We start from the raw sequence: 69,230 nt of genomic DNA on the forward strand, positions 1-69,230 counted from the left end.
ATTAAAAACAACACAATATGAAGATATTTTAGAGAGGTTGCATTACTTGTTGTTGTTGTTGATCATGATGTTATTGATTTTGTTGCCCGTTCATGGGAGTAGTGATCCTTAGCAGAACAGTCCCCATGCCAACTCCGGACTGGAATTCCCAAGTAATCCTGCTCTTTATAGTTTCCCGTTTCCATATAGAGAGTAGCGGGAATACACGGAGAGGCTTGTGGAGTTCCTTCTGTAGACGATCGAGATAGCATACCTAGCAAATAGTAGAAGTATAAATCTTTGAACTATACCCATTAAATGATTAATGGACCATTTAAGACAAGTGACATTATAGATTCAGGGAAGAACACATGGCTCAAAACATCAAGTTCAAATGGACAATCCAGTGAACAATCAATTAAATGCCAATGTACAGTAAACAATTTACATAGTGGGTCAAAGAAATGTACAACAAAACAATTACAGTGAACAACTAGTTAAATGACAATGTACATAAAACAATTAACATTATCGGATCAGGGAAGATAACATGTTTCAAAGCAATGTACAACTAAGTCATGTACAACTGTACAACCAGTATTCCACAGTGAACAATTAATTAAATGACAATGTACATGGAACAAGTGACATCTTAGAATCACGGAAGAAAACATAGATCATGCAATGTACAACTGGACAACCCAAGTGATCAAACAATCAGTTAACTAATAATTTACATTAAGGAATTGACATCACAGGATTAGGAAGAACACATGGTTCACAGCAATGTACAACTGGACAATTACAGTCAACAATCAATTAATTGACAATGTACATTAATAGAGTAACATCACAGACCAGAGAAGAACACATGGCTCAAAGCAATGTGCAGCTGGACAATATCAATGTAGTATTAGGTGGCATATGTGTACCTGTAAGAAAGGCATAGGACCAACAAAGAATCTAGTTGGGTCCTCTTGCCAAGCACGAGCTGAATGAAGCAATGATTATGTGGTGTACTTGCACCAGTTGTAGTTTGGGATGTTGTTGACGTCCATGGAAGCTGACAAGAAATTTGTGAGAGGTTGAAGGTTTTGGGTTGATTTAATGCAGCAGTTTACGGCCACGACTAGGAAGGTCCTCTTCCAGTTGTCCGTCACTAGCACCGCGACATCAACAAGGTGCGTCGCCATCGTAGAAACGTATGGGGAACCCCTCTGGACGCTAACGTATGTATGCCCTCCACTCCTTTAGCATAATCTTATAGTCAACATCATTCTCCTTGTTCTTATCAACCTCCAACCCTCCTAGTGGGAGCCCATACACCAAATGGACATCCATTTCCCTGATATTGATTTCCCTGCCTCAGCGAAGCAAGAGGGAGCCACTACCCACACAATACCTGCTAAGGAGCTTAGCACAAAAGATAGGGTCATTCCTTGGCATGTCTAATTCAAGTAGACCACCGAACCCCATATCAGTGATTGCTTGCCTCTTTGCTGGTTGATCACCAATAGTATTCAAGAAGGTTTGGAATGGAATAGTGCTTTGTCTGACCTTGACAAAGAGCTCGGCAGGAGTAGCAGGTGTGTGTTTTTTTAGTGTAGGGCTTCACATTAGGAGGTACATCACTACAATGTACATTTAAAGCATATGTAGTGAACATCCAAGCAACCACAGTGTATACAAAAAATATTGCAGTGAACATTTAGCCAATTATGATGTACACAGAATGAAATTAGGTTCAATAAAAAGACTTTGATAACAAGGCATAGCAACATTGTACATTCAGGATTAGTAAGTGATCAATCTTGCCAGATCTAATGTACATTTAATCATATGATGTGATCATTTTATCAAAAAAAAAAAAAACAATGTGCATATTATGAGTCATAACAAGTGAACATCCAATGTACATTTTAGCATATGCAATGAAGATTTAATTATACACTGTGAACATTAAGGCCACTGCAATGCACACATAAAAGGATTTGGTCTTTCAAATAACATGGACATTGGACATCGAGTTACAAACAATGAACATTCAATCAAACAATAATGTACATATTTTGAATCAGGACCAGTGAACATTCAAACATAACAACATTGTACATTGAATTAAAGTAAATGAATAGTCATGCCTGAATAATGTACATTTAGTCATATGATGTTAAAACACCAGTGTACATTCAATAAAACACCAGTGTACATGCATGCATGCATAAATAATGCACATACACGTATGTTTAGTGATCACATTACCTGGACTTAGTAGACTTCTTTTGTTTGGGAGCTGAACTCTCAACTGTAGCTTTTCCCTTGCCCTTGGCAATTTTGATTTTCAGGGGTTGCTCTGGAGCTTTCCTCTTCCCAGCCTTTGTGGGAGTTGCTTCAAGTAGGGCCTTGCCCTTGGCAACCTTGGAAGTTGTAGAAGGGCCCTTCTCCTTTCCCTTAGCAGCCTCTGTAATCTTTCTTCTCTTACTGGGTTGCGTGTTGTAAGAAGTAGGTGCAAATTTAGTTAGCAAAAGATCATAAACATAAAAGAAGTAGGTGTAAGAAGTGTATTGTACAAAGCACATACGCTTGGGCATTTTTCCTTGCCTTGGCACTCAACACCAGCAGTGGAACCCTTCATGACAATACTTAATGTACATTATGTTAGTTGAAATGAACATTAATACAATTCTACTGTAGAAATACAAGGTTTACATTGTACATCAAGTATCTATAATATAACATATCCCTTACTCTTCATCATCTTCTAGGGTTCTTCTGTTTCATTTTCTACATGTATTTTTTCCGGATTGTGAGATGTTGATGATGGTTGTGAGATTGTTATGTTAGTGAGAGAGTCACAAAGTTATTAAATTTGTGTGAGATAAAATTAAGGCAATGCACATTATCAGTGTAGAACGACTTACATCTCAGTATTTGTAGGAATTGCTTTAGTTTCAGTAATAGGGGGCATGACATTGTACAACAAAGATGCCACAATGAAAATTTATGCAATTACCAATATACAATGAACAATGAGTAAGTTGGCAACCATCAATGTACAATAAACATTCACCAATGAACAACGTGGCAATGATCAGTGTACAATATAAGTGTACAAAGTGTACATTAGTAGGATGATTTTCTTTTTGGGCCTAGCATTGTACAAAAATCATTCCACAATGAACAACTATGCAACAAAACAATGTAAAAGCATTGTGCTTACTTGTCAACAGTGGTGCTTGATTCAGTAACAAGGGGCCTGACATTGTACAATGAACATTCCACAATGAACATTTATGCAATTACGTACTAATGTACACTAAATACTAAACAAACTAATCAATTCAGAGTTGTATGTATTTGCTCAGAATACCAAAGAAAGGCAATGTTTTCTGACATACAATGAACACAAGTATAATATCAATGTACAAGCACTTACATTTCAGTATCTGGTGGACTTGTTTCCGTTTCAGTAATAGATGGCCTGCCATTGTACATCAAACATTCAACAATGAACAACTTTGCAACTAACAATCTACAATGGTTTTAAATAAATAAAAAAATTACTATCTTGTCAGTTGTATCGTTTTCCTTTTCAGAGGTAGGATCCTTCTCCTTTTCAGTAATAGGATCCTTTTCCTTTTCAGTGGTAAGGGCCTATCATTGTACAACAAGCAATCCACAATGAACAACTATGCAAAAAAACAATGTAATGGGCCTATCAGTGTACTTACTTGTTAGCAGTGGTGAAATTTGTGATAGGAATCTGTTCCTTCTCAGTAGAAAGAGGCCTTTACTTTAAGACCAAACATTAAATCGTGAACAACAAAGTTTCTGCAATGTACAATTTGGTCAATGCATTGTACATGCACCCCCAAGAAGTGAGGTCTGTCATTGTACGCAGACAATATCAAACTGAACATCTTTGCATGACGAATGTACATTTGAGGAATTCTCCCCAAATATACTTACTTGTCAGTAGTGGTAGGACTTTGTTGAGATTCAGTTGTTGCGGGAGCTGGTTTAAATGCAGTTGTGGTGGGCCCTTCTGGAGGGCTTCCATTATACATCTCGATATTTGTAATGTACAACCAAGTATAACGTAATGTACAATGAATTTCGCATAATGTACAACAATATGATTAAGTAGTGTACTTACTTCTCAGTAGTGGTGGAATCAGCATCATTGGTAGGATTTGTTTCCTTTTCAGTAATGGGCCTATCATTATGTATAAAACATTCCAAAATGAACAGAAATGCCAACACGAATGTACAAGCTAGTATGAAAGACAAAAATGTACTCACTTCTCAGCAACTACAGGTGTGGGTCATGTTTGCTTCTCAGTGGAAAGAGGGCTGCTGTCATTTTCACACCAAACATTGTACATGCACCCCTCAATAAGGCATTTGATATGCGTAATGAACAACCAAAAAGCAAATAATGTACAAAGGAACATAATAGAGTAACAGTAGTCCACAGTAAACACATAACATTGCACAGTGAACAACAACGCAAATACCAATGTACAAGTAAGGAGTAGAGTAAATATGTACTCACTTGTCAGCTGTGGTAGAACCTGCTGCAGTACCAGTTGTGGTGGGACCTGTTGGAGGGCTGTCATTGTACATGTCCATTTAGTTACTGAACAACCAAAAATTCAAGAATGTACAAAGTTTGCACTTGGTATCTGTAACACCCCGATAATTCTCTCTTTCTAGAAAATACTTTTATAACAAATCTAGAGAATTACCCAGGCATTATCGCCCGTGTGATAACGTTTCGGCTTACTTAGAATTTTACAGCGGAAAACAATTTACTAAAACCAACTTTATTGAAACTCATTAAATACATGACAAGTGTTTGAAAACTAAAACACACCAACTAAATAAACCTCAAACTTAAGTAAAGATGTCCCTACGAAAACAACTTAAACTATGCTAAGTATAAGCCTCTCCATTCCAGATTCCCAATGAGATGCATCTGCGAACCTGTAATGTCAATGCAATACTGACTCTGCTCACCAGAAGGATCATCACAGGATCAATAGGCAAAGCCATGATCACACACACAAACAAGCACGTAATCAGCAAAGCTGAGTACTACATATCAGACATAAATAATCCTAAGCATGATACTACAAACATAACTTGCAGGAATAAATAATAACATAAGTAAATAATACTCTACAGACAACTTTTACTGAACTACACTTGACCCAACTTTTATTACTTTAATGGAATAGTTATGGACGAGTTGACCAACCTGAAAATAGGAAATACGGGAGCTACCACATATTCCAGAATGACCTGCGACATCGAGGAACCTTTGAACTAAAGAGGAATGGTGATCAATCCAATCCAGAAAAGCCATGGCTACCACCATGTACTCCAACCCTTAGTGTCCAACTCTAGACGTGCACTGTCTAAAGTCTATAACTTATTTCGTTTCACTTTACGTAAAATATATTTTATTATTGTGTTGACACAACCAAGCAAATAACACATAAATAGAAATCACACAATCATAACAAGAATCCTTTTTATCTTTGGATTAACAAGTGTTCACAACTTATCAATCAAGACTCCTTTTATTTCTTTTTATCCTTTGTTGAACCTAGCCAACAGAAATCCGTACCTTTATATAGGTATAACTCATACTTACCAAATAAGATCCACTTCTTATAAGATAAATAAATAATCTCAAGAATCTATGTAACACATGATTCCAACTTACTTACATTAATTCACTCACGAATTAATACCAAAAACTGAACTTATCTGCTTGCATCAAACTTCCATACAAACAGTCATACTCATAAATATTCTTAGTTTACATGTAGCACACAGGCAAGTAACATGTAAAACAATTTCAGTAAACATATATATGAACAACAAGTCCTATACATGATACTAATAAATAAAACATCCCTAAGGCATGTTTCTAAACCATATAGCACGTAGACTATGTACGTACCTTGTGTAAACGAAAGGTAGGCCACTTTTTCGATCTAAAAGTCCCCTACTATGAATTCTCCGCCTAGAAAAATAAATAACAAGTAAATACTTAACTAAAAATTTACAGCAACTTTAAAAACGTCCCAAACCCTTTTAAACGTCTTTAAAATCGTTTTTATGTATTAAACTTTCGTTATTTTTAATCCCTAGTATAGTACAACTATTCTAGTGATTAAAAATCATTAAAAACCTTTAAAATACAAACTTTCTGAAATTCCAGCATTTATAAAAATTTATAAACCTTCTGAAAATATATTAATGCATATAAAAATCATATTCTCTCAAAATCATATTCATACTTTAAATATATAGTTTCTAGTGATTTAAAACCCTAAAAACCATATCTTTCATAATAAAAACTGAAAATAATAAATCTGAAATTATTATTTTTATCATATGAAAACCGAAAATATATTCTTCATATAAAATAATAATTTAAATCATAAACATGCTAAAACAATAAAATAATGTAAAACTAATACTTTAATGGAATCTTAGAGAAGAAGAAAAGAAAACAACCACAACAAGGAGGGCAAAGGCAGCGCCGGAACTGATGACAGCAGCAAGGGGCGTTGGCAGCAATGTCTTGGCTCAAGAAAATATTTGTGACGTTTCTTGTTCAACAAGAAACGTTACTTAGCGAAGAAGAAACAAGCTTTGGAGGAAAAATATGGAAATCACGCACAAGGAAAGAGGAGAGAGAAAAATGTCGAGTGAGAGGAGGAAGAAAATATGAATGGCGTGATGTATATAATATAATTGTGTGGGATAAAATAATTGGGTTTTAGGATATTTACATAAAGGCTAATCCTTTTAGGTTTAGGAAAAGAGATAAGATTTAAAAAGATTTGATGACTAATAAGATGATCAACTTAGGACTTTAATCATCAATAGGACTCTTTTCCTTTTTATCCTTTTAGGAGTTTCGATTCCATTAACTTCTTTTTCAATAAATACTTTTAATACTTAAAGCTTTTATTAAGACATGCTTAATTAAAACATTTTCAATTTTATTAAGCTATGAAAATATTTTTAGTTGACTTTTAAAAATAGTCAACCCTTTTTAAAAGTCAAATCATTTTCCAAACTCATTTGGATTTAAATATAACTACATAAATATTTTAATATATTTATGAAAATCCTTTAAAAATGTGGGGGATTACAGTATCCTAGTTGCACTTTGCATTTTAATGTACAACAATGGTATATTATTTCACAAGGAATATAATAGAATAACAGTATTCCACAGGGAACAATGCTTTCCTTTTTACTTATGGACCTATCATTGTACACATAACATTCCACAATGAACAACAACTCAAATACCAATGTACAAGTAAGGAGCAAAAAGACAAATGTACTCACTTCTCAGCAGTGGTAGAACCTGCTTCAGTACAAGTTGTTGTGGTACCTATTGGAGGGTTGTCATTATACATGTTGATTTAGTTAATGAACAACCAACATAGTTGAATTTCAATGTACAAGAAATATATTGAATTTCAATGTACAATCAATTTCGCATAATGTACAAGAAATAACCACAGGTCCCATTGTACATAATGGTTTTGGTAATGAACAACCATGAATCCACTAATGTACAATCAGCAATACATTAATGTACAATAATGTAATTAATATGAAATAAAAAAATGTTATCAGTGTATATTTTGATTTGGTTAATGTACACCAACATACTTGATAGTTTTGTTTGCATGTTCATAAAAATAATAACATAGTTAATAGTTTTGTGTTGCATGTTCAATGATATGTAGAACAATCCACAGTGAACAATACTCGATTTCAATATTTGTTCTTGTAACCGCCAAAAAAAAAAATCTAAATTTAGTTAATGAACAATCAACATAGTTGAATTTCAATGTACAAGAAATATATTAAATTTCAATGTACAATCAATTTCGCATAATGTACAAGAAATTACCACAAGGCCCATTATACGTAATGATTTTGGTAATGAACATCCATGATTCCAGTAGTGTAAACCCAACAATACTTCAATGTACAATAATGTGATTAACATGATTCATAAAAATTGTTATCAGTGTACATTTTGATTTGGTTAATGTACTCCAACGTCGTTGATAGTTTTGTTCAATGGAAGTGCATTATTGTAAAACAGAAAGATTAACAAAAAGTCAATTAGATATATCAAAATCCATCATGCAACCCATCAAATTACCAATAACACATATGGAACAATAACAGACATGAAAAGTACAATTCCCGTCACACAGCGAATAATCCAAATTACAATCTTTGTTATGTAGAACAATCCACAGTGAAGAATACTCAATTTCAATTTTTGTTCTTGCAACCGCCAAAAAAAAAAAACCAAAATTTCAAAATAAAGTAACGAAATTGTACAAACTTACACAATTTCGTCACCCATGGTTAGTTGTGGAGATGGAGGAATGATTTGCAGAGGTTTTGGGAAAAGATGTGGAGTTTTTTTCGGTTGCCTTGGTTGCCTTGATTGCGGTGGTTGTCTTGGCTTCTTTTTTCGCCGCTAATGTCCATAAACGCTAGAGCCCAATTTTGTGGAATGGTGGAATCAAATTTTTCTGGAGGTTATGGAAGATTTTTGGTGTGAATTGCAAGAAGTTGCCGATTTTTTTTTTGTAGAGAGAAAATGTTGGGGAGAAAATGTAGAGAGAGAAAATGATAGAGAGAGAAATTGCTGAATGAAAATGATGGTGGTTGAGTGTTCAAAAGAGAAATATGATGAAAAGTGTATTGGGCGACGTGATGACGGTTGACATCAGATCAGTTATTAAATGGTGAACAATAACGGTCAAATCAGTTACTCTTTGAATCTTTGCCATGTACATTGCAAACAAGGACATGTACATTGCAAACAAGGACATGTACATTGGTGTCTATCCATTTACAAAAAGCATGCATTTTATTTTTTTTATTTGCGTTTTGAACTTGGTGTAGGATACTCATCCTACGAGCAATGATATTCCCATACCGGGTATGTGCCAATACCATGACATTTATGTAATTTTTATGACAAAAGTAGTATTAAAAAATTATATATAAAAAAAATTTCATATTTTTTTTTGGGGAGCTTGTTAGTTGAAATCTTAAATCATATCTGGGCTACATCAAATCATATCTATCAAGTAACTGATATGGAAAAAGTTATCCCATACCGAATATGGGACTATACTTTCTCCTCATCCTACACTTCATAGTTCATACCACCATCTACTAATTGTTTGTTTGGACCCAACATAAAAGACCACGGGCTCTGAATCTCCGCGCCACAACAAAACAAATTCGCTCCTCCCAATACACACTCATACAGTCATACTCAGGAGAAGAGGAGGAGAGAAAAAAAACATGTCTCGACCATCATCAGTCAACAACAACAAACAACACTTCAACAGTAACAGTAACAGTAACACTAACATCAACAAATCTTTTTCCAATTTTTTATGTCCCACTCTTCCACTTTGCAAAAAGCGTACGTGCATTCATTACATCTCTCTTCTCCCCCTTTTACTCTCTCTCTTATTTGCACTCCACTGTTGCTGTACTACCTCAGTGCTGCTTCTTCCAATGCGCCATTTATTCCCCTGTTTTTTCTAGGGTTAGGGTTCTTCATTTCAAATATTTTTTACTTTAACAAATACTCAACAAAAAATGGAGGCGGAAGATTATAGAAGGAAAGAAAGAGTAGCTTTGTTAGTTTCCCTGATAATGGCGTCTCTTTCTATGGTTTCTTTGCTCGTTGCTTTCAGTTATTATTGCTACATTCGCAACAAAGTTTCTAAACGCTCTGAAAATCAGCAAAGTAAGTTACTTCTTCTCCTCTTTTTACACTCTTTTTTGTTTGGTTTTTTTGATGCCATTGTTTATATGTTATTTTATTTTATTTATTTTAAAAATTTGTCATACAGCAGAAATTGGTGATGATATTGTAAATTGATTTGGAATTATTCTCTGCATTGTTACTTACTAGAAAAAAAAGAAAGAAAACTCTGTTTGTTTGTTTTGTATGTAAGAAAGAATGCGTTGAATGGCGTGGAGAAAGTAGGGTGCTTCTATATGTTTAGTTGACGTCGGTGCTGCTGCGCTGCGTTGCCTGTGCTGCATAGTTTAGTTTGAAGGAGAGTTTCCTTGTCGAATTTCTGGGTAAGAGAAATAGTTTTGGGGTGATTGAGATGTTCTTGAGATATATAGGGAAGGGTTAGCGTATATTAAATTTTTTTTTAAAATTATTGGGAAGAATTTCGTGGGCGGAGGTCACTGATTTCGGCTTCAGAGCGATGCTTGCTTGAGGTGATAGTGGTAGTGGCCTTATAGGAGTATGTGTCTCTTTTGGTAATGTGAAAAGCAATTGAGGCTCTTAAGCCATATACTTGTAGAAATTGATGTACGGATGTGATTCGAGATGCATCACATTTGTGATTTCCGCTCACTGTTTAGGGGATGATGCAACTGGAACTAAATATAGTAGTGATCTAGCGGTTTTTCAAATTAATTAATGTTGTCCTGGCTTATTAGGAAACTAACAGGTAAAGAAACAACAATATAGCAGGATTAAAATTTGAATGTGTTTTTCTATGAGAAGGATATTTTAGTAAACCTAATTTAATCCATCATATAAGTTTGAAGATACAGATAGTTTAGAGGACTATACTTCCTTTCACAAGCTGGAACAAGATTTTTAGTGTAAGCATGATGGGTTGGGAGAACATTAAGCACCTGCTTTTTTTAATAAAAATTCTTAGTTTGATTCATGAGTCACCTATCCCAAAAAAGGGTTTAACATTCTCCTATCAGTCCGTTCTTACATTATTGTTATTTGCTTTGATTATTTATGCTCTTGACTTGCTTTTGGGAAAGGAAGGTAGGAGTGAAAACCTTGGTGCATACATGTTTTTATTGATGACATTTATTTCGGTAGAAAATTTTCTTTCTTCAGCCTGACATCTTATTCTTTTGCCTAAGTGGGGCATTTCCATATGTCTTTCAATTGTGTATTTGAAGGACTTGACAATGATGACAAAAGTGGGCTGTCGAATGCAACTCTTCAAGTTGCATGTGAGAAAGGATTACAAGTGTTTACATTCAAACAACTGAATTCAGCGACTAGTGGTTTTAGCAAGTCAAATATCATTGGGCAAGGTGCATTTGGTTCAGTTTTTCGTGGAGTGCTTAATGATGGGAGGAAAGTTGCTATAAAGTTGATGGACCATGGTGGAAAGCAGGGGGAAGAGGAATTCAAAATGGAGGTTTGATCTCTATGAAATTTAACCATAGGCAATGTTCTTTAATTTTTGTGTTTTTAATTTTTCATGCTCCTTATTTGATGGTTGATTTATGAACTTGTGTATAGGTGGAATTGCTCAGTCGTCTCCGCTCTCCTTTCTTGCTTGGTTTGGTTGGATACTGTTCGGACACTAATCATAGATTGTTGGTATATGAGTTTATAGCAAATGGTGGATTGCAAGAGCACCTTTACCCTGCTAGAGGTATGTGTATGGCCGTTTGTTAATATAGATTTCCACGTTCCACCTATGCTTCTTTCTCTTTGTTAAGTGCTAGGTAAGACAATTGCATTCTACATGCTTATTGTACATGGTGAAATGCAATGTGTTTGAAGGTGTCATGTAGGTAGTATAAAACACGGCCTGAATCATACTCTCTCACATTCAACATATAATTTCCTTTTTCTTCTTTTTTTTGAGGGATCCTGCGCCTGCTTCTTACTTGTTTGAGTCTGTTTCACCTTTTTCTTTCCTTACGTGTGTGTGTGTGTGTGTGTGTGTGTGTGTGTGTGTTGTGTTTGGTGTGTGTTTGTGTTGTGTGTGTGTTGTGTGTGTTGTGTGTGTGGTGTGGTGTGTGTTGTGTGTGTGTGTGTGTGTGTGTATATCATATCATATTATATCATATCATATCATATCGTATCATCCCGAATTTCAATCCTAATAACAAAAGCTAATTCTATGTCCGCATGACTGTAGGAGACAAGATTTGGCCTACATAGAGCTTAGTGAGACATATCCTTTAGTTGGAACTCGGAACCTGTAGGTAGTAGGACTGTAGGAGTCATGCATGTGAAGGTATGCCATACAATCTGCAGACCGGTGAAAGTACAGTATTAATGACATGAAATATGGTCAAGATGCTGGGTGTTTTAGAACTATTTGTTCCTGACAATGATGTTGATGCTTACAAGTAGGATTGCGTTCATGATAAATATATTAGTATATCGAGATGCCTTGTTGTTTATCACCTGCTTTTGTTAGAATCTCTGGAAATCAGAACATTGCAATTTGTAACTGCAGATATCACAATGACATCACTTGATGCCTGGGTATACTCTTTGATGCATTTTTGCCTTGAAACTTGACCTTTTCAGTTCTTCCATGCTGTGAGATCATGAGATGTGTTTCTGAAACACTTCAAGTTGATTTTTGACAATTGAAGTTATGTTCAGGTTCAAATGCTTTTCCTTGCAAGTTGAATTGGGAGACACGGCTGATGATTGCTTTGGATGCTGCAAAAGGATTGGAATATCTCCATGAACATGTGACCCCGCCTGTGATTCACAGAGACTTTAAGAGTAGCAATATTCTTTTGGACAAGAACTTTCATGCCAAAGTTTCTGATTTTGGATTAGCTAAACTTGGACCTGAGAAAGCAGGTGGACATGTGTCCACTCGAGTCCTGGGCACCCAGGGTTATGTAGCGCCCGAGTAAGGGCCACTTGCTAATTTTTTTCTTTTTCTTTGTTCTTCTGTTTCCTTAAAAGTGATGACTGGTGTATTCCTGTAAATCACCTCAGTAAAATTTTACTTTGATTGTCATATATTCATTGTTGAATTTTCTAATATCTTTTTCTTGTTCGTTTCGATAAATTTTATGTAGGTATGCATTAACAGGACATTTGACCACAAAATCAGATGTATACAGCTATGGGGTTGTCCTCCTGGAGCTGCTTACAGGCAGGGTACCAGTTGACATGAAGAGACCTCAAGGTGAAGGTGTTCTTGTATCTTGGGTAAGGTTTTTTTTTGTAAATTTTTTATTAGTTCCTTCTCTCTATATAGTTTTATCAGAAAAATGAGTATACTGGATACTATATTGCCAGTAAGTAGCAAATGCATCGTAGCAAAATAAATTGATGAAGTACTCATCTTAGTTAAATGTCCTCACCTATGTATTTTGTGCATTTTGAGACAGCTTAAAAGGAAGGAGATAAAAATCCAAATAACACTTAGTGAACTACACAAGATTTTGTTGTGGCTTAGTGATCTATCTATTCTTTAACAGCAAAGTTTTGATCCAAAATGCCATAATAGATAGGTCTACTAATTTACACTATAGGGCATTTTTCTGACTATGCTGCATATGCAGTACACCTAGGCTAGAGGTGGCAATTGGGACGGGCCTAACGGACCCAGCCTGAACCGACACGTTAAAAGAAAGGCCCGGACTGCCAGATGACCGGCCCGAACTGGCCCAGATGCGGACCACCAAATGGGCCCTCGTGGGCCAAATTGATGAATGAGGAAACCGTTCTGGCTCTAGCCACTGTGAACCGCACTTGGCTTTGAACCGGACTGTGAACCGCACTTAACCCTGAACTGGACTGTAAACCATACTCAACCTTGAACCGGCCCGTCAAGTTAGTCGAGAAAATGCATAAAAATATTTCATCCTTGGCCCAGTTATAAAAAACATGAGTGTATATGGACGGTATCAAAAATTATTTATTGTAAATGCTAGTACATAAACAATTAAAATTCAAAAACCAAAACGCTTTTGAATTTACGAATTACGCAAAAATGAAAACACCGAACCGGTGGTCCAAACCTGAACTGGACTGAAGTGGGGACACACCGGTTCAGGTTTGAGAAAACCCAAGAACCTGAACCGGACCAGACCGATCAGCTGACCGGTCCAGTTCAGGTTCACGCTGAGCTGAACGGCCCCTGCCTGGCCCGTGGCCATGTCTACACCTAGCCCAGCATATTTGTATGTCTTTAAAATGCTAGAGGTTTAAGGTCGTCGTGAAATTGTTTTCTAAACTCCTCGTGAACAGGGTTGATTTGTGTCTCTATTCGCATTCCTAGGTTGCTTCCATATAAGAAATTCAATTACGGTACTAGAACTGACAATAACTCAAGTAAAAAGTTATTTTATTGCTTTATATTGCTTTAAGCCTTTCATTAGTGAACAACTGAACATTGACACTTTTTTTGTAAATTAATTTTATCCGGAAATTCTTTCAAGTATTAGACTAACACCTTTTTATGCTATGTTCACCCCTGCTTAAGACCAACTTGGTTTCACTTTAACCTCTAATATCTCTGCCTGTTTTTGGCTCTACTATGGGCAAAAGGCTTTGCCCAAGCTCACTGATAGAGAAAGAGTTGTACAAATCATGGATCCAGCACTGAAAGGTCAGTACTCTATGAAAGAGGCCATCCAGGTTGCCGCTATTGCAGCAATGTGTGTGCAGCCAGAGGCTGATTACAGACCACTTATGGCGGATGTTGTACAGTCTCTTGTACCTTTGGTAAAGCTTCATAGATCAACTTCAACAATCAGCGGTTCTTCTAGCTTGCATGCACCCAAATCTCCTACAGCTTTAGAAAGTAACAGCAACAGTAGTGACACTGTATTAACCGAATCCTAATCCTAGTTCTATAGGTGCATCCAAGGCAGCTTTGTTAACCAACTTTTTTAGGGGTTTTGAGGAACTCTGTATGTATTAACTGAAGAAGATCCGACCCCTGTAGTACTTAATAGAGGGTGTGTATCTATTAGATCTGATCAATGAACTATTGTGTAGTATATGTGACAGGAAATCAAGGAACTATTGTGGAGTATCTGGCAGGAAATCAAGGAACCAAAAATTCATCATATGGGAATAGTCAAAGTTCTCTCTTTACCTCTCTTTACTCAAATAGTCTACTTGATTTTCAGACTCTATATTTATCTCCATTTAGTTAGATCCAACTGGATAGTGTTATTCATGCTGGCTTTATATGCACATGATGCGTGTGTAGACCATTAATTAATTTTGTCATGTGATGTGCTTGTAAAGTGAAACTAATATATTGACAAGGATTTCATTGTGTTGCCGTCATATCTGAATCAGTGAGCCTGTCAAGTGATCATGTTTGCATTATTAATCTGAGTTTTGAAGAATCGACAAGGAATTCATCGTGACACACCATTGTGCTTTATGAAATTTATCTTGATAGAATTTTTTTTTTTCGTTGTTTAATAGTTGTTCTTATTCGTATTGATAACATTAGAATTATAAGATATATGTCAGTGAGGAATTGATGATCCCTTATAAAGACTAGGATCTCCCAAGAGCTAACCCTTGGACACTATGATCTCTAAGCATATGGGTGTTATTAGCTTGTTTGCCTTTTTGTATCAACACTAAGGTGTAATAGACCAGCAACCTTTATTGACAATTATCAATATGCATATATGTAAAACATTTGAGTCACAGAAGAGGAGAAATTGTAAATTTGCTAGTCACATATAAGGGTGTTCGGCACTTGGTGGTTAAATGTTGGCTGTTTTTTATTGGCTTTTTATATTGGTTGTCTATAAAAGTGTGGGTAAATAATTTTAATGTTGGTTGTGTTAGTGCAAAATGAATGCGAAAGCCATATAAAAATCTACTTGAAGCTAACTTTTGGTTGAAAAGTGGAATTCTAACCTACCCAAAAAGCCATTTATCAAATACTTTTCTTGACTACTTGACCACATGAAAAAGCCAAAAATTAAGTAGTTGGTCTAGTAGTTTGGTTTGTATCTCACAACCTACTTCCACTAGAGGTACTTTAGGGGTGGGGATTTCCCCTTACCATTCCCCTACTCCCAAGGTACTTTGCCTGCAAACCCAGACCGGTTTGACTTGAGCAAGGTTTCGGTCCGATTAGGACGCCTTCTCCTTACCTTTAAAATAAACATGAAAAAGCCAAAAGTCAATGAAAAAAATCATCCTAAAACTTATTACCAAACACCTCCATAGTGTTACTACTATCCAAATTCGCGTGCAAGGCTCCTTGGAGTGGAGCGAGGAGAAAGGTAATCCCTACATTTAAGGTTTTCATAATGGGTTATACAACATTTATGGTTCTATATACAACATTTAGAATTCAATATTGTTGAATATTAGTTCAAAACTAGTATTTGGACTTGGACGATGTCTCAGGTTGATTACAATAAATATGTTATTATTCATAAATTTCAAAATTTATTTGTTACTTTTCGTTTTTGTTGTCTAATAAGAAATTTAAAAAATGACGTCATGACGTGATACGTAAAAAAACCTTAAACATTTGAGTTTTTAAATAATAGCCTAAAAGGAATTGGGGTAATATGATATGTCATCAAGAGTATGTCCAGTGGTTGGTCCACTGATAGTTTATGAGGAGAGAGAAGGCTAAAAAAAAATAAACAATTAAGAGAGAGAAAAAAAGATTAATTTTGGAAAATCTATTAATTATGATTAATTAATTAATTGGGCTTAATTTTATTTTCTTTTAGATGGGATTTTAACAATATTTTGGACTCAAAAAGGGTTTTTAGGTATGGCTTTTGATTGCTCCTCCATAGTTCAGATGAAGTAGTATGACAATATGTTTCAAATTTTTGGTACTAAATTAGGGAGATATGATTATGTGTCTACAAAAGCCATCATTTTCATTGATGCGTGGAAAACCAGAATTCATAATAGTATCGAAACGGAGAAAAATTTTAGATGCTTTGCAATTAATCTAGACTAGTCTACATATCGCCAGCATCTGCAAAAAGAAGTTATTCTACAAGATGATAACTACAAGCAATTCAATTAGTCTGCATAAGAAGATGTTAGCAGATAGGTACAAAAAACTCAAACAATGTACATAATGATGAAAATTTAGACTCTTTAAGGATTCATGAGAAGCTATACAAGGTTAGGGTTATGCAATGTAAGATGAAATATTGATGAAACACGATGCAAGTTCAAGGTTATAAAAAGCTAAGAGAACTGGATTAATAAAGATAAATTGATTTTCAATTTTTTTTTAAAAAAATTGGGGTCCCCAAGTGATATTTGCAAATTGAACCTCTTCGGAAGTTTGATGTGGATGAACCGCCTCAGAAATATACAATCCCCACTTTGGGTAAGCTTGGATTAAATTAGAATTACTCACTACTACAAAAATGACCAAAGAGACTACCTATAGGCTATAGGAGACCGGTTGAGGTTACTAACCCATTTCTTAAATGTAAGAAACCAATTATTATGCAAAACCAATCTCTTAAGTTTAACTATTTGACTAATAAAAAAAGTTATTGTGAAATAAGAGACTGCTTCCAAGTAAAACCGATTTCCTTGAAATATTTTATTTTTCAATTCAATTTTTTTCAACATAATACACTATTATATGTATATATTCTTCTTGTGAAGACATAGGAGACTACTTATAACTTGAACTAGTTTCCTAAAAATAATAATTTTAAAATTTAATATCTTTTCAATTGATACTAATGCAGTATAAGTTCTATATATAAATCTATTTACTTTATTAAAATTATGTAACAAATACAATAGAAAAAAAAACTACCTCTCCTAATATTATTCTATCTATGCGTCGTGGTTAATAGAACAACCTGTCGATCGAAACAAAAAAAAAACCCAGAACAAAGCTCACCGTACTAATCGATCTTGCTATAGCTTCTTGAAGTCGCACACCATCTCTACAACCACCACTCCCCCATAATCCAAATTCTTCCGTCACTGTTCACCTAAATTTCCCTCAATTCTCAATTGAAAAACTGGAATTTGTGATTTAACTTCATCAATTCTTTTCACTATAATGAGGGCTTTCACATTGTTCGTCGATTTTAGGTTAGTTGACTAACATTATCTTTGCATTTGTAAAATTCATTAAATTTTTTTGGAATTATTGATTTGATCTGTATTGGTTTGTTTAATTTTGCTATTCAGTTTTTGCAGAATTTGAAGACGTTTATTACTTTAGACGAATTTATTAGATTTTTGTTACTTAATTAGATGACTACATGCTATAGAACCACAAACAAACCAACGAAACAAATGGGTTTGCTATTGTTTTTGTTTCACGTCTCAATTTTGATAAAACTGGGTTTACTATTGTTCGTTTGTTTCACGTCTCAATTTTAATAAATTGGGTTTCATATTGTTCTGGATATTAGATTTTGCTATTGTTTGTTTTCTTTCACGTCTCAATTTTAATATTACACTACTTATTTTACCTAATTTGTGTTGTATTCTTAGATAATATGATCCAAATGTGTTACCATTTTTCTATTGTAAATGTTGCATTTATTTATCAGTTAGAAACTAGTTGGATTATCATTTTACATAAAGTTATGTGATTTAGTCCTGTTAGCGTTTTTTGGCTTGTTATTGAGACTACAAATACAGAGTACACATGGCTCCTTGTTTGAGTTTCGTCGTATTCCGTTATATAGCCGTATTTGGTTGCTGTAATATAATTACTGAATACAAATATTAGAGCTTTGGCCATGCTTTAGAGGATTGAGATGGTGTTTTAGTTTCTTTAAGATACTTTTAACTAGTAATCAATTTACTAGGAAGGGAGCTTTGGTTTCGATGCAAATTGAAGTTTTTCCATAGAGATTATATGCAATTTTATCATTTAACGACCTAACTTATTTTATGTGTTTATTGTTCATTTTAGGTGCGTCTTGTGTTGTTGCTAGCACCTTGCATTGCATTGTCTATACGTGGATTAATTACGTAAGCAAATTTTCCAAATTTTGTGTTTGATTACATGTGTTCACTTGCATTGACCTAGTACCCGTTCAGGGTTTACACATTAGGAGTAGGCTCTACACAGTCCCTTATTTGGGATTGTCCTTGTAAGTGTAACCTCACTTAGGATGTGAATGCATGCTTTTATACCAATTTATAGGAAAATTTTGGCACAACATTTCCCTTAAATGTTCTCTGGATATATTTAGATATGTTAAATTGTTGGTGTGTAGATATGGATCGCAGTTTGATATCAAAGTCAAAATCGGGTGATCTAGAATGTATGGCTGGAGTAAAGAAATTCATCAATTTCGTCGTTAAGAACTCTAGAGGTCGTACTAAGTTACCTTGTCCTTTTTTTAAGTGCCATAATTTTTTGCATAAAAGAGTAGATGAAATACTTAATATTTGAGCAAATCGTCTTTTGATAGAATTAACATATAGTGTTTGGATTTGGCATGGGGAGGACAAGGAAGGTTCTTCTAGAAAAAGTGTGCAGGAAAGTGAAGGTCTTACTAGTGATGAAGGTGATAGGTTAGAAGATATGTTACGGGAAGTTCATGGTAAGTTTGATGAGAATCCTTCTACATTTGAGAAATTGTTAGTTGATTCTGAAAAGCCTTTGTATAAAGGGTGCGAAAGGTATACAAGATTGATAAGTGTACTTAGGTTATAAATTTAAAGGCAGATCATGGGTTGAGCGATGCAGGTTTTATTGAATTCCTTGAAATAGTGAAAGCTATGCTTCCTAGTGATAATGTCCTTCCGAATAATACATATGAGGCAAAAAAGATTTTGTCCTTAATGAGCTTGCCTTATGATAAAAATCCACGCTTGCCCTAACGATTGCATATTATATAGAAATGAACATGAGTCATTACGGAGTTGCCCAGTTTGTAATGCCTCACGGTATAAGAAGAAGGAAGGAATTCCAGATAAGGTTCTTTGGTACTTTCCTATAATACCAAGATTTAAACGTCTTTTTTGAAATGCCAGAGGTGCTGAAAATTTGACATCGCATCATAACGGTTGTATTAAGGCTGATAAGCTTAGACACCTGGCTGACTCCCCACAATTGAGGTTTATTGGTTGAAAATTCCCTGAGTTTGGTAAAGAAAAACGAAACCTACGTCTTGCATTATCCACCGATGGTATGAATCCATTTCGCTCCCTTCCACCTATAGCACTTGGCCAGTAATTTTGGTTACCTACAACCTACCATCTTCGTTATGTATGAAAAGAAAGTACACGATGCTTTCATTTTTTATTTCTGGTCCTAGACAACCAGGAAATGACATTGACATATACTTAGCTCCCCTCACAGATGATTTGAAGATGCTTTGGGATTCAAGTGTAGAAGTGTATGATGCACACCAAAATGAGACATTTAAACTTAGAATATTATTGTTTTGCACCATTCAAAATTATCCAGCCTATGGCAATCTTTCTGGGTATACCACGAAAGGAAAACACCCTTGTCCTATATGTAAGGATGGTACAAGGGGAAAGTGACTTCAATCATCTAGAAAGGATATCTTTGATGTACATCGTCGACTTTTGCAATATGATCATCCTTATCGTAAATTGAAAAGTGCTTTTGACGAGGAACAAGAACTAAGGTGACGTCCAAGAGTCTTGAGTGGTACAGAGGTATTTGAAAAGGTTAAAGATATCGGGATTACAAACTTGCGAAGAAGGGATATAAGAAATGTTCGGAGTTATGGCGTTTGCCTTATTGAAGATTTTTGTTTGTGAGACATTCTCTAGATGTGATGCATATTGAGAAGAATATGTGTGATAGCTTAGTTGTAACACTATTGTATATCTCAAGTAAGACGAAGGATGGTGTTAGTGCTAGAGAAGATCTAAAAGCATTCAAGATCAGAGAAGAGCTCCACGTCGTTGAAAGAAACAATAGAATTTTTTTGCCTCCAGCTGCTTATACACTGTCGAGAAAAGAGAAAAAAGAATTTATGAATGTTTAACGCGTGTTAAAGTACCTGAGGGTTATTCTTCTAATATTCGAAGTCTTGTTTCAATGGGAAATTTGAAGCTTCAGGGTCTTAAGTCTCATGATTTCCATGTTTGATGTAGCACTTGCTACCTGTGGCCATTCGTTCAATTTTACCTAAAAAAGTCCAATTTGGTATTATCAGATTGTGTTCTTTCTTTAATGCAATATATAGCAAAGTCATAGATCCTAAAGACTTGAATTCTTTAGAAACTTCAATTATCATCATTTTGTGCCAATTAGAGATGTACTTCCCTCCATCATTTCTTGATGTAATGGTTCATTTGACTGTTCATTTGGTGAGAGAGGTAAGATTTTGTGGTCCCGTTTATTTGAGAAATCAATATCCCTTTGAAAGGCAAATAAAGCTTATAAGGGATATGTCAAAAATCACTTTAGACCGGAAGATTGTATTGTTGAGCGAGTCCTTATTGAAGATGTTGCTGGATATTGTAGTGAGTATTTGGCAAATGCAAAGGTGATTGGGCTTCCTATATCACGACATAGTGGAAGAATGGAAGGAAAAGGTACTTTAGGTCGTAAGCAACTTGACTTGTCTCATCGACTGTGGCACATGGCGCACACTTAAATTCTCTTTAACGAGGATGAAGTTGCACCGTATATTAAGCAGCACTTTGCTTATTTAAGGCAATACAATCGAAGAGGCAATGAGAAATCAATACTAAGCGAACATAACAAATCATTCAGCACTTGGTTGAAAACTCAAGTTATGGAACATCTTGGAGATTCATTCCATTCCATTTCTGGTCGACTCAAGAATCTGGCTTATGGACCTAATTTCAATGCCTCTTTTTATTCAGGATATTTTATAAATAGTTGTATATTCTACACTAGGGATCATGATGAAAATAGTACTATGGAGAACAGTGGGGAGTAACAATTGAAACTGGGGATATGCATTTCGCTAGTTCTAAAGACAAGCATCCTGTATGTGGTAAAATGCCATACTATGGGGTCATTCAAGAGATCATTGAGTTGCAATACATTGGATATTTGATATCGATTTTTACATGCAATTGGGTTGATTCACATGTCGGAGTCGAGTATGACGAATTAGGTTTTACTTTAGTCAACCTTGATAGGCTTGGTCACAAAGAAGATCCATATATATTAGCTAGTCAAGCAAAGCATGTATTTTACGTCACTGATCCAGCTGATAAGAAAAGGTTAGTCATTACAACACCAATATCTCGACAAGACATTGATGATTATGATGAGTGTGTTGTTTTGGAAGAAAGACCAACAACTAATGTTTTTCAAAACGAGGGTGTTCTTGACGGTGAGATCGAAGATTCAACAACATATGTACGTGATGACCATGAGGAAGGTGATTGGGTTGACAAAAGTAATACTAAGGATAAACCTCAAAAGCGTCGTCGTAAAAAGTATGAGGTGTGTTCATGTTGTTCTACTTTTTTCTTATTCTGCGGTTTGAATACTATTTTTTTTATCGTCCTTTTATGGTTTTAATATCTTATAGTAGTGAATATAAGTTAGCACTAATAATAGTATTAGACTCAACAAGTATTTCAAAACCTATATTTTGCAATCTTGGTAGAGTGTTTTAGGCACTAAAATCCTAGAAAATGCATGTTTATAACCTTCTATTATCCAACGTTAAAAAGTTCCTAGAGTATATCTACCAATTAGATCTAATTCTTAATGAGAAATGCATGTTATGTTATTATTCAACGCTAGTATATTGTTAATGGGCTTCTCTTTTTACAATTTTTGTAGCTTTATGTCCAAGAATAAAAAGCAAGTGTGCTCTGAAGGTGATCCAACCTCTTCTGATGATTCTGATTCTGATGTTGAGAAGTCTAATCGTGAAGATGAAAGGGGACGTACCTCTATAAGGCGGGGAAGGATATTGAAACTGGAAACAATATTTCTATAGAATTGGCATCCAATTCGGAGGACTCCACGTGGTGGTAATTGCCTCACTTTTACCACCTATATTGGTGTAGTTGCTCGCGAACGAGTGTGCATCACTTATGGCAGTTGGAAGAATGTTCGGAAAACCAAATTAGAAGAGTTATATGATATAATCATAGTAAGCACATATATCCTCCTTATACTATAGTTGTACTTCTCTCTCTCGTTATCAATGATAACAAACTAGCAATAGCTCGCTAATAGTCCAGAAACTTGTGTATTGGTAGCAAACTAGCAATAGCTCAAATTGGCTTAAAAAATCTGGGTCAAGATTGTGGCAACATAAAAAAACAAACGGAACATGTAGGGTCATAGATGGTGAATGTGTTGTAACTAGGATTTTCCCCCAACCCCCTAGTTATTGTAAGGAACAACTTATCTCGGATTGTAATATGTTGAACTTTAATGTTTAATGAATGAAGGGCTTTGTTTAAAAAAAAAAAAAAAAACAAACAGAGATAGTGTAACAATATCTAGTTTAAGTCTTATAAATTTCTTGATACTATGTGTCATTGTTGGCTGTTTTATTTTAGAGTAGGGGGCCATGTTGCAGCTGTACTAATCCTTAAAAACGGTTTTTCAAGAAACATCAAGAGTATACTAGATGCATATTTTTGTTAGTAAAACAGTGAATTCAGTATTTTCCACCTCCATCAGAAGATAGCCTATCTACTAGCATTGTTTCTTCACAAAAGTTTTATTTTAGAGTAGGGGGACCATGTTGCAGCTACACTAATCCTTAAAACAGTTTCTTGCTTGCATTGCTACTTTACAATACATTCTTCCATGACATGATTGCACATTAGATGCCTCAAGCAACTCTTGTGGTTTTGGGCCCTATAGTATCTTGTCAAGCCTCACTTTCTTCTCATATGTTTTTGCATGGTTGCATCTTAGGCATAATCTCACTCCAATCGATGAAGCTGTGTCTGATGCCAAGCGAAATAGCATTCGCTTTATGATTATACGCCTCATCTGAGATACCAATGTCCATGACCTGAAAGTTTTGTTCTGAAACATGAAATTTGCTTTCAGCAGTCTCAACTTCTAGTCATCAATTTGAGTTCTTGCTTTTAATAAAAGGAATCCATTAGTCTTAATTCTAGGAAACTTTACAATGTCCTTTGACAGCAATTACCGAAGGTCAAACTTACCGCTTATAAAATATCTTTCTATTTCTTTTTTTCACCTCCCTTTGTTACTTTTTTGAAAATTACATGCATCTACCATTTTCATCTGATGTTGTGCTTAGTCCTTGAAAATCGATGGATCTTCTTCCTGATTTTTAGAGTTAATTTTATAGAAGTATAAAAGAGTGAATGTGTACATGAGAGAGGATAGGACCTCAAACACCTAAGATATACAAAATTCAAAGCTAACTCTGAATCATCTTATCAGGTGGGATTCCTATACCACCCTGCTGCCTTATCCAATTGTCCCAATCTTCCCAGTCATCAACAACCAATGGCCAGTCAAATACAGAAGATTAAACAGAAATGGAGCAAACAACCATGTTAGTGACAGAAACCAGATAACATACGTGATCAGTGTAAGTTCTATTGATTAACAATCTAGGAATAATAGCAAACAATAATAGAATATTAAATAATAAAGCAGGAAAGAACACACCAGACTTTTACGTGGAAACTCAAGAACTGGGAGAAAAACCACGAATATGCACTAGGAATCAATGAATGTTCAAGAAAGATTACAAAAGCGCTCAAGATCTCTCTCTATAGCCTTTTCTCTCTCTAATATGCGTTTAATGATGAAGAATACAATAAAAATCATATTAGGACACCTATTTATACTGTTACTAAGAAAACCGCGTTTTCGGAGACGTCCCGCGTCAAAAATAGCCCCGCCCGATCAGGTCGGGCGAGACCCTCCCGATTGGGCGACTGACGCTCGAAGAAATTAAATTTGCTCTTGGGCCCGATCGGGCGGCCTTGCTCGACCCGATCGGGCGGACTCCATTTCTTCTCTTTCGATGCAACCTTTCTCCACACCCCCATACACCCCATGAGCTTCATATTTAACCATATACCCAACAATCTCCCACTTGGAGATAGGTGTAAGTGAAGAAAACTTCATACCTTCTTCATCCTCGCATTCATCTCAACTCCTAATCCACCATCTTCGCCAACAATCAACGAAGACCAACTAAGGTCCTGCACAACCTTCATTTATCACAACTCACACTCTTAGTGAGCATATCTGTTGGATTCTTAACACCCAACACTTTTCCCAGACTCAACTCATTCTCCTCCACTAAACTCCTGATATAGTGAAAACGCCTACGAATGTGTTTAGTCCTACAATGATACATGGGATTCTTAGCCAAATGCACTGCACTTTGACTATCACTATAAAGTATCACCTTTTCATGTTTAATACCCATCTCCTCAAGAAAACCAATCAACCATACCATCTCCTTACCTGCCTCCGACATAGCCACATACTCAGACTCTGTAGTAGACAAAGAGATACACTTCTGTAACTTGGACATCCAACTCACTGCAGTACCCCCACAGTAGAGACATATCCTGAAGTGCTTTTGCTTGTATCGATATCTCCACTGAGATCAGCATCAACATAACCCTCTAGCTTTACTCCCTTCTGCCAGAAACAAAGCCCCATACTTGAAGTACCCTTCAAATACCTTAGTAACCACTTTACAGCCTCCCAATGTTTCTCACCTGGATTAGAAACAAACCTACTAACAACTCCCACTGCAAAAGCAATGTCTGGTCGTGTGCACACCATGGCATACATCAAGCTACCAATAGCTGAAGCATAGGGAACAGTGGCCATCCGCTCCTTTTCTGCTTCTGTAGTTGGTGAATGCTCCCTTGTCAATTTGAGATCACTAGGAAGTGGTGAATTTCTGGTTTAGCATCTCCTACATTAAACCTCTTCAGCACCTTAAGAATATAATCCTCCTGAGACAACTTCAACATACCAGTAGACTCCCTGAAAATCTTCATGCCTAAGATTTGTGTAGATTCACCAAATCCTTCATCTCAAATACTTGTGACAGCTTTCCTTTCACCCATTTATCACATCCATACTTGTACCAGCAATCAGCATATCATCAACATACAGAAGTAAATAAACATAGTCATTTTCATACCTCTGAAAGTAACAACAATGATCACTATCAGCTCTCTTGAACCCACTGCTACACATGAATGTGTCAAACTTTATGTACCACTGTCTAGGAGCCTGCTTCAGATCCATATAAGCTCCTCTTGAGCTTGCACACAAGTTTCCTTTCCTTGAACTTTAAAACCATTGGTTGCTTCATGTAAATCTCCTCCTCCAGATCACCATGTAGAAACGCATCTTATCCATATGTTCTAAGAACAAATTTTCAGCAGCAACAATAGCCAACAAGATACGAATAGTAGTTAACTTCACAACAGGAGCAAATATTTCATTATAATCTATACCCTCCTTTTGTAGGAACCCCTTTACTACTAATCTTGCCTTATACCTGACACTTCCATCAGGCTCTTTCTTCAGTCTGAAGATCCACTTGTTGCTAAGTGCTCTCCCTTAGGAATGCAGACAACTCCCATGTCTGATTCTTTTCCAGGGACTTCATCTCATCTTTCATGGCTAACTCCCACTTAGATGAATCGTCGAATTTATTGCTTCCTTGTATGATTCTGGTTCACTGCATCAGTTAGTAACAAATAATACATAGAAGGTGAATATCGAACAGGTGTTTTGGACACCCTTGCGGATTTTCTCAAGTCAACTTGAGAGACAATTCTCCTGTACTAGAACTGGACCTCTTGGTTGTATGACAATTTGTACCTCTAATTACCAGGCTGTGAGATATCGACTCCTCAGAATCAGACCCTGCAGGAGTGTGAACTTCATCTCTATGTTGCTCACCCAATTCTGGAACAATGACATCCCTACATCAATGCCACCTATCTCCACAATCTCCTTCTCCTGAACTCCCACTACTTCAGTAATCTCAGATTTCCACCAAATACATCCTTATACAGCTTGTCTCATCAAATGTGACATCAAGTGTCTCAAAATCTTCCTACCTTTTGGTTCCCAACATCGATATCCATACTTCTCAGAACCATACCCAATAAAATAACATTTAACGACTTTTGGGTCTAACTTGTCACGTTTCTCAGACTGAACATATGCAACACAACCAAATAGTTTTAGAAAATAAAAATTTACCTCCTTTCCACTCCAAACCTCCTATGGCAACTTGACTTCAAAGGAACTGATGGTCCTCTGTTGATCAAATAAGCTGTTGTACTAACTGAGTCTGCCCAGAAAGTCTTAGGTAGCCCTGCATGCAACCTCATACATCTAGCCCTCTCAGTCAGTGTCCTGTTATCCTCTCTGCAACTCCATTCTGTCGAGGTTTCCCTGGAACTGTCCTCTTCAGAATTATGCCGTTCTCCTACAGAGTTTTGTGTCTCTGTCAACTCATACTCACCTCCATTATCAGACTTAATGCACTTAATCTTCCTTCCAGTCTGATTTCGACCTCAGCTTTCCACTTCTTGAAGTTCATGGAGCTCAGATTTCTTCTTCATGAAGTAGAGCCACACCTTCTTGCTGTAGTCATCAATGAAAGTAACAAAATACCGTGAGCCTCCAAGAGATCTGACTGGTGAGGGACCCCACAAGTTAGTGTGCACCAATTCTAGCTTCTCAGTTTTCAACTCCTTTCTTAGCTTTTGTGAAAGTCACCTTTTTCTGCTTGCCATAAACACAGCTCTCACAAAATTCCATGTCAACTGATTTCAACCCATACAACTTGCCACTTGAAGCTAAAATCTTCATCCCTTCTCACCCATATGACCAAGTCTAGTATGCCATAACTTGTCTCATCTACCGTAGCTGCACCAATCATGTCTGACACCCTGCAATAGTGTATAAGGTTCCCATCTTAGTACCTCTAGCCAAAATCATGGAACCTTTGGAAATCTTCCACTTTCCCTCACAGAACACGTTTTGTAGCCACATGAGTCCACTGACTCACAGAAATCAGATTCTTTGCTAGGCCTGGAATGTACCTAACATCATGCAGTTTTTAAAGTTCCTCCATTCGTAGTGCTGACAACCACATCTCCCTTCCCCATTATCCAAGGTCTTATCATCAACAAGATGGACCTTTCCTAACTTCTTTGCCTTGAAGTCCTGAAACAGCTCCCTTATGGGTGAAGAGTGAAACGACGCCCCCGAATTTAGGATCCACGACTCTATAGAACTATCAACACTGAAAATCAGAGCATCCTCAACCTCATTCGATGCAGAAAATATCGATGAGTTGTCACTATCCTCCCGTTTCTCACTATGGTCAGATTTTCCACCCTTCTTCTTGGGATGTGGACAATCCCTCTTTGGATGACCCTTCTCACCACAATTCCAACAGGTAAAATTTGTTCTACCCTTTGACTTACTTCGCCCCCGTGACTTTGATGTCCCTTGTGAACCCTTCCTTTTTCCCTTTTGTTTTCCTCTCCCTCTTCCCTCTGCACTGTATGCTCCAGATGATTCTCCAATCTCCTTCCTTCGAATGCTCTCAATCAGATCACGGACAACATCATAAACCAATTTCTCTTTACCAGAGGAATTACTAACAACAGTCACAACAGTTTCCCAAGCAGTAGGTAAAGAGGACAACAAAGTTAAGGCTTTCACTTCATCCTCAAAGATAATATTTACCGAAGTTAACTGACTTATTATTGAATTAAATTCATTAATATGTTCAGCAGCAGAACTACCATTATTCATCTCTAAATCAAATATACCTTATTCATAGCCGAGGGCTTCTCATACATATCTGACAGAGCTTTGATCAATCCTGTCGTTGTTTTGATGTCCTTGACATTGACCGCCACAATCCGAGCAAATGTCAAACGCACCACCGCTAGTGCCTGCCTATCCAGTACCTTCCACTTAGCCTCTTCAATGTCAGCAGGCTTTTCAGACAAAGGTTGATACAAATTTCTCTCATATAAGATGTCTTCTATTTGCATCTTCCAATATCCAAAATCTGTCCCATCAAACTTCTCAATTCTAATCTTTGAATCCTCCATTGTTAATTATTCTAGATCTAGACAATAATTAAACATAGCTCTTGATACCACTTGTAAGTTATATTGACTAACAATCTAGGAATAATAGCAAACAATAATAGAATATCAAATAATAAAGCAGGAAATAACACACCAAAACTTTTACGTGGAAACCCAAGAACTGGGAGAAAAACCACGAATATGCACTAGGAATCGATGAATGTTCAAGAAAGATTACAAAAGCGCTCAAGATCTCGCTCTATAGCCTTTTCTCTCTCTAATATGTGTTTAATGATGAAGAATACAATAAAAATCATATTAGGGCACCTAGTTATACCCTTACTAAGAAAACAGCGTTTTCGGAGCCGTCCCGCGTCAAAAATAGCCCCGCCCGATCAGGTCGGGCGAGACCCATCCGATCGGGCGACTGACGCTCGAAGAAATTTGCTCTCGGCCCCGATCGGGCAACGAATGCCCGAGTCGTTGTTCGTTGTTCGGCCCGATCGGGCGGCCAACGCAAGCTTCCAAAACTGCCAGTTTCTTGTTGACGTTGCGGGCCCGATCTGGCAGTCTTGCCCGACCCGATCGGGCGAACTCCATTTCTTCTCTTTCGACGCAACCTTTTTCCACACCAGGGCGAACTCCATTTCTTCTCTTTCAACGCAACCTTTTTCCACACCCCATACACTCCACGAGCTTCATATTTAACCATATACCCAACAATTAGGACATATGTCATACTGCCTGATAGGACTTCCGATACAGTCATAAATAACCAACAGAAGGAAAAACTCAAATCCTTTGACAAACTGGCTTGTAGAATATAGTCTGTAGTTTTTTGTGAAGCATTGTGAACAACTATAGGCACAACGAGCAGCTCAAATACAAAAGGACTAGTGAGGGAGGGATTCTTGTACTGACAATGCAACTAGTAAATGAGAATTGTGAACAACTGTGTCAGTTTTAAGATTTTCATAAACAGGTGGTGTGATGAACTTTAAATATATTTATACTAGTGATGCTGAATTTTTAACAGGATAACTATAATTTAACTCTAGGCGCTCAGTTTTTAGCAATTCCTTCCACGGATTATTTCAATATACTGCTTGATGTATTTCCAAATTAATCTAAAGTAATCTAAACCGGTTCAGTATATAGTATGTACTGTTAACAGGTTTACAATCGTATTTATGTAACTAGACCTACACCCCACCCCTACCCCCCTCCAAAAAGAAAAAAAAACAGTATTGATCACAATCTACACTAGTCGGTACAAATGAACTGTCAAGGGACCAACAGATCAGTTTGGGGCACTTCTCACTTGTTCTTCTAGTTATATGCTAAATAATAATTTGTTATATTTGTAGAGGAGGGTTCATCATGCAAAAAGAATGTAGAAAATGGATCTTGTCTCATGCTAATGATCTATGGAGGGCATTCAAGACAAGATTAGGAAATTTGTGGTTGTACAGGAAGTCTACTGAAAGGTTGAGTAGTAGACCACCATGGAACTATCCTTTTATCCTTCAACCTACTTGGGATAAAGTTTAAGGAAATGTGCACTACCGAAAAGTTCAAGGTTTCAAAATTTTTTATATTTTTTTGTAGTTTTTTTTTGGTTAAGAAAATAGATTATTATGTGTTGTAAGTTTTAACTTTGTATCTTTACTATTACAAGGAGCTAAGTGAAGAAGTTCGAAAACGATCAAATGTGAAAGTTTCAAGCTATCAAGGCAACTCCCGTGGGTACCAATACTATGAAGATGAGATTGTAAGTTATGTGAATATCGGTTATATTATATGGCATTGTTTTCATTAAGTATTCTAACTATGTTTATATGTATTGTTAGGCGAATGAGTTTATAAAACAAGGCATCCACGTCGATCAAGTGCCTCATCATGAGTTATGGATTAGAGCTCATTGACGTGTGAAAGATGGAATAACATTATTTGACAATCCAATCGACCATGAAACTGCTACTGCAATAGTAAAATAGATTTCCTTTTTACATTTTTATTAAAAATCTAAAATATTTGTCCTACATACTCCAACTTTGTTTTTGTTTCTTCACTGATATTATAAGAATGCATTGAAGGCGCAATCGAAAAAAGTTGAAGTTGTCATAGAGGGTGGTCGAGATGATATTTTGGCTAGAGCACTCAAGAAGCCCAAGCATGGTGGACATGTTAGGGGTGTTGGATCAGGAATCACAAACACGGAGTACTTTGGATTTTCTAGACCAACATCACCCAGCCAAATGCGTGCCGAAATAACTAACCTGAGGTGAGAGATGAGACATATGACAGACAACCAACAATTTATGATGACTTTTATGATGTCATGCTTAAACCAAGAGCAGATGAAGCAATTTATGGCCGGTGCGAGGTGTTGTGCAGTATAATGGGTTCAATGGTCATAGAGATGGTCAAGTATCTGAAGGGAAATAACAAAGCAACTCGACTGGACAAGGGGAAAAAGATGGCTTCTTCACTCAATTACTGACTACAGGTGATGGGTTTTCTCAATGGTCTAAAGGTATGTTAAGCCCTTCGAAATCTCAACCTCAAAACCACGAGCGAGTGCCCGACCCTGAACCCTACATTGTTTGTTTGCCTGAGAATGTAGTGATTAGACATGAACCTGCCAATCCTTCCCGCCATGAGTATTCATTTGTGCGAAATGGACTATGACACTCAGCCTATTACAGTGTGTTTGGTATAGAGGAATTTGATGGAAAAGAAAGGAACTAGAAAGAAAAATAAGATTTTCCTATATTTGGTAAAAAAAATAACAAGGGATTTAATAGGAAAAGAAAGGAAGTGAGGGGAAAGAAAACCTTATAAATCTCCCCTTATCTTTCCTCCCAAATTTGGAGGAATTTGAGAGGAAAGAGATAATTAATTAAAAATTGATTTATCTTTTCCCAAATTTTACTTCCCTCCATTACGTTATTTTTTGCCTCCCACATATAATTCTCCCTACAAAAAATTACACAGTATATAATAACCCTTTTCTCTTCTCTCACCTCAGTTCATCCATAGCCTCCCATAATAATATACAAAGGTATGTCTTCTATTGTCAATTTTTTTTTTGAGAGAATTCGATTATCTTAGTTTTTTGCAATTAAATTGGTGTATATAATTCGTCGTTCTTGCCTGCAATTTCTTGATTTACTACTTTCACGATTTCATTTATACCCAGAAACCCCTATCAAAATATTACTGTTTTTCTCCCTGTTTTGAAGAAAAAAGTATCAAACATTTGCTGCTTATTTGTAACTTTTGACTATATGAATCTTGAATGGTTTGTGGTACGTCAGTAATCTTGTTCCACTGTTCTAATATATAATTTATTTTATAATCTGTTATTATAGATGGAACAAAATTTATCAAAGATAACGAGCATATATTAGAAGATGAGCAAGTTCACAATGATAACGAGGATAGTGTGTTTGAAAATTGGGTTGTGATTTGGGATAGAATGAGAAATTTAGCTACCATCAAAATGATTTTTTTAGTTACATATAGATTATACCTACTACGAAAAAAAAACTACATTATGAGTTATAATCATATGCCTTCCAGAGAACAAACAATTGAACGACATGTAGCAAGGGAAAACCTTTTTGAGTTCCTTAACTATACTAGGAAGAGACGTCACTTACTATGCATGCAACCAGAAACTTTTGTTCAACTGTGTCCTTAAATGCGTACGAGTGGCCAATTGAAAGATACACGACTAGCTAATGTAGAGGAGCAAGTTGCAATATTTCTCTACACAATAGGTCATAATGTAAGGAAATGCAGTTTGCAAGTCACATTTCGTCGTTTCGGTGAAATTATAAGCCGATATTTTCATAAAGTTCTTGAAGCTATCCTTTCATTAGAAGATCAGTTCCTTATACAACCGGATGACTCAACTGTTCCTCTAGAGATCCGAAACAAGCATAGATTTATCCATACTTTAAGGTAATTTTTATAAATAAAGTCAGCAACAAATAATACTTTTTCTGCAGAGATAAAAATTAAATTAAATAAATTTTGTGTCAGGATTGTGTAGGTGCTATTGATGGGACATATGTTCGCGTTAAAGTTTCTAACGCTAATGCACCGAGGTATTGTGGTAGAAAACATTGGCCAACACAAAATGTCTTAGCTGCAAGTTCATTTGACTTAAAGTTCACTTATGTGTTACCTGGATGGAAGGGAACGGCGTTAGATTCAAGGATACTTATAAATGCATTAACTAGAGAAGATAGCTTGCATATTCCGGAAGGTAAAAATAAACTCATTGATATGTTTACCCATATTACACACGTCAATTAGCTTATTTCCATTAATATTTTTTAGGTAAATATTATCTTATCGATACCGGTTATATGCTCACGGTTGGCCTCATAACCCCTTATAGGGGTGTACGTTATCACTTGAAGGAATATTCGTCACGTGGCCCCAAATATGCTCAAGCACTTTTTAATCTTCGACATGCATTATTAATAATGCTATTGAAAGAGCCTTTGGAGGTCTTAAATAAAAAATTTGCTATTATTGCTAGTTCAACAGAGCCACATTACTCTTTTGAAACACAAAGAGACATTGTGCTGGCGTGTTGTATCTTGGATAATTTTTTAATGGCTATAGATCATGACGAGGAACTTATTGCTGAGGTTGACCGTGAACTATCAAATAGGCCTGTACGAATAAGGCACAATAATGTAGGAGATGATGATAGCGAAGAAGTAAAAATTATTCGAGACAATATAGCACCTCAAATGTGGAACAATTATACACAATATCTAGCTCTACGTGGTGACATGACTTGAATGTTTTTTTTTTTATGTTTACTTATTTTTAACTGATGTGTGTTAGTTTTGAATGACATTGGAATGTATTTTTTATAAAATTTGAAATAATTTTCTATAATATGATTATATTTATATTTCATTATATTTTATATTTTCATTAGCCTGATGGATGTGCCGAACAAGAAACCTAGTGGGTGTCAAATCAAATGGACTGAAAATATGAATGCACTTCTAATCGAGGCATTACTACACCAACAAATGATAGGTAACCGAATCAATGATCAATGAACTTCTAGTTCTTATTATACCATTATTAAAGAGCTACGTGAAAAACTCGACCTCCCGATTAAGAAGGACCATTTGCAAAATCGACAAAAAACTCTTAAAAAGAATTTCAATGACGCGTATGATATGTTCGAGAACTCAAGTAGCTTTCGTTGGGGTGAGGAAAGTAAGTGTTTTATGGCCGAGCCTGGAGTATGGAAAGCCTTGATAGAGGTACATTCTGATATAGTGAATGTTCAAACGCAATTTGATTATACTGGGTTGTTTGGTGAGATTATTGTTATTTTTTTTATCTGTGACCCTTCATGTAAATATTTTTTTTTGTAGGCTAAACCCGAAGCTAAAAAATGGACAGCTACTCCTCTTCCTTTTTATGAAAAGCTCTTGGATCTTTATCCAAAGGATTGAGCAAATGGTGAAGCGTCTCTTACTGCAAAAGAGAGAGCACGTCAAAGGAGTAGCAATGAACCAATTACTATCGATGAGATTGATGTTATGGTCACCCAAAATGAAGCAACATTACAAGGCTTTGATCCTAATTCTCCTTGTGAGGCAAAATCTACATCTCCTACAACTTCAAAAAGTGAGAGTTCATCTAAAGGAAAGAAATTTTGGAGAAAGACTATGAAATAAAAATCTTAAAGCAAGGACTTTATAGTGTTGCTGATGCCACAAGGGAATGTAATTCTATTTTGAAACAAATTCGTCAACGAGTTTACTCAAGTGATGAAATCTATGAAGAAAGTGTGAGCATAGGAATTGAAGAAAGCAAACAATTCAAAGCTTATAGATTTTTGAACGCTAATGACTGAGAGAATTCTTTGGTTGTCCAAAGAATATTCGCAAAGCATTTCTCATTGAAATGTTGGAAGAGGATGGTGTATTTATTTAACAAGTTTTATGATTATTTAAACTTCAAATATTTTTCTGCAATGTTTTATGGACTATTTGTCTAAGTTTTATGAATTATTTTATCTTCAATAATTTCATTTTAAAAACATAAGATATAAAGGTTGTAATACTCTTACTCTATTTTTGTTAACATACAACATTAATAGAATATTAGCTTAGCATATTCTTTGATGTACATAAATCAAGGATATTGTCATCCTTGATTATCTCGAGTGATTTAGGTTAGTTAGGAAAGTTTATTATTTGCTTCCTAGTTTGTAGCCTAACTTTGTATATCTTGTGAAGATTGTGTAACGAGAAGGATAAGGAAAACTTTCATGGTATCATATTCTTCTTCCTAGGGACCGGTTTTCCTCCTTCTTCCGAACTCCCTTATTGTCTTCTTCCGCTGCATTCTCGGCCCACCACCGGCGCCGCCCTTCTTCTCGTCAGCCTTACTTGCCTCACCACCATGAGTGACGATAAGTCCTCCTTTCATCCTGCTCTTGTGGTTTCCAACATCCGGAACAACATCTCTATCACCCTTGCTATGGAGAATGTCTAGTATTCTACGTGGGTCAAATTATTTAAAATTCATGCTCGCTCTCACAAAGTCATCCACCATATTATTCCACCGGAAAAAGGGAAAGAGAAGGTTCCCTCCACGGATGATGAAAAGGAGTTATGGTCTACTCTTGATGCTACGATCCTCCAATGGATTTATGCGACCATTTCCGATGATCTTTTACACACCATTATTGAGCCCGATTCCACGGCTATGGAGGCATGGAATCGCTTACGTGATATTTTTCAAGATAATAAGAATTCTCGTGCCTTCACTCTCGAACAAGAATTCTCTAATACGCATATGAAGGATTTTACTAATGCCTCTGCGTATTGCCAACATCTTAAGACCTTATCGGACCAACTCAAGAATGTGGGAGCCCCGGTTTCTAATAATCGACTTGTTCTTCAAATGGTTTCCAATCTCATGGATTCCTACAATCAAGTTGCTACTCTTATTTGCCAAAGTGACCCTCTTACTCTCTTTTATCAAGCCCGTTCGATGCTCACTCTTAAGGAGGCGTGTCCTGCAAAAAAAGCTTCCACCGGCGCCGCCTTGGTCGCTCGTGAAACTGATGATGTGGCGCCGGAGAACACCCCTCACCTCTCACACTCTCAAGGTGGGCGAAATGATGGCCGCAATCGTGGCTCAAACAATGGGAAAAAATGCAATTCCGGCGGCGGTGGTGGCCGGAATGGCGGTCGTGGCGGTCGGCACTCCGGCGGTGGTGGCCGGACCTCCGGCAATGGTGGTGGTGGCCACAGTCAGGCCGGTGGCGACGCTGTGGCTAGACAGAGGCCCTCACTGCCTCCGTGGCCTTGGGGCTGGGCCCAGGTTCTTGGGCAGTTCCTCCCTCTCCTTACCCCACTTACTCTTGGCCCAGACCACTTTCTCATCCAGTTGGGCCTGGTGTATTGGGCTCAAGACAAATCCCTCCTCAACATCAAGCTTATGTTGCTGCAGTAGTCCCTCCAACTGAAGGTTCCAGCCCAACTGACGTTGATTCAACTATGTACACACTTGGGCTCACTCCTCTTGACCCAAACTGGTATATGGACACCGGGGCCACTTCTCACATGAATTCTGATCAAGGTACTCTTTCTTCCTATTTTAATTTGAGCAATTCTCATGGTATAATAGTTGGTAACGGTAATACTATTCCTATTCAGGGTTACGGAGACACTCATTTACCTTCCTTCCATGCCTCATTAACCCTCAAAAATGTTCTTCATGCTCCCCAACTTGTCAAAAATTTAGTTTCCATTCGTAAATTTACCACTGATAATTCTGTGTCTGTGGAATTTGATCCTTTTGGGTTTTCTGTGAAGGATTTACAAATGGGGAGTCGACTAATGAGATGTGAGAGTCAAGGAGCTCTTTATCCTCTTTCCACCACTATTGCTTCACCTTCTTCCGCTTTTGCTTCCACTACTGGCATGAGCGCTTGGGTCATCCGGGAGCTCCTATCTTAGCTACTCTTAGGAAAAATAAGATGATCGATTGTAATCAAACTTTTAGCTCACATGATTGTTCTTCATGTCCTCTTGGAAAACTTGCTAAGTTACCGTTTGTTACTTCTACTTCATGCACTTTTATGCCATTTGATATTATCCATGCTGATATTTGGACTTCTCCTGTTTTGAGTTCCTTGGGTCATCGCTATTATCTTGTCTTATTGGATGATTATACAAACTTTGTGTGGACTTTTCCATTAGCTAAGAAATCTCAAGTGTATTCTACTTTTATTTCTTTTCAATCTTTTGTCCGCACTCAATTTGAACGTGATATTAAAACTCTACAATGTGACAATGGGCGGGAATTTGATAATGAGCCTCTAAGGGATTTTTGTAAGCAACATGGATTACTTTTTCATTTTTCTTGTCCTTACACTTCTTCCCAAAATGGAAAAGCCGAACGGAAAATTCGAACTATTAACAACATTGTTCGTACTCTTCTTGCTCATACTTCTATTCCCCCATCCTTTTGGCATCATGCATTACAAATCGCAACTTACCTTCTTAACATTCTTCCTACCAAGGGTCTTTCCTATCAAACTCCTCACAAAATCCTCTATCAACGAGATCCCTCTTATGATCATCTCCGGGTTTTGGATGTTTGTGCTATCCCTTATTTCCCTCTACCACCATCAACAAACTTCAAGCTCGTTCTACTCCATGCGTTTTCTTGGGATATCCTTCTAATCATTGTGGTTACAAATGTTATGACATGTCTTCTCGCAAAATTATTGTATGTCGTCATGTTATTTTTGATGAGTCAAAATTCCCATTTTCCACTTTACATACTCCCTCTTCACATATATATGAGCTTTTACAAGATGGTGTTCATCCTGCCATTCTCCAACACCTGGACGCATCCCTTCCTTATGAGCCTATCAACCCACAAACATGGCCCATAAACATAGCATACCTGCGTCTCTCTCCAGACCCGCGTCTCTCTCCTCTTCGGTCTCCAGCGCTGCTTGACTCCTCCTCCCCACAAGCCAAGGCCCAGCCCCCCTCCTCTGATGTCCATCCGCACACGCGTGCTGGGCCTCCTTCTTCTTCCAGCCCAGCAGCGTCCTCCTTATCTCCTGTCCGTCAACTCTCACCCGTATCCCCTGCTGGGCCTTCCCCACTTCCATCCCCTATGGATTCCCAGGCCGCGCCCAACTTCGTCTCTCTTCCTAATTCATCCTCTCAGCCTACTTCCAGCTCGCCACCTGCTCTGTCCTGCCCGGTTACTCGTAGTCAACATGGGATTCTTAAGCCTAAACGTCACTTTAACCTCCACACACAAGCTTCTAAAGCCCCTCTACCTCGTAACCCTGTGAGTGCTCTTCGTGATATGAATTGGAAACTTGCCAAGACTGATGAATATAATGCTCTAATGAAAAATGGGACTTGGGAGTTGGTACCCCGCCCCCCTGATGTGAATGTTATTCGTTCTATGTGGATTTTTACTCATAAAGGACATGCTGATGGTACTTTTGAGAGGCATAAGGCTCGTCTTGTAGGTGATGGACAGACTCAACTGATTGGCATTGATTGTGGTGAAACTTTTAGCCCGGTTGTCAAACCGACCACTATTCGGACTGTTCTAAGCTTAGCTTTGTCCAAATCTTGGTCTATTCACTAGCTTGATGTGAAGAATGCTTTCTTACATGGGGATCTCAAAGAGACTATTTATATGCATTAACCTATGGGTTTTCGGGATCCTGCTCGACCTCATCATATGTGCCTTTTGAAGAAATCCCTCTATGGTCTCAAGCAGGCTCCACGGGCCTGGTATATGTGCTTTGCTGACTATGTCTCTTCACTTGGTTTCACCCATAGTAAGTCTGATCATTCACTTTTTATCTATCGGCGTGGCTCCGATATGTCTTATCTGTTGCTTTACGTTGATGACATCATTCTTACCACATCATCCGATGCTTTGCGCAAGTCTATCATTGCCCACCTTAGTTCCGAATTTGCTATGAAAGATTTGGGGCCTTTGAGTTATCTTTTGGGCATTGTTGTGGCTCGTCATGCAGGTGGTTTATTCTTTTCTCAGCGTAAGTACGCTCTTGAGATTATTGAGCGTGCTAGCATGTCTTCTTGTAAGCCCTCTCCTACTCTTGTGGATACGAAGCCTAAGCTAGTGCTCATGCGAGCACCCCTTATGAGGATCCATCTCATTATCGTAGCCTTGCGGGGGCTCTTCAGTATCTTAAATTTACTAGACCTGATATTTCTTATGCTGTACAGCAGGTCTGTTTATTTATGCATGATCCCCGTGACGAACATATGCAGGCACTTAAGCGCATTGTGCGCTATATTCAGGGTACTATTGATCATGGCTTACACTTGTACCCTTCTTCCATTTCCACTCTTGTTTCTTATACAGATGCAGATTGGGGTGGTTGTCCTGATACTCGTCATTCTACCTCCGGCTATTATGTTCCTTGGTGACAACTTGGTCTCTTGGTCGGCAAAATGCCAGGCCACCTTGTCCCGTTCGAGGTCCGAAGCCGAGTATCGGGGTGTGGCTAATGTTGTGTCGGAATCATGCTGGTTTGAAATCTGCTTCTTAAAGTACATTGTCCTTTACCGAAAGCTACACTTGTTTATTGTGACAATGTTAGTGCCATTTATTTGTCTGGTAATTTGGTGAACCATCAGTGTACCAAACATATTTAACTTGATATTCACTTTGTTCGTGAAAAGGTAGCTCGTGGCCAGGTACGGGTCTTACATGTTCCTTGTCGTCATCAGCTTGTTGATATCTTCACTAAGGGTCTCCTCTTAGTTTTGTTTGAAGATTTTCGATACAGTCTCAGTGTTCGACTTCCTCCCGCTTCGACTGAGGGGGTGCAATAGAATATTAGCTTAGCATATTCTTTGATGTACATAAATCAAGGATATTTATTGTCATCCTTGCTTATCTCGTGTGATTTAGGTTAGTTAGGAAAGTTTATTATTTGCTTCCTAGTTTGTAGCCTAACTTTGTATATCTTGTGAAGATTGTGTAATAAGAAGGATAAGGAAAACTTTCAAACATAAATGAGAGTTGGACTGGTGCCTTTGGCTTTCTTGGTTTGAGTAATGCCACTTTCTTTTATTTCACGTCTTTACGGAGTATGTAAATCAGTATATGAATTGTTGTTCTTTTCCTTCCTATTCTTTCAAACATAAAATTTCTTTCCTTTCCTTTCCTTCTTATTAACCAAACATCAAAAAGTTTAGTTTTTTTTTTCTTTCCCTTCCTTTCTCATCCCTTCCCTTCCCTTCCTTTTCTTTCCCTTCCTTTACTAAAAAACTAATACCAAACGCACTGTTAGTGAACATATATTGCCTTAGGTATGAACACCCTATAACTTAGCCTAGTGTGTTAAGCTTAGATTGTGAGTGACTCACGCCACTCGAATGCTTAATAACTATCTCTCATCCCTTTTATTTTCCAATTTATCAATCACAACCATGCTCTACTTCCTAAAATTTATCCTATGAGATTGATGTTAAGGAATCGATTTTGGATACTTCCTAAAATTTATGCTCTGAGTGGCTAGCTGTGCGTCTGGATAGCAGAAATTAGGTGAGGTCACAATCATGTTTTGGATTGTTCAGGATTGAGTAGTTGGTGAATACAATCTGATGTATTACGATTAATAACTAATGATTTGCTGCAAAGATCCTGAAATGACTTTTTATTGTTGGTTATTTCCGGTTGTCTACGCTGTCATTGTTTTATTTTAAGCTATCAAAAGTATGGGCTCCTAGGCTCCAATTTAGAGCTTTTTCTGGTTGTTAAGATATGCTCAATTTAAGTTCTTTTCTAGTTGCTAATGTGTGTCCATCACATTTTAAGCTGTCATAAGATTTTTTTTGTTTGTTTAGGAATGGTGGGATATTGGATGCATACATGCATGTTTTTGGCACTTGAAAGTGTTGATATTTGGTGATTTAAACAGTTGGGTTTGACTTAACTATTTTGATGCTGACTTGGATTTTTCGTACTTTTTGTTCGGGTTCATGCAAATAATACCACATACTCTGTGTCATATTAATTTATTGTGAGTGGCAACGTTTATCCACCCCCAACTTTAATATTAAGTAAATTTCTATTAGTAAAATCTATAGAATTGGTATTTTTTGTTAGTATGCACAAAATAAATTTAATATCTCACTAAAATTGATTTTCTGTAACATTTACTCATGTATAGACGTTCTTCCTAATTTTCTTATTAGAATATTTTAAAACTTTCTTCCTGGAGGCATAAGTGGTGTGTCTAACACTTCTAGGAGAATCAGAGAAATAAAGGTCCATAAGCTACAAGATATCATGATTCTTAATGGCATGATTTCTACACGTTTTAAAATGTAAATGTAACAGCCCGTTTTCTCGAGCTGCTAGGTAAATACACTTAAGATTCACTAATCACAATCAATGCTTAATAAGCCTTGGATTAAACATTTACTCGCAACGGAAATAACCTAGAAAACGATCCTGGACTTGTGGGTTATTGGCCCACAAAACAAAATCCTTTATATAAGACTTCAATTACACTGATATCTCGACTAATATTCCCAAATATTGTATACAACGAAATATATCAGAAACTATTCCTTAATTGACTATCTAAAATACAAACTCAATCCATAAGCTACGACGGCATCTTTATCTTGCTTCACTTCAGAATCCTGAGCTCACAACACCAAACCTGCAACGATGTTTGACTCTGCCACCAACCAAGTGACAGGCCACAGAAATGACAACACCATCAGCAAAGCTGAGTACACACTGTGTAATAGAAAATACAAGTTTAGGTGTATTTTGAAAACTAACACATAGTTATAGTAACAGATAATCACACTCAACTTAGTTGATATATTTTCACAAAATCAGATCGTTTGGCATGAACGCGAGTGGAGAGGGGTACCACGCAGTACCAGCTGTCTCCAAACTAGTGAGGGTCGTCACCCAGCCTTTTATTGTTATGCTTGCAAGACTTACCCGGACATGTCCTATAACGCCAGGAATTCGCCCCTCCTGGAAGGCAACAGCTAGGGACTCTACCCGCCCTAACTCGGGGTGCCTATTCATGCCTCACTTTCATATTTATAAAATAAGATATTTAATGATTCATACTTGAATCGTCAATACTCATAACATAACACCATATTCGACCTTATCTGGTCTTAACTCATATTTGAATCATTTCCTCATTATCATACCAAATCATATTTTGAGAAATATAGTATTTTCGAACGATTTCGATAATTGAACAAAATGATACTTTTATAACAATCCAATAGCAATTCACAACTAACTCACAGAGATGTATCTATAATCATGGCCATTACCACAAACGATATATGATATCCAAAATTCAATATAACGCCCACGGGAGCATTTAAATATATTTTGTTGAACCCAAAGGTTACCTCAACTCTATAACAATTATACGAAACCTCCAAGCATCATAACTTGATTTCCCATATCATCTTGAATTATATACGTCTACATAGCCATTCTCCAACAACCATCTCACGATAACATCAATAATCAATAACCAAACTTAAACTAATTCCCAATTCACAAATTATCAACCTTTAACATTCTAATTTCCTTAATCCTTAATTAATATCTATAACTTCAATGATATTAGCTACATCGACTTGCATCCCAATTCATAATCATAATTCCAAATTATATAACTAAACAAACTAAACATAACTCACAACTGTACCTATAATCAAGCACCTAATTGTGCTACCAACAATTATATTGAGAATATAAAGCTAGCTCGACTCGTAAATAAACCTCAATAAACTGATTTCTATGTTGCACTCAAATCCTTAACCAATATATCAATTCCAACATTATAATCTCCTTCATAATTCCGAATGATACTCCATTCCAAAATCATCCTCCAATAATCCCTCATAACAATAACAATAATCAACAACCAATCTTAACTATTCTAATTATCTTCTTCTAACGCAACATTATGCTAATAAAACTGAATCCCGCAAATAGAAATTAATGAAGTCATTCCCATAACTCATAACTCGACTTCTACATATCAACTCCAACTACAATAATTATAACAGTTTCCCAATTCTAAGATTAGGACTCCCCTCGCATCATCAACAGCGACTATCCAATAAGAGCGATACAACAACAACAATAGGCAACAGCTTCACAGCAACTCCACCACAACCACAATGACTAACAACAATAACCCAACAACACTACTACAACAAAGCAACAACAACAATAGCAACTCCACAACAACTTCACCACAACCACCACAACAACTCCACAACAACAATAACATAACAACTCCACCTTAATCATCATAATTACTCCACAAGTCCATGTACTAAACACATTCCATTAAGAAGCATAATCGTATTACTTAGTGTATAAGTGTTGTTTAGGTCAAATAAAATATCTCTAATGAACCTTAACATGTTATACTCGTGTAATATACTCAATATACACATAATAAAATACACATCATAAGTAAATTCATTTCATAAACATGCTTTACACTAGAAAGAAACAATCACTTAACTATAGAAGTGGAAATCTCTAGGTTAAAACCAAACTAAGTGTGTACCTTAACTAAGGATGCTTAAAGCCACGAAATTCCTTAATCCACTTGGTTAACTACTCCTACAGCTTCCCCTGAATGTATAAAATGCTAAGATTAGTTTCAACAAGCTTATAGATATGAAAAACTAAGCTTAAATCAGGGGTGTAAACTGTTGAACTTACAACAACTTATGTGATCTTTCAGCAAGGTTTTCTATATGATTTTAAGGTCTAAAGATTGGAACCAAAGCTTGAACTACTTTGTATGGATATTTAGAAGAGTTATATGTAAAGAAAAGTGGGTGTCCAAGAGGAAGAAATAAGAGAAAAGAGACGAAAATCCAGAACAGGCTTTTATAGTCTGTTCTGGCGGTACCCCCAGGGGAGGGAAACCTCTTCTGGGCAAGGTTGGTTTCTTGGAGTTTTTGGGTGATTCTTGCTTGAGGTGTTAGCCTAAGGTGTTGGCTTTCATGCATAAAAAGTTCTTTGAGAGATAGACACTTAAGTAGCTGCTAAGCAGCTTTCTTTGAGGATAGGTCTGAGCTGTAATTTCAGCTGGCCAGGTTTTACTATGTATGCAATTTACCTTATGAAGCCACGTAATTCTTGGGGATAAATGACCATTTTAACCTTAAGACATCCCAAGAATGTCATATATCAATTTTGGTTGGGTTCTGAGCTCGGATTCAATCCCAAATGGCTCTTTAACTGGAAGTTCATCGCTACCCGATAAAACAATCTCCAAACGATTTATTGGTTTCCAAAGCCTTATTAGCCAATAAGAATGATGGTTCTTATCCTCTTTGACCTTTCTTAACCATTAAGAATGATGATGCTTATCCACAAGCTTTCTTAACCATTAAGAATGATGATGCTTATCCACAAGCTTTCTTAACCACTAAGAATGATGATGCTTATTAATAAGCTTTCTTAACCATTAAGAATGATGATGCTTATTAATAAGCTTTCTTAACCATTAAGAATGATGATACTTATCCACAAGTTTTCTTAACCATTAAGAATGATGATGCTTATCCACAAGCTTTCTTAACCATTAAGAATGGTAATGCTTATCCACAAGCTTTCTTAACCATTAAGAATGGTAATGCTTATCCACAAGCTTTCTTAACCATTAAGAATGATGGTCTTATCGACTTTTAGCTTTTAAATAAAGGTTCTTAAAAACAGGGCTATTACAGTAAAAGTTCCTTTACAATAACCCCCCAACCCAAAATCCAAAGCATTATGTTGTTACCTTTTGAAAACTTCACTCACTCAATTTCCAGATAGATAGAGGATAGCTATGATCTATGAACCCAATACTGAAAATTTTCCCCAACATCAAAAACTAACATATTACATACTCACAAAAAGTTAAAGAGGATACTTAGTAAAAGCACAAAGTAATGAAATGACAGCAGGAAGAGAGTTAATAGCATAGTTAGTCTTTTAAGAAGTACTATGCACACCATCCTTCCTAAACAGCAGCCTCCTGCCTCTTTACTCAACTTAGCTTGAATAACCAAATCTTGTCTTCAATAGGTACTCTACTGCTTCTTCACCTCTAATAAAGCACTTGTTGTAAGCACAGAGCCGTTCCTGAACATTACTAGGCCCGGGGCGAGATTAAAATCTTAAGCCCCTAACGCACGAGAAATTGAAAGAGATATACAATATAAAAATACTAATGAAAATTTTTCATTAAATTAATCAAAAGTGAAGTATTACAATCAAAAATCAATCTTAAAAATAATATTTCACCATACAAATTATTATAAAAAACATTGTCTTCGTGCATTTTTGGATGCAAAATCATTGATGATAGTGTCAACATCAATATTTTCCAACATATTCTTTTCAATACTTAACATTGTTAAACCATTTAATCTTTCTTGTGACATTGTTGATCTCAAATAACTTTTCAATAACTTCAACTTTAAAAAATTTCTTTCTGCAGATGCTACTGTCACCAACATCGTTAGTAGGATTCGGTAAGCAATTGAAACATTTGGATAACAATCTGCATGTTTGACAAACTCAAGAATTTCAATTGCAGACATAAACACATTTGGCAATGTCATTTGCAATACTTTCATTTCATAAAAAAAGTCATTTGCATCAACATCCGACAAATTATTATGAGAAAAAACATTATTAAACTTATTGCAGCTTTCTCTTAATTTAGCAATATCCAATGACTTCAACCTTACTGAATCAATTAAAAATCCAAAAAGATCTTCAAAAACTTTTAATTGTTCAAATCTATCTTTCAATGAAGCAATAGCCATATCTACAACCACCAAAAAATAATTAACTCTAAAAGACTCCTCGGGTGATTGACTTGCTTCATCTTGATTATTCTCGTCAAATTGTCTTTTTCTGAAAACATGACGTTTAGTTGGAAGATTTGGCTCTATATTCATATCAATTGCAAGACTCTTGGCACTATTCATACTGTTTTCAAACCCCTCATTTATGTAGTTTTCAAAATATGACATTACACCATCTAATTCATGAATTGTAGCATCAATGCACATTGCTTTAGATTGCAATTTCTTTCTCGCCAAATTAATTGCAAATAGAATATCATACCAAATAACCATCCTAAGTAAGAATTCAAAACTTTCAAGAGCATTAGCCAAACTTTCGGCTTCACTTTTAGTCTTAGCATCGGTACCAGCACATTTATATAATTGTAACAAAGCTAATCTTATTTTTGGAGCATGAAATCTAATAGCTTTGATACTTTTAATTCGACTTTCCAATCGAGTATCAGATAAAGATTTAACAGTTTCAAAAACATTATCACATAAAATTTTCCACCTTTTGGTGGAAATGGCAAACAATGAATATATACGTTGCAAAATCCCAAAAAAAGAAATTACTTTAACACATGAATGTGCCATATCACATAGAATAAGATTTAGACTATGACAAGCGCGTGGCATATATAAAGCTCTAGGATTTATGTCAAGCAATCTCTTCTGTACACCTTGATGTTTTCCTTTCATATTAGAACCATTATCATATCCTTGGCCTCTCACATCATCGATATTAAGCTCAAGAGACTTTAATGCATCTACTAATTCATTAAAAAGCCCAAGTCCGGATGTATCATCCACCCTTAAGAATTCTAAAAAGTACTCCTCTATTTTTATTTTGTTACTCGACATATTAACACATCGTACTATTAGACTCATTTGTTTTTGGTGACTTACATCAGGGGTACAATCAAGAATAATTGAGAAATATATTGCATCTTTAATGAGTCTTATGATAGAAGTTCTAATACTATGGGCCAAGAGAGAGATTAACTCATTTTGAATTTTATGACCAAGATAATGGTAATGAACTTCTTCGTTCGAAATACACCTAAGATGGTCTTGCATTGGCAAATCAAATTCAGCAATCATTTCAAGTAATCCCAAAAAGTTTCCATTACTCTCCTCATAAAGTTTCTCATTCGATCCTCGAAAAGCTAAATTATTTTTAGCAAGAAATTTAACAACCGAAATTATTCTTACTAAGACTTGTCTCCATCGTTCTTTCTCCTTTGAAATTCCTTGTTGCAAGTCTTTATCAAGCGTTTGATTAGTCTTTAATCTCACTCTTAATTCAGTCCAAACATTCATGTTAGTCATATGATCAACACTATTCTCATGTTCTTTGAGTCTCTCACTAAAATGCTTCCAATCACTCAATCCATCAGTTGCTAGAGAGCTTGTTTTATTTTGCTTTGTGAATAATTTACAACAAAAACAATATACTTTGTCCACGTGTTTAGAGTAGACCAACCATTTTCTATCACGACTCTCTCCATTACTCATTTTTCTAGAAAATTAAACATATGAAAAATGCCTAGACTTACCATCTAAAGGAAATTTTAGATTTAGTTCTCTTATAGGTTCTTTCTCAACTAAAATATCTCTAGACTTGTTATCAAGAACACCCCAATTTCTAGGATCATAAATGTCCAAAGGTGGAACAAAGTGTGTATCAACCCCAACATCTTCAACACTAGACTCATTTGGTACATGATTAGGGTCACCCATATTAGGAATATCCTCATTATTTTGATTTGGGGCATTATCGTTTAAATTAGTAGCATCTTCGGGATCAGTCAAGCTAATAGGATTACTAGATACAATCTCATTTGTCACATTATCAAAATCATTCACATTAGTAGCATTATCAGCATCATTCATATTAGTAGCATTATTAAGATCATTCACATTAGTAGCATTATCAACTTCATTCACATTAGTAGCATAATCATCTGAATTTTCATTATTTTGACCCTGATTATCTAGATCCACCCTCTCCGAAGGTTCTCCTTCTTTTTTCTTAAAGTATTTATTAAGAGCTCCCCTTTGTGATTCTTCTAACTCCTCTCTTTGTTTTCTTTTCTTTCTTTTTTCACTACCAGATAAATGTTTCGTCAACATTATATAGCAATTCAACTAATATAGAGAAGAACAACAACACCTGTGAAATTGGATGATCTTCTACATAAGTGTTTGTCTTCGAAGTTCAAAATGTCTGCAAATAAATGAAATTATTTAGTCAATACTCAATTTCCACGAACGTCGAACAACAATTGATCAACTAATCATTTAATCAAGTACCACCACAAGGAATTAAGGACTAAGCCTTTGTCGTAGTTGTTGTTGTTCTAGTACATTCATTTTTATTTCCATACATATCAAGAGTCTTTGTCTACTACTCTACTCTGCTTATCTGCTAAAATTCTTGTACTTTGATTATTTAATAACACAAGTAGAAGCACAAAAATCTAATATAGTTAATTGTTAACCACGAATTGGGTTTGTTTGCTACTCTGCTTATCTGCTAAGTGTTAACCACAAGTCCACAATAATCATTCATAAATTCATTCATAGGAATTACGAAATTGGAAGATAAAATATCAAATTACCAAGTTTTCTAATCTTTAAATAAATCAAATTTACATACAAAATTCAGAAATAAAATTGACAAATCAACAAATTGCCGAAGAAAAATTAGATAATGAAATTACAATTTACAAACCTCATGAACTGTTGAAATCTGAAAATTTAAAACAATGGGTTCTTTGTAATTGTGAGAATTGAGATACAGGGAAGCAAGAATGAACTATTTATTCCCAAAAACTTCTTTTTTCCCGTTGGATTTTGAAGATTATAACTGGAGAATAATATATTTTCAGTTAATTTGCAAGAGATTTTAGGGAGAAATAATGGGAAAAAGATTATAGAAAGAATGGATGAATCTACCATTTTTGGAGAATGAAAACTGAAAGCGTGATATGCGGGAGGTTAGGGGAAGGGAATTGGGGAAACTTTCAGTTTTAGACTTTTAGTATTCTGCCTTCTGATCTGCTTCTTTCGTGTATTTCTAAGACTTTTTTTTTTTTACAAAAGGCAAAACCGAATTTTTTTTTTGGGCCCTGGGAGGGGGCCCCGCCTGCCCTGCCCCAGGACCGGGCTTGTGAAAAGATTGGGATGAACAGCCATGCATGAGGACATACATACAAGACATAAGCAAGGTAATGAAAACATCATACCCTAGAAGGTTAGAGTTTAACCATCGTTGTTATTTTACCTCAAAGAAACCTCACCAGAAGACCTCGAGATAAACCTACAAAGCCCCGAAAAAGAAAATCCTCCTATCACTCGTTCCTCTTCCTATTACATAGTACTCCACACCCCTTCTTTTAGCATGATATTTTTTTCTTTGTTCTCTAAAGAAATTTCAAAGTTGATGACTGATTTATCACCTATCTTTTCAACTTTATTTCAAGTTATGGTAATTCTTCTTTACACTTGATTAAGTGTTATTTTTCTTAGGGATTAGGGTATTCATGATTGTTACATGGCGATTGAGAATGAGTTTGATATTCAAATTGTTACAATTGGACAAGCGCACATACCAGGGACAAGGGAAGTGACTTTGAATTATTTCACCTCTTTATCACAAGAGTATCGTCGAGTCTGTATTACCAAAGATATTGTGCCAACTGCACCATTGCCATGTCCCAATGAGGAGTGTAGTGTAGTGTGTCAAGCAAAGTGTACCTTTGTTTCTTGGCCTGCTCACTTAATTTTTCCAAAGACAAAGGTACACTCATCATTCATGTCAAGGTTTTGCAAATATAAATACCTTAATTACAAATGTAGCTTTTGTAACTCAATTCATCATTTTTTTGTTCCAAAGAGTATCCCAAGCAATAGGAGTCGTGCCGTTGGTGATTTTGGCCTACCATTCTTGCTCATTGTATCCCTGCCAGATGGTGCCCAAAGGGGCATCACAGGGAGCTCGAGAATCCATCCCGAATGCCTCACAGAATTCGTCGAAGGAGAGTGCTCTAGCTTGATTAAACATATGAAATTGAATAGCTAGAGCACCCGTGCCCGGCTCCTTACTTATGTTCAACGTACTCAAGAATTCGAGAGTGAGTTGATCATAAGTAGGTGCATGGACGTCAAGAAAGTCCGATAACCCGACATTACCTGACATCTCCCTTATGATCGATTCGATGTTATGGTAGTTGCAGGTAGTGTAGTCATAGAACTTTGTGGGACGAAACGTGCGCTCAGAAAGTTGTTGAAAAATTTGTTTATGAGCGGCATTGGGAAGTTTCACAGCATAGAGGGGAGGGGGATTAGAGCTAGACGAGGGTCCTTGTGAGGAGGATCCGGTCTTTGCTCTCTTGGACCTAGAGGAGCCTTCACCACTACTTCTTCCCATGGTGGTAAAGAGGTTTTGTTTTGAAAAAAAAAGGGAAGGAGAAGTGATGATCTGCTGCAATGACACACCACAAAACGGACTCTCGACACAAAGAACACACAAAAAGAAAAATCAAACCACACAATGAAACACACAAAAGAAAGGAAAATCAAAAAGAAGGAAAAAAACTAGTCCTAAGATCTACCAGCTAGCCAATCCACAATTAGTAGCAACCACAAGTTGCTAACAAGCAAGAGTATCACCACTTACAAGAGACTTTCAAGACAAATTCACCAAATCAACCACAATTGGTGCACAAGCATCAACAACACAAGAAATTCATGCCCGGAAGTTGATTTGTGGGGGTTGAGGGATTTTTCTCAGCTACTTGGGCAATTTGGGTTTCAAGCATTTTGTTGTGGGCCTGTAGCTCTTGAAACCTTTGCTCATGGTTTTGGAGAATTTGGTTCATGGATTGGAGTTGTTGGAGAATTTGGAGAGATGTGTGGTGTGGTTGAGGTGTTGGGTGGGGAATAGGAAGATTGGAAGGAGGTTTTGGGTTGTTGGTCCTTTGATGTGGAGCTTGGTAAGTGTTGGACCCTTGTGAGGAGGAACCACCTTGGTTGTAGTTTTGGTTTTGGTTATACCCTTGCGCAAACCCTTGGTTGTGAGCTTGGTTGTACCCTTGTTGTGGTTGATTCCATCCTTGTTGAGGTTGGTTGAATCCTTGGGTGTAGTTTTGTTGAGGTTGTCTCCAACCTCCTTGTTGATTGTTCCTATACCCTTGGTTTCCTTGATACCCCTCTCCTCTTAAATTTATTGCCGCCACATGCTCTGAATGAGTACCTCCACAATAAGAAGTATCATGGTTAGTACCACCACAAATATCACAAGAAAAAGAGTTTACCTGTGAAGGAGTAGACGATGCAAGATTGATCTTGGAGAGCTTCTTGTCGAGTTGGTCCATCTTGGCTTGAATTTGATCCATGGGGTCTAATTCAAACTTTCCGCTCTTCTTAGGTTGAGCACCTCTTCGTCTTCCACCCCATGAGTAGTTCTTGATCACTTCCTCAAATGTGGACTCAAGTTGTTCTTGCGGGATCATAGAAAGTTGACCTCCCGCCCCAGCATCAAGCTTGGCCCGTGATATCGGATCAAGACCATCATAGAAAAATCGCATGAGTAGATTCTTGTTGAACTCATGGTGTGGGCATGAACGGATCATCTCCTTGAACCGCTCCCAAGCTTCGGCAAGTGTCTCATCGTTCTTTTGCTCAAATGAGGAGATCTTCCTCCTTATGTCCGCAGTCTTCCACTCCGGGAAGTATTTCTTCAAGAAGGCCATTGTGACTTCTTCCTATGTAGTGAGGGAATTAGCAGGCAAGCTCTTGATCCATGACTTTGCCTTTCCGGTAAGAGAGTACCGGAACAAGTGCATCTTGATGTAGTCAGGAGAGACACCATTAGTTGTTATCGTGGCACAGATCTCAAGAAACCTGTCGAGATGGTCTAGAGGATCCTCATCTGACCCCCCACAAAACTGCTCTGCTTTCACCATCCGAGTATACTGAGGGTGAATGCTGAAATTTGTAGTGGTGGTGGGGAGTCGAATTCCACCTTGAAGAACATAGGAACCCGGATTTCCGAAATCCCTAAACAGTTGTGGATTTGCTTCACCCATTTCTGATTCAACTTCACTTGATGTACTTGAGATTGGTGAAGAAGGCTCAGAACCCAAAGTCAAATTTTCCAAATTCTTCCAAAGCTTTCGCAATGTACGGTCGATTTCAGGATCTAGAGGCAATGTGGGTGAACCGTGAGTTCTTCTTCTCATGTAACACAACAAAGCTAAGCAGAGGATTAGCAAATAACAACCACAGTAAAAAGAAAATAAAAGAAAAATCAACTAAGCAAACTAAACTAAAATATACTTCAATCAATAGCACAACTTCCCCGGCAACGGCGCCATTTTGATAAGAGGTTTTTAGTGTGTCGTTAGGGCACTAAGAACCGCTTTCCAAATAATATTTATAATCCTAACAAGCAATTACTAAGAGAATAGTAAGGGCAAGTCAAGGGTCGATCCACAGGGAAAATGGGATTGATTAAAGTCTATCAAGTCCAGACTACCTAATTGAAAGGTATTTGGGGTTTGAAAGATGTTTGGTAACAATTAAGACTAAGTAACAACTAGAACAAGCAAATATACGAGTTTAAATATCAAATAAAAGACACTAGAGTTAAGGTTACTAGTATGAATAAGAACGGATAATGATTGTTAATGCGATTGTGAAGCAACAAAGACGATTATGCAAGGTTTAGTTCTCCTCTAAAATACTCGAGTCCTCTCTCGAATGGTCCTCAAGAGTAATCACTTAATCAATCAACTAAATCCTCTCTCGAATGGTCTTTAGTTAATTGATTAAGAGATTCAATAAGTTTGGAAAACCCCTAATGAAGGATCCCCTTAATTTCCATCCAATATCTTGGTATAGAAATTAAGTTGATTCTTGGGGATGATAAAAGAGTTCAAAATCCGATTTAAGAACATTTGAAATCAAAATAGCAAAGTATAAATGTGATCAATATCTATCCTAAGGTCTCAAAACACCAAGATCAATGCATAAGCTTCTCCATAATCACAATCACATCAACATCATATTTAAAACCCTAATTCATACTTTCACCCTAACCCTAGATTATGAAACTACTCACTAATCATGGACTTAAAGCAATTAAACAATGAATCTATGACTAATCTAAGGCTAAACATGATTAAGTTATGATTAAACTAATGTAAATCGCAATTATGGAACTAAGAGAATAAAGATCTTAAATAATATAAGAACATAAACAAACACCAAGAGAATGAATTAAAAACTGAAACTTTGAATTAAGATGAATGAAACGTACCTTCAATATCAATGGAATCACAAACTATGATCTCTAATCTCAATTATCAATGAAAAACTCAATTGTTTTCTCTCTAATACAGAACCCTAAAATATTCACTGAAAACTAGAATGAAAGCGTAAGTCTAAAACTAAAAGAGAAAAAGGGTTTAATGAACGAAATTTAAATTCCGGAACGCATGGTGCGGGCGCACCTGACCTCAGGTGCGGGAGCACCAAATCTTCTGTCTTTTTTGTAAAAGTGCTCCATAGATGGTGCGGGCGCACAATGAACAGGTGCGGGCGCACCACATGTCAGGTGCGGGCGCACCTATGTCTTCTGCCTCAGTCTGAATTCCTCCGTCAAAATGTGCGGGCGCACCAGACGAAGGTGCGGGCGCACCAAAGTCGTCTGTAATATGTCTCATAATAAGTCGATGGTGCGGGCGCACCATCTTGTGCGGGGGAGCTTTAGGCGCACCTCATGCTCCCTCTCGTCCTCTAGCTCGTTCCCTTGTGTCATGGCTCGCATTACTCGGCCTCGAAAAGGGTCATATCTGCAATAAAAACACGAGCAAAAATGGTGAAAGCATATGCGCTAGAAATTCGATCAAAATAGATCGAAAATCTAGCAAAATATCACTATGATCAAGTATGATCAAGTGAATGAAATAGAAGGGAAAACTGAGGAGAAAGAAGGAAGAAAAGGAGAAAAAGGGAGCTAAAACAAGCCAAAAGAAAGTCATAAAGTGCGTTAGAAACGCACTTATCAATGAGTCGAATGTGGGGGTCCCGGTGTTGGCTCAAAGATTGGTTCAGAATGCAAAGTTTGTGATTTACAAAATTTTATAATACACTACCAATTCAAACAAGTAGTGATTTACTAACAATACACAATCACTAAAAGGTAGCAATTGACCAATTGAAGATTTCAAGACTGTAATTAAAAGTCTATAAATTTAAAGAATTAAAATCAACCACACAATTAACAATTCACTAACAATTTAAATTGTATATCATAAATCTACATCACATTAGGTCGAATAAGGAGTGTAAGTAATAATAAGAAAGAAAGAAAAAACACAAATATCATAATGTTCAATGAAACTAACCTTTAAGCTTTAAAACCAAAATCCAATCAGACTAAACAATTAAAGTTTCAACTTTTGTAGTGAAGTTTTTTTTACAAGAACTTTCAATTCTAATGTCCGAGCTAGGAGTTAGGCCCAAATTACGATTTTGGGCCTAAATGAGCACGAAACAGACGTGAAAAATCGGACTTCAAGGAATTCAGCTTATGAGCTCACGAACCCCTTAGAAATGGTAAAAAAAACATGTCAGGCTTTGGAATCGCTCAATTCTGGTGTCCGAGCTAGGAGTTAGGCCAAAATTACGATTTTGGGCCTAGATGAGCACGAAACAACGTGAAAAATCGGACTTCAAGGAATTCACTTCTGAGCTCACGAACCCCTTAGAAATGGTAAAAAAACATGTCAGGCTTAGAAATCGCTCAATTCTGGTGTCCGAGCTAGGAGTTAAGCCAAAATTACGATTTTGGGCCTAGATGAGCACGAAACAACGCGAAAAATCGGACTTCAAGGAATTCAGCTTCTGAGCTCACGAATCCCTTAGAAATGGTAAAAAAAACATGTCAGGCTTTGGAATCGCTCAATTCTGATGTCCGAGCTAGGAGTTAGGCCCAAATTACGATTTTGGGCCTAATGAGCACGAAACAGACGTCAAAAATCGGACTTCAAGGAATTCAGCTTCTGAGCTCACGAACCCCTTAGAAATGGTAAAAAAACATGTCAGGCTTTGGAATCGCTCAATTCTAGTGTCCGAGCTAGGAGTTAGGCCCAAATTACGATTTTGGGCCTAAATGAGCACGAAACAGACGTGAAAATCGGACTCAAGAATTCAGCTTCTGAGCTCACGAACCCCTTAGAAATGGTAAAAAAAACATGTCAGGCTTTGGAATCGCTCAATTCTGATGTCCGACTAGGAGTTAGGTCCAAATTACGATTTTGGGCCTAGATGAGCACGAAACAGACGTGAAAATCGGACTTCAAGGAATTCAGCTTCTGAGCTACGAACCCCTTAGAAATGGTAAAAAAACATGTCAGACTTTGGAATCGCTCAATTCTGATGCCGAGCTAGGAGTTAGGCCCAAATTACGATTTTGGGCCTATGTGAGCACGAAACAGACGCGAAAAATCGGACTTCAAGGAATTCAGCTTCTAGCTCACAACCCTTAGAAATGGTAAAAAAACATGTCAGGCTTTGAATCGCTCAATTTGATGTCCGAGCTAGGAGTTAGGCCCAAATTACGATTTTTGGCCTAGATGAGCACGAAACAGACGCGAAAAATCGGACTTAACGAATTCACTTCTACTCACGAATCCCTTCGAAATGGTAAAAAAAATGTCAGGCTTTGGAATCTCAATTCTGATGTCCGAGCTAGGAGTTAGGCCCAAATTACGATTTTGGGCCTAGATGAGCACGAAACAGACGCGAAAAATCGGACTTCAAGGAATTAGCTTTGAGCTCACGAACCCCTTAGAAATGGTAAAAAAACATGTCAGGCTTTGGAATCGCTCAATTCTGGTGTCCGAGCTAGGAGTTAGCCAAATTACGATTTTGGGCCTAGATGAGCACGAAACAAACGCGAAAAATCGACTTCAAGGAATTCAGCTTCTGAGCTCACAAACCCCTTAGAAATGGTAAAAAAAACATGTCAGGCTTTGGAATCGCTCAATTCTGATGTCCGAGCTAGGAGTTAGGCCCAAATTACGATTTTTGGCTTAGATTAGCACGAAACAGACGCGAAAAATCGGACTTCAAGGAATTCAGCTTCTGAGCTCACGAACCCCTTAGAAATGGTAAAAAAACATGTAGGCTTTAATCGCTCAATTATGATGTCCGAGCTAGGAGTAGGCCCAAATTACGATTTTGGGCCTAGATGAGCACGAAACAGACGCGAAAAATCGGACTTAACCGAATTCAGCTTCTGACCTCACGAACCCCTTAGAAATGGTAAAAAAAACATGTCAGGCTTTGGAATCGCTCAATTCTGGTGTCCGAGCTAGGAGTTAGGCCAAAATTACGATTTTGGGCCTAGATGAGCACGAAACAAACGCGAAAAATCGGAACTCAAGGAATTCAACTTCTAAGCTCACGAACCCCTTAGAAATGGTAAAAAAAACATGTCAGGCTTAGAAATCGCTCAATTCTGGTGTCCGAGCTAGGAGTTAAGCCAAAATTACGATTTTGGGCCTAGATGAGCACGAAACAAACGCGAAAAATCGGACTTCAAGGAATTCAGCTTCTGAGCTCACGAACCCCTTAGAAATGGTAAAAAAAACATGTCAGGCTTTGGAATCACTCAATTCTGATGTCCGAGCTAGGAGTTAGGCCCAAATTACGATTTTGGGCCTAAATGAGCACGAAACAGACGTGAAAAATCGAACTTCAAAGAATTCAGCTTCTGAGCTCACGAACCCCTTAGAAATGGTAAAAAAAACATGTCAAGCTTTGGAATCGCTCAATTCTGATGTCCGAGCTAGGAGTTAGGCCCAAATTACGATTTTGGGCCTAGATGAGCACGAAATAGACGCGAAAAATCGGATTTCAAGGAATTCAGCTTCTGAGCTCACAAACCCCTTAGAAATGGTAAAAAAACATGTCAGGTTTTCGAATCGCTCAATTATGATGTCCGAGCTAGGAGCTAGGCCCAAATTAAGATTTTGGGCCTAGATGAGCACGAAACAGACGCGAAAAATCGGACTTCAACGAATTCAGCTTCTGAGCTCATGAACCCCTTAGAAATGGTAAAAAAACATGTCAGGCTTTGGAATCGCTCAATTCTAATGTTCGAGTTAGGAGTTAGGCCCAAATTACGATTTTGGGCCTAAATGAGCACGAAACAGACGTGAAAAATCGGACTTCAAGAAATTCAGCTTCTGAGCTCACAACCCCCTTAGAAATGGTAAAAAAACATGTCAGGCTTTGGAATCGCTCAATTCTGATGTCCGAGCTAGGAGTTAGGCCCAAATTACGATTTTGGGCCTAGATGAGCACGAAACAGACGCGAAAAATCGGACTTCAAGGAATTCAGCTTCTGAGCTCACGAACCCCTTAGAAATGGTAAAAAAAACATGTCAGGCTTTGGAATCACTCAATTATGATGTCCGAGCTAGGAGCTAGGCCCAAATTACGATTTTGGGCTAAGACGAGGAAGAAACGTACGCGTAAAATCGGACTTCAACGAATTCAGCTTCTGAGCTCACGAACCCCTTAGAAATGCTAAAAAAACATGTTAGGCTTTGGAATCGCTCAATTCTGGTGTCCGAGCTAGGAGTTAGGCCAAAATTACGATTTTGGGCCTAGATGAGCACGAAACAAACGCGAAAAATCGGACTTCAAGGAATTCAGCTTCTGAGCTTACGAACCCCTTAGAAATGGTAAAAAAAATGTCAGGCTTTGGAATCGCTCAATTCTGATGTCCGAGCTAGGACTTAGGCCCAAATTAAGATTTCTGGCCTAGATGAGCACGAAACAGACGCGAAAAATCGGACTTCAAGGAATTCAGCTTCTGAGCTCAGGAACCCCTTAGAAATGGTAAAAAAAACATGTCAGGCTTTGGAATCGCTCAATTCTGATGTCCGAGCTAGGAGTTAGGCCCAAATTACGATTTTGGGCCTAAATGAGCACGAAACAGACGTGAAAAATCGTAATTTGGGCCTAGCTCCTAGCTCGGACATCATAATTGAGTGATTCCAAAGCCTGACATGTTTTTTTTACCATTTCTAAGGGGTTCGTGAGCTCATAAGCTGAATTCGTTGAAGTCCGATTTTTCGCGTCTGTTTCGTGCTCATCTAGGCCCAAAATCGTAATTTGGGCCTAGCTCCTAGCTCGGACATCATAATTGAGTGATTCCAAAGCCTGACATGTTTTTTTACCATTTCTAAGGCGTTGTCTCACAATCACCAGCTTCACAAACATCAACCACTCAAAAGTATGACATTATTGATAAGGATCATGCTAAGGTGACCACTAATTTGTTGAGGACTTTGAAGAAATAAGCTATTGTGATGAAAAAGATGCGTGGATGCATCATATTATCGATCCTGGATAGCATATTTCACAATGAGAAAGAGGTAAGGCTTGATTATGAAGACATACTGGATTGGTGCTTCCAAAGAGAGATGGGATTAGCTCACATGTCGATTCTCATGAAGTATGTATTTAGTCGACTTTCAATTGTCTTATTTTTCAAATAATTGTCGATTTCAATAAGTGTCTCTAATAGCTCATTTTGTTATTATAGGCACTTAAGTGAATCATGTCAGAAAGATGGCATATTCGGGGTGTATGGATTTTGTGATCCTAATTATCTAACTCCAAGGATTTCAATTGTAGAAGAAGATCGATCTGACTATTTATGTCGTGTTTTCAGGTGCAATGGAGGCAAGAACCTGAATCAACTATTTTTTGCACCATTCCATGAAAAGTAATTGTGTATGCGTAATATATTGCAATTTGAACTAAATTTGCATATATGAGTAATTTTTTCCCTTAAGCCCTTGGAACGAACTGTTTTTTGGCTTGATCCTAATGGTGCAGATCATATCCGTGAATTTGATGAACGGATAATAAATGAGTATGTGAGCTAGTCATTGTCTACTAATGTTATCCTATTATCAATGTCTTCATCTAATTAGGTAAAATTTTCTTAGAGGCATTGTAAAATTTAGCATGGTTCATCGAAAGGACGTCGAGAAATTGAAAAAGAATCCTACTATAAGGTGGAAAAAGATACAGGTTTGTATAATAAATATATACTACATGTAATGACACATTTGAATAGGAATAGTTATGTTCTTGATTTATCTGAACTTTTTCATGACAGTGTCCTCGTCAAACCCTGGGCTTCAAGGATTGTGATTATTATGTATGTCGTTACATGATTGAAACTACCGCAAGTCGACGACAATTAATTCCTGATAAGATAACATCATAACTCATTAACAATATCTAATGATAATATGGGATTGAAAAGAAAAACCATGGTTATGTATGATTCAATATTGTATTTTTTGTAAGTAGGTGAATTCGTGCCTGCACCTTCTAGAACACTCCGGCACAAAAAGCTGCATATGATGATACGACAACATAGCTCTTAACTGACCAATTTTGTCGTTAGAAGCTTCTTCTTTAATATTTTATCCTTGGTGTTTCCTTAATGATCTAGTATGGTGAAGTGATAAATTTTTTGGAAACTTGGAAAAGGATGTTCATGACAAGTAGTTCCAAAGATGCCCTTGATCCCCTTTTGATTTTTTCTTGTCGATTTTGTATATATGAAAGTTATAAAATATAGATATACTAATTATAGTTCTCTGTAATTATTTTGTAGCATTTTCCTAGGATTCCTAGCACTTATTCGTAAGAGATGATTGATGAGCTAAGAGATACGTGGGTGAAATATTTAAACAATCAAACACGAGACGAAGGAGATTGAAAACAATGGTCAAGTTTCAATTTTACATGTTATTTGCTTAAGTTAGAATTTTAATTTTAGTGGATATCATTAGATTATAGAAATTTTATTTTGAAGACATTAATTATTGGAATAAATTGATGCTTTGACTAGTGAAATTGATTTTGTATGTAAATTAAATGTAGCAAATATTTTTTAACATTATTAATAAAGCAAGCAGACTTTTTGTTTCATAATATTATTATTATTTTGGCTATTTAAAAGCGTATATACAAGAAACCACAAATACAGGAGCAGATAATGTATGTACGTATATTGTAACATTTTAATTAAAAAAAAACATGTAATACACCTAAGAATCCGGTTGTGGTTAATAAATGATTTCAAAGGGTAAGGTAAGGAGACTGGTTAATTATAAATGTTAACTAGTCCCCTAACCTCTTTTCACAGTTTACATACACTTATCTAAGAGATGGATTTTACCTATCAACTGGACTCTCAAAGAATCAAAGAAACCATGTATTATAACAGGTATCTTAATCTAGGCACATGAGATGCTTGACATAGTACTTCCTGTCTTATTCTAATAGTTATAGGCACCAATATGAAAATCACTTAGAAAAACACGTTGATATGGATACATGCCTACTGTCTTAATGCTTGAATACTTATGTTTAGGGATAGTGGAGTTAATAAAAAAATATACAAGATAAGAGTTTTAGCACTACATTTCAATAACATAGCTATCTAAATTAGCAGCCCTTATTTTGAGTTCTTTTTTTCATAGATTCTTTGCAGACTATAAGTAATACATGCTATAACCATGACTTTTTCCTGATTTTATTCTAGTTGTCACATGGATTATCAACTTTAGTTGTCACATGAATGAAAATAATAACATAACCTACTTTATTTCACATCTAATTTTTTTCCCTAAAACAGAGCATTTAGACATAAGGTAAAGTATTCTGTAAGTTACTAACCATATCATGTTTACTTAACATGACCTACTTTATTTCAAAGTTCATATTAATAATTTGTTTTAAAATTATAGGATTTTTATAATTTTAAAAAATTGAATGCTGACTTAATGTTCTGGTTTACATCATATCGTTAAGGAACAAAATGGATAACATAGATAAAAAGTTGTGGATGCTTCAAAGATGGAGCTATGAATATGAAGAACGAGTTGAGGAGTAAATTAGTAAGGCTTTTGCTATTGAAGCATAAGGGAACTAGATTTATTGTCCTTGCAATGTTTGTCATTATCGTTATTGGCAGTATAGAAATGTTGTTAGGGATCATATCATATCATTGTTAATGGTTTTGTTCCAAGAACTGATAAGTTGTTAGACTTAGATATAAATATTGAAAAAGAATTCGGATATGAAAGAAGAACATGATGCAATATTAGACATGATTGATGACATAGAGGGGTTATTGCATGATACATTAAGACAAGGGACAAATGAAGATGCAAAGAAGTTTTATATATTAATTGCAGAAGGTCAACAAGAATTATATCCAGGTTACAAGAAATTTCCCAAACTGTCCTTTCTTATTCATATATTTATATACAAGTGTCACCATAAGTTGAGCAATGTAGCAATGTCGGCTTTGTTCGGAATATTTAGAGACACGCCACCCAATGTAAATTTGCCCAAGTTTTTTAACGAAGCAAAAAATGTTTTAAGAGTTTTAGGGCTAGATTGTCAGATGATTGATGCATGCCCTAATGACTGCATGTTGTATTGGGAGGAGCACGCAAATGCAACAAGTTGTTGTATTTATAAGACTTCAAGGTGGAAAGTAACTAATAATGAAAAGATTGATGCATGCCCTAATGGCTGGATGTTGAAGATCTTCATTTTTTTTCTTTCTTATTCCTCTCAATTTCTTTTCAGTTTTTATTTTCTTTTTCTCTTTTTCATCCACACTCTCAAATATTAATTATCCTTCTTCATTAATCCCAAAAAAAAAAATTCCGTAAATTAAATTAAGCAACGCTTCACCAGCATGCATGTACAAACCCAAGAAATGATAAATTCAAAGGATTTAGAGAAGGGAAAAAGAAAAGTCGCATTAAATTTCCCTCAAATTAACCCACATAAAAAACCATCAAATCAGTCCATTCTCACATGCCAAATTTCACCGCTATTAATCCCAAAACCACCACCTCTGCAAAACCACCCTATTCTCTCTCCTAAAATCTCTCAAACTCATCTTCTTCACCTCACTCAAAAATGGCTTCCAACATAACCACATCTAAAAGTACCCAAAATTTACCTACTGAAAAGTCCTCTCCACTGGTCGACTACAATGCAAGTGAAACTCAATCCTCAAACTCAATCGCCAATTCTGTGGGATCGCACCAACTTTAGAGAGAACCGGAAACAATTTCTCCGAAAAAAGAAGAATTCGTGGAGGAGGTTGAAACAGAGCAATAACTGGTGATTCCTACTTAGAGGGGTAAGGAATCTAAGTCCTCTAAATACATAATTGGGTTTTATGGTGACTTTTCTTGGTGCAAGAAAATAAAATGGAGTCAATTTCTTGCCCGAGTTAAGTTTCAAAAATTAGGTAAAATTCTTAGTTTTGTTGAGGGCTTATGTGAAGATGAAATGGGTGAGTTCGTGTCTAGTTTTGAGAATAATGATGGTTTGTGCATTAGGGTAGTAAATGGAAAAATTGTGAAATTTTACAAAAAGCTTTTAAGAGAATGGTTTGAGGTACCTCTTGAAGGGTACAAGGAGTATGTAAAGGGTAGGGCCAAGCTAAATGTCAATGGTGCATCAAATGCAACTATTTTAAAATATTTTGGGGGGTAAAGAATCTGACATGTCCCTTGATCAAAAGGATCTCTCTCTGTACCATAAATTTCTTTTCAATTTGTGTGGCGGTTCATCATATCGAGAAAATCTAAAAAGAACGAAGCAAGTCTTATGGATATCTCCCTCATATTTTGCCTTGCTAAAAACATTAAGATCAATTTCCCTGCATTAATGATCTCCCATCTCTGTTATTGTATTTCTCATTATACTAAGGTTTGGATATGTCAACCTTATTTCTGTCATCCTCAAGAAAAATCAAATCAAATTAAACTCCCCTCGATTACATCATTTGACCTTGAACCTGATAACTACTTGACCAAGGATACCCTTTCTAGGTTGTCCTTGAAGGTGCTGGGTGGGAAATTAGTCTTTGAGGGAATAGAGACAAAGGGGAAGGGAGAAGTTGGGTCTAAAAGGAAATTGAAGGAGGAGGTCAGTACAAAGAATCCTAGGTTTTTCCGTAAGAGCCAAAGAACTGCTAAGACCAAGACCCCATCGGGAACAGGGACAGGGTGCAATTCACATAAATTTGGAGGAGGATCAAGCTCCTTCAGGATCTCAAGCATTTGATCATCCCCTACTCTCCACCACTGGTCTCTTTGGGATTCTTCGTTATCTACAGGAGTCTCTGACTCTCTTACATGCTAGAGTCGAGGGTGTGGAAGCTCGTGTTGGCCGTCTTGACATCCAACATGAGACGGTCGTCGCTGCTGTGAAGCATAGTGAAGTTGCAGTGAGAGAAAAGATTGAGCATGTCTTCTTTGTTTGTCCCAAATCCTAATCCTCATTCCAGCTTCCTATCTCTTAATCTTATTAAACAATTTTATTTTTTTGGGTTATATTAAACGTTGGTGACTTGTTTTTATTTATTTTTTATTCTATGGTTGTGCGGAGCACACTCTCTTTTGCTGCTTATTTTTCATTTGGCTCATTTTTTTCTTTTCCTATTTCCTTTTATCCCTGAACTCATCTTGTGCATTTTGTTGTTATTTTGCATTGCTTCTATCTTGCTATTTTCATTACACTGCATGGATATATATATATATATATATATATATATATATATATATATATATATATATATATATATATATATATATATATATATATATATATATATGTCTTCTATATATCTTGTTGATTCCTTTATTATTTTTTGGATGATGATAAAAGGGGGAAAAAGGTGTGGCACATAAAATAACATTCTAGTGATTTCTATTTTTTGGTGAATTTTTCTTCGATAGTCTATTGTCACAAAAGATTTCTGAGTAATTTCTGGTTATGGACTTGTTTACTTTAAGTTGTTGGCCTAGCTTTATTTAGTGTAGAGCGTATGTTAGTTTAATTTTTGTTATTAATTTTATTAAACCTCAAAGTTCTTAATTCTTTTGCTTTTTGCTATTGTTTTATTTTTTATTTTTTATTTTATGCCTTATATTTGCCATCATTAAAAAGGGGGAATATTGTTATATTCTGTGTTTTGATGATGCCAAATATTCAGGTAAAAATATTATATTATTTTAGAAAATTATAAAATACCAAAAATATCGTCACGTTTATTTTAAATATATTGAAAAGAGAAAGATGTTTATAAAATCTAAGTCAATATATTACTGTTATTCACTTGGAATTATAAGGTATATTTAATATTCTATTAACTTAAAATCTTTTTAGTAAAGATTCTTAGTTATTAGAAATAGTTGTTATTATTACTGAAATGCAGATAAAAATTGCATTGGAGTAAACCGGTCCTCAACAAGTTAGTTGGCTGAAGTAGCGCAAAAGGAGGAACCACTTCCTTAAAGTTCTCTAACCTTCATAATAAATCGGCCACGCAAAAAGGAACTACCGGCTAGAATCTCGCTCCACTAACTGGTAGTGGAGCTCCTATTACCGTTGCTATACTTGTGGAACATGCGCTGGTAATTTAGACCATGATTGACACAATCTTACAAGCATGGATTTAGGAGATCATGGAGCAGTAAGATTCTGGAAGAAAACGGTCGACTTCAACCGCTATAAAAGAAGAAGATTTATCGAAGAAGAAAAATATAACGTTCTAGCTCTAAAAGACAATTATTACTTATAAAGTTTTTCTGTATTTTTCTTCTTCCACTACTCCTTGTAATATTCTAAGTGTTTGGGTGAGAGAAAATTCAGAGAATATCCTTGAGATAAAAAGAGAAAAAGAACGAGAGAAAATAGAAGACTTTTAGAGAAGTCAAAGTGAGTGTCATCAGTTCAGGGGAACTGAGTGACTGGGAACAAGTTCCTAGAGGAACAGAGAAGGTCCTTGTTAGGTTATAAAGAGAGATTCTTTTGGTCTATTTCTTTAAAGAAAATCGAGATTAAAATCCCTTGGGGTCAATGTTTTTCTTCCTATTGGGTCTAGGAAGTTTTCCTTGTAAAATTTGTTGTGTCTTTTCTCCCAAGTGTTAAAGTTATTTCTATTACGAGTTATAAATTCGAAAATTTCCCTTCAACTACAATTCACCCCCCCCCCCTCTTGTAGTTGGCTTAGTGTTCATACTAGAACAACACACAAAAAGTTGTGTAAGTCTTACTACATAAAAATAATCAACGCCAGGAAAAACAACAAAAAAAAGTAAAAAAAATTCAGAGTGCGAAAAAAAGCAAAATCAAAAGAAAACACACAAATCATATGCAAATCTAGGGGGCTTACACATGAGTGTTACTCATTCCAAAATCTTTTAATCCAATACTAACTTGACCAAATAATACAAATCTATAATCCTTACCTTCATCCGACTAATTATACCTTATTATTTATTCATTAAACATCAAACCTTAAACCTTTCAAACCAATCCTAACTCATTATTCAAGGCATGTCCAAACCCTCTAGGCAGAAAACCAAAAAGGATGGCTTGGAAAAAAGTAAGGGCACAAAAAAAAAATCAAATCAGATCTTGAACTAGGAATGTATGGTTTGATGCCGCAAGGATATGTAAGAATCCTTATTTCAAGGTCATACTGCTTCATTAAAATAAATGAATCAAGGTCTAATGGTATGACTTTTTTGAACTCAGAAGCATACTCTTTCAAGACCCCGACATAGACTCGAGTCTGAACCTAGCCACGTCAAAGCTTTTTTTCCACCTACATTTATTTAAGTCACAAAATTTGACCTTTTTATTTTTCAATTCGACTCTTCTTTTTCCTGAAGGACTCTCTGATGATTCCATGATCTCCGACAATATTTGACTAAACTTGTATAAACACACCCCCCTCAAAAGAAAGAAGAATCCCTAGTGAAGCACTTTGAATGCTCAACGCAAATCATGTTTGTTTTAAGCTAAGCTTAGAGTGCCTAATTCAAGACAACCTTTCCAAAGTGGGGGCTTCCTCTATATTATGTGGTTCCTCCAAATCAAACTCCCGAAAATTTTAATATGCATATCTCACTTGCGGACCCCAATTAATTATCAAAATAATTTTCGAAAACCTATCTATCTCTTTTTAATCAACCTCTCTCTCTCTCTACCTATCAAAACCTCCAAACCTTGCATTACGTTCCATCTTTCTTAGCCTTGCATAACCCACTTTGCATAAAATTTTATTTAAGATTTGCATAAACCTGATCTTTGCATAGCATTAAATGCATCTTTAGAAAGTCTATGCTTGCGTTATTGCATCATTATATGCGTTATTATCTCAGTTTTTTTACACATATTAGCTATCATCTTCTCCTATAGGTAGTCATATTACTTGTAGCTATCGTCTTGCATACTAACATTGTTTTGCAAAAACTGACAATATATAGATCAGTTCTAAATTGCAAAGCATTTATAATCGTTCTCCGTCCCGTTGAACACAAGCTACTTTGACTTTTGGTTTCCACAACTTAAGTCAGAGTGGGGGTTTATGTAGACACAAAATCATATCTTTCCATCGAATATCCAATGATGAAACATACCTTCGTCCTAATTGGTTTGGTCTAAAGGAAAAGAAATCAAACGAGTAAAGCCAAAAAGTCTTTTGAAGATATAAAGTCTATTAATTGGTTTAAAACAATCCCAACCCAATGTTAAAGTCCAAATAATTATTACTGATAATTAATTCATTACTTGTATTTTAAATATTTTAATATTAATTATTCTTGATAATTAATTTTTAAAGGATCTTTCTAAAATCAAGTTTTTATTCCTAAAGATAGCTGATTATTGCAAAGGATATATTTTTATCAAAGGATAGAAAAGAATTTTTAAAAAATAAAAAATAGGTAGGACATCAAGTGTGCGTGACGAACATGTTGTGCCTCTAATGCAAAGGATTGCATGTGGCCCAAAGACGATCCGTCTTACATAGGCTATGCGTCATGCACAATGCTTTGCGCCAGGCGAACAATTTTATTTTATCTTTTTGTTGTATTTTCAGTTTCCTTTACCTATAAATACCTCGTTGGTTCGAACGACTTTACACAATGCTTTCTTACTTTTTAATATTTCGACATCCCTAATATCAAACATAGAAAGTCATATTCAAACATTAAAACTGACATTTAAACACATTCAAACACATCCATCCCTTCGGATTTCTTATTCAAGCTTCAAGATTGTTCATCCTGAAGCTCGTTGCATAAGACCAATTCAATTTTTGTTGTACAAACAATATACTTGTCATGACGTAGATCCTCAAAGAATGAATGTTTTCATGTACATTCTAATGCAATACTTCCTCCGTTTTTTTCTAGGATGTTTTAACTACAAGAATACAAACTTTTTCCCGTTCTCTCGCAATAATACAAACTTTTGATTATTTTTTCATAATACAAACTTTACATCGAAATTCCTCCAGTAGGTCAAGTTGACTTGTAACTTGTAAACCATATCAAAAAAATTATAAAATGATATTTCTTCTTTCTCCCTCCTCCGATCCCCCATCCCCCACCCACCTGAACCACCTCAACTTGCTACCTCCTACAACAAGTTAATAACCGGTATTGTCCTACTGGAGTAATTTTGATCAAAAGTTTGTATTATTAAAAAATAATTGCAAGTTTGTATTATTACGAGAGAATGGGTTAAAGTTCGTATTATTCATGTTATAAAATCCTTTTTTCTATTGGAATAATTTACTACTTTGGTTAGTTTCACATCAATTGCAACAATTCGACATTTGGTTAGAGAAGCAACTTTATTTAACAATATTTCCCTTACTTTATCTTACTAAACCATCATTAATTACTCACTTTACCATTTTACTTTATTAAAAATTTATTTCTCTCCTACTTTAGTTAATTAGAGAGTTTCTTCATGCTAAACTACCCGCCTTTTTTTTATTTCCTTAAAAACCGTGCCCTAACCCATTGTTGCACGCAATAGAAAAAGAACGAAGTAAATATCATCTTTTCTTTTATTTTTTTATACTATATTACTCATTAATAATATTCATATGCATGATTGTATGATTTAATTATTTCATCACATCACATGCTTATTCTTGCGAATCAAAGACATAAAGAACTATTCTAACATTAAATTCAGATAATTGGCCAACTTGTTAAGAACTTAATAATTTGATTTATTTTATAGCATAGCACCAAAAATTAGTCTTTTTTTTATTTAATGAAACAACAAAGATTAATGTTAGATTGCATTAACATGTTACTCAGTTTTTTATTTGCATAAAACTTTACATGAATCGATATTAAGTAGAGGCCTTTAATGTACAAATTTGATCCCCGATCTTATTTGTACCCTCAACCCCCCCCCCTCCCGAATTCAATATATGGTTCATTGGCCATTATTGGAGTTATAATGAGAAAATTGATATTGGATAAGTCGTCCCTAAGTGGTCGTATGATTTCCCAATATCAAATTATGTTTATGAGTCTTCCTTTAAGAGATTGTTGGCGGCTCCTCTCTACTTCAAAAATATTTTTCAAAAAAACCTTTACAATGAGTTAGTTAAAGAAGCGCTCATCCCGTGTAGGAAAATAAAAACACGCCTACAACAAGGCTAGGCCTAGATTATTTGAAATCCTTTTTTTTAAAAGGACCATTTTACATGATGATTTGAAAGAGTTCTTTTTTTTTTTTTTGAAGATGTGATAAGATGACGATATTTTTTTTAAAGAGATGAGATAGAAGAGGTAAGGATTGATTCTTTAATTTTTTATTGAAAAGGATGGAATATGATAAGATAGATATATTGGAAAAGATAAGATCGATAAAAAAAATAAGATAGGATAGGATAAGATGTAGGACGACTTAAAGTCTATCAGGACCACTATCTGATTAATAATATTTACATAGTTTGTAGATTCATTTAGGTTACATTTTAGAGCATTTAGATTCATATTTAGATTTAATGTTGCATTATATTCTTAAGTTGTGTTATTCTACTCTTATTTAGTATGTTTTCTTGCTTTTAATGAATTTCAGGTAATGAGAACGTATTTGGACTATGATTAGCAAAGCTTGACAATTAGGACAAATTGGAAAGAAGCTACAATGCATAAGTATTGTATGTATGTCATAGTACGAGTTTGAGCAAAAACAAAGCAAAAAATCATGAGAATGAATGTGAAAAAGGAGTCATGTCTACTCTTCTTATCATAACTTTTTGTGTACTTCTAAGAATCCAATAATTACAGAATATTTAGAAACTAGACTTGAAAAGTTTTCCAATGATATGTTTCATGCCACGAGAAGACTTCTAATCAAGTAGTTATGCCTTTCGAAAGATTGCACTATTTCTAGTTAAATTTGTTACCGTATGCGTGAATTACTAATCAACCCATTTAATGATGTATTTGAAACTTTCGTTACCTTATAAATTAGTTTCCTAGTTCACACCCAAAAAAAAAATT

The 69,230-nt window shown here is 36.2% G+C and overlaps 2 protein-coding genes, 1 long non-coding RNA gene, 1 other non-coding gene and 1 pseudogene across 5 annotated transcripts; 3 read left to right on the top strand and 2 right to left on the bottom strand.

The window, feature by feature from the left end:
- The first annotated feature begins 9,356 nt into the window (after nucleotides 1-9,356).
- Nucleotides 9,357-15,126, top strand: LOC104903508 (probable serine/threonine-protein kinase PBL7). 2 transcript variants are annotated; one of them, XM_010691547.4, is made up of 6 exons: nucleotides 9,357-9,808; nucleotides 10,969-11,252; nucleotides 11,357-11,492; nucleotides 12,461-12,719; nucleotides 12,892-13,024; nucleotides 14,369-15,126. In XM_010691547.4, exons 1-6 carry the CDS (start codon nucleotides 9,658-9,660, stop codon nucleotides 14,663-14,665), a joined length of 1,260 nt encoding a protein of 419 aa, XP_010689849.1. In that variant the 5' UTR covers nucleotides 9,357-9,657; the 3' UTR covers nucleotides 14,666-15,126. The 2 variants fall into 2 exon arrangements, with proteins under 2 accessions (XP_010689849.1, XP_010689851.1); XM_010691549.4 differs by having other exon boundaries at nucleotides 9,358-9,808; nucleotides 11,008-11,252.
- A 22,894-nt stretch (nucleotides 15,127-38,020) lies between these two features.
- On the top strand, nucleotides 38,021-38,509 carry LOC125493604 (uncharacterized mitochondrial protein AtMg00820-like). The gene has a single exon (XM_048637073.1). The coding sequence runs from the start codon at nucleotides 38,021-38,023 to the stop codon at nucleotides 38,507-38,509; it is 489 nt and encodes a 162-aa protein (XP_048493030.1).
- Nucleotides 38,510-41,364: 2,855 nt separating this feature from the next.
- LOC130590037 (uncharacterized) lies at nucleotides 41,365-44,193 on the bottom strand. Its single transcript, XR_008967633.1, has 3 exons — nucleotides 43,637-44,193; nucleotides 43,479-43,546; nucleotides 41,365-41,591 (listed from the first exon to the last, which is right to left on the bottom strand). It is a non-coding gene; the product is annotated as an uncharacterized LOC130590037 (long non-coding RNA).
- A 1,032-nt stretch (nucleotides 44,194-45,225) lies between these two features.
- Nucleotides 45,226-47,898, bottom strand: LOC104908302 (uncharacterized; annotated as a pseudogene).
- A 3,474-nt stretch (nucleotides 47,899-51,372) lies between these two features.
- LOC125493956 (small nucleolar RNA R71) lies at nucleotides 51,373-51,479 on the top strand. The gene has a single exon (XR_007270279.1). It is a non-coding gene; the product is annotated as a small nucleolar RNA R71 (small nucleolar RNA).
- The last annotated feature ends 17,751 nt before the right edge of the window (nucleotides 51,480-69,230 follow it).

This window comes from Beta vulgaris, chromosome 9, assembly GCF_026745355.1.
Source record: "Beta vulgaris subsp. vulgaris cultivar EL10 chromosome 9, EL10.2, whole genome shotgun sequence".
Taxonomy (NCBI): domain Eukaryota; kingdom Viridiplantae; phylum Streptophyta; class Magnoliopsida; order Caryophyllales; family Amaranthaceae; genus Beta; species Beta vulgaris.

Bases quoted from the DNA above. Each gene is read 5' to 3' on its own strand.
- LOC104903508 (XM_010691547.4), top strand. From the start codon at position 9,658: ATGGAGGCGGAAGATTATAGAAGGAAAGAAAGAGTAGCTTTGTTAGTT. The intron at 12,720-12,891 runs GTAAGGGCCACT...AATTTTATGTAG, and splicing joins CAGGGTTATGTAGCGCCCGA to GTATGCATTAACAGGACATT. The intron at 13,025-14,368 runs GTAAGGTTTTTT...TATGGGCAAAAG, and splicing joins AAGGTGTTCTTGTATCTTGG to GCTTTGCCCAAGCTCACTGA.
- LOC125493604 (XM_048637073.1), top strand. From the start codon at position 38,021: ATGGATTCCCAGGCCGCGCCCAACTTCGTCTCTCTTCCTAATTCATCC.